Below are 70,827 nucleotides of genomic sequence, written 5' to 3'. Positions count from 1 at the left end.
AAAATACCAAAGTGACTGTTAAGAAATTAGTTTGAGAGAAAAACAACGTATCCGAGTTTAATTTATCAGGGATGTAAAATTTTGGAACTTGTGATAATTGTGAGAATAATGCCCCATCTGCCCTAATCTATATGATACTCCTACTTAGGATGTTATAAAATGCACTATTTCAGTTTTGGTATTATTCATATATAACTTTCACAAATTTCAAGAATTTAATTCCTTTATTCAAATTTTAAACTTGGATTTGATTTTGCTAGCTTAGACTCTCTAAAAAGACCTTGATCCCCCCCGCCCCCCGTTATTACAAATATTATGTACAAGTAAAATATAACTGACATAAATCTGAAAAATTAGAAGAAGAAGAGATATTGGGAATTGAATTCCTTGATTATTCCTTCTAGTTAAGGAATTAAATAGTCGTTACAGATAATGTAAATAAGGAAAGAAACTAATAAAATATTAAATAATCTTTTATTTGCCTAACTAAAGGGATTAGAGAATATTCTCATAGCTACACTATTCGATTATACCATAATTAACAAACTTCATATCAAGTGGAATAACGTCACTTTAAATGGGATATCTAGTATATGACTAGTGGTATATTGTGAAAACATTTTGGGATGGTTAAAATAGAAAGAATGTCAATAATTTGCTTATAAATATATATTTTATTATTATAGAGGATTCAAATTGCTAACCTTGACAAGCTTAGGGTTGAGATGTAGTTCCTTGTTGCTTGATAATATTTGCTGATGACGAAGCTGATTCCATGCGACCCTTACCTCTCCTCTCTCTTCCTCGTCTCCACTCAGAATTTCCAATGGGATGCTCACAAGTTTCAGGCCCCTTATCACCTGCCAATAGTGATACTTTGTCTTTACCTTGGTACAATGACAATCGGGAAGAGCAACAAGGTATCTCAAGTCCGACAGTCATCGAAACATCTCATTGGACCAAGATTGTGATGTCCAAAGCTTGCAAAGCTTTTGGGGTCAACTCAGTTGGATTTGAGCATGAAATTTTTGAGATGATCTTGCGAATGGAACAGAAAAGAAAATTACAGTTGCAGCAGACAAAGGGAAAAGATAAACAAAAGAAACCAAAGGAAAGGGGTGAAGTTGTGGCAAAGCAATTGGAGTGCACTCTAAATTATGAGAAGAGAGAGGGGTCAAACAGGGGCAGGTTCCACAAGGCTTTCTATGAATGAAAGCAAAAATTATTAGCTGGAATGTTAGGGGGCTTAGTGATATAAGCAAAAGAAGCACCATCAACCTACTTGTTCAGAAATGGAAACCCGATATTTTGTGTTTACAAGAAACTAAAACAGAGTGTTGTTCTGTGGAAATGGCAAGGCATATTTGGGGTTCTAGATGAGTCGAATGGGTTGAGTTGAAAGCGAGTGGCACCAGGGGAGGCATAATTGTTATGTGGTACAAGAGACAATGGAAATGCTTAGACTCTTATCAGGGGAAACACACCATCAATGCCATGTTAGAGGGTTTACAAGTGGACTTCAGATTCTGTTTCTCTGGGGTGTATGGTCCTCACACAAACCTGGAAAGGTTGGATTTGTGGGATGAGCTGGCTGCCATAAGAGGCTTATGGGCTGAATGTTGGGTCATATGTGGTGACTTCAATGTATGTAGATTTGAACATGAGAGACATAATTGTATAAGGAGATCAAGCGCAATGAAGAGTTTTTCTGATTTTATTCAGGGCATGGGTTTGGTTGGTCTACCCTTACATGGTGCTGCTTACACTTGGACAGGGGAGAGGACTCTTTACATGCATCTAGAATTGATAGATTTCTGATCTCCTCTGAATGGAATGAATTCTTTGGCTAGTGAAGCAGGTGGCTTTACCAAGGGTCGTCTCTGATCATAGGCCCTTAGCTTTGGAAAGTGGTGATTGGACTTCTGACCCTTTATACTTCAAATTTGAAAATATGTGGTTACAATAGGATGGATTTTATGATATGGTCAGTCAATGGTGGCAAGGATATATGGTTAACGGCTCTCCAGATTTCATTCTCTCTCAGAAACTAAAATTCTTGAAGAAAGATCTCGCTACTTGGAACAAGGAGGTCTTTGGAAAGCTTAGTACAAGAATTAACAAAGCTATGGATGATCTTCTGATAGCAGAACAGGCAACTGAGGGAAGGGTATTTTCTCAAATTGAAAAGAACAAGATCCTACAATTAAAACTAGAGATCCAAAACCTAGCAAAAGCAGAGGAAACTTCATGGAGACAAAAATCTAGATGTTTGTGGTTGAAGAAAGGAGATAGAAACACGAAGTAGTTCCAAAGGCTAGCCAAATCTCACAGGAGGTACAATCACATTGACAGGTTACAGGTTGGTGATAACTTGATTGAAAGGAAAGAGCAGGTGAAAGAAGTGATTCTTGATTTCTATCAAGATTTATACTTTGAAAATGAACATTGGAGGCCCACAGCCTCTTTTGAGGGTCTGGGTGGCCTAAGCATAGACGAAAAGAATGCTTTAGAACAAGCTTTCGAAGAAGAAGAGGTTTTGAACGCTATGAATTCTTGAGCTCCAGATAAAAGCCCAGGGACAGATGGTTTCTGAGTGGCTTTTTACCAGAAGTGTTGGAGTATTATCAAGCTGAATATTTTGGGTACCCTCAATCACTTTCACAGTAATTGTCACATGGTGAAATCCTTCAATGCTTCTTTTATTGCACTTGTCCCTAAAAAGAAAGGTGCAATAGAACTTAAAGACTTCAGGCCTATTAGCCTTATTGGTAGTGTGTACAAGATCCTGGCCAAAGTGCTTGCTGAAAGGCTTAAGAAGGTGATTGGAGGTCTAGTCTCTGGTTATCAGAATGCCTTTGTTCAAGGAAGGCAAATCTCTGATGCAATTCTTATTGCTAATGAAGTTTTGGACTGGAAGCAGAAAAGTGGCACCTCCGGTCTTCACTTTAAGCTTGATATAGAGAAAGCTTTTGATAAGCTAAACTGGTCATTCCTTATCTCAATCCTAAGGCAGATGGGGTTTGGAAAAAGATGGATTAGATGGATCAAATACAGCTTCTCCACAGTAAAGTATTATGTGCTGGTAAATAGGAGTCCTGTGGGTTTTTTCTCTCCCATGAGAGGCATTAGGCAAGGTGATTCCCTATCACCCTTCTTATTTATTCTGGCTATGGAGGGGTTAAGCAGGATGTTAGAAAAGGCCAAACAACTACATTGGCTAAAAGGATTTATGGTGGGCAATGGTTCTGGTCTAACAGTCTCTATATCACAGCTCTTATTTGCTGATGACACACTGATCTTCTGTGAAGCTGAGAAATCCCAAGTGCGGTACCTTAACCCCACTCTTATGCTTTTTGAAGCCATGTCAGGACTCCACATTAACATGTCTAAAAGTATTATCTACCCTGTTAGTGAGGTCCCTGACTTGGAGAGTTTGGTAGACATCATGTGTTGCTCAATTGGTTCTTTTCCCACAACCTATTTGGGGTTACCACTGGGTGCTAGTTACAAATCAGTTGGGGCCTGGAGTTCTATTGTGGAGAAGTGTGAAGGAAGATTGGCTTCCTGGCAGCAACAATACCTCTCACTAGGGGGCAGGGTAACACTCATCAATAGTGTCTTGGATAGTATTCCCACCTATTTTATGTCCCTCTTCCCTATGCCAGGGAAGGTGCAAAAACAACTTGACAAGATTAGGAGAGACTTCCTTTGGGAAGGCAATAGTAAGGACCACAAATTCCACCTTGTGAAATGGGCCAAAGTCACCATGTCAAAGCAGTTCGGAGGCTTAGGGATTAAAGACCTGGCATTACATAACAAGCGTATGCTTATGATGTGGCACTGGAGGTACAATCAAGAGACAACTGGTCTATGGAAGGAGGTGATCCAAGCAAAATTTGGTAGCACTTGTCACTGGTGCTCTAATGAAGTCACAATCCCTTATGGCACAGGGGTCTGGAAAGCTATAAGGAAGTTGTGGGAGGTCTTCTATAGCAATGCTACTCTCAAGGTGGGAAGTGGGGAGCACATCCAGTTTTGGAAAGACACTTGGCTGGGAAACATCCCTCTTATGAATGTATTTCCAAGGATATTTCAGATTGCCTCCAATCCAGACTCAACCATCTCTTAGTGTAGGGAAGATAATGTTTGGAATGTGACTCTGAGGAGAAATCTAAATGACTGGGAGTTGGAAGAATTTATGGCCCTCATGGCCACCATTCATACCAGCTCAGTCCACAGACAAAGCAAGGATAAACTCACTTGGGGAAGTAACAGGGATGTCTCCTATTCGGTCAAAGAAGGTTACTTGCATCTAAGCTCAAGGAAGACATTTATTGATCTATGGCCCTGGAAACTTATCCGGAGAACTAAGATGCCTCCAAAAGTCATCTGCTTCAGCTGGGTTAGTCTTAATGGTTCTTGCTTAACTCAAGATAATCTTATGAGGAGGAAATTCTATATAGCCGACAGATGCTACATGTGCTTGCGCTACCCAGAATCTATCAATCACCTGTTTCTTCATTGCACTGTTGCCACAAACCTTCGGAACATGTTCTTTTCCCTCTTTGGACTAACTTGGACCATGCCAGGCTCTTTGAGAGAGGCTTTTGTGTGTTGGAGCTCCTGGAAAGTTGGGAAGTCCATCAAAAAGATTTGATCTTTGGTTCCTGCTTGTATTTTGTGGTGCTTATGAATAGAGAGGAACAAAAGGTTTTTTGATGGCATCCCAACTCCAATTTCCCCTCTTAAGGCTAGATGTTTGATTAGTCTTTTTAGTTGGGTCAACCACTCCTCTGTAATTACTGTTGAATCTTTCCTAGAATTTATCAGCGGCATAGATTTATGTTGATAGTTGTGACAGCTGTTTTTTGCCTTTTGGGAGCTGATAATCTCTTTGTGATGCTTGCATCTTCTTGATACTATTTGTTAATGATATCCTTCTTATTTCATCAAAAAAATATTTGATTAGTGAAAACAGCAACAGGTGTGTCCTGGTTATCAAGAAGGCTATAAATGATCTAATCTTTCTTGTATCTGTACCAGAGCCAAGGGAATCCATCATAGCATCTATATCAATTTAGTTTTTTCAGATTTCCCTGAAAAGCTAATGAGTTCAAACATTTATATTTGAAACAGTGAAGTGCATCATTCTGCCTTCCAAGTGTCTAGAACATTTTTCTTACCCACAAGTTGAATGTTGGAATTGTATTTCAAATGTTTTTTTATTTGTCTTTGTAGCTTCTCTTCTTTCTAACTTGTGAGGGTTACTTTTCCAGTCTTCTAGGCAATACCTACAACACCTGTAAAATTATTTAAAATGTTCAGTTAGTTGAGCCAGTACATCAACTTTCCAGTTCCTGGCAGTTCGTCCTTCATCTAGTGACCTAAGTATTTTTTTTTTTGGCTTACATTGAGCTAGGTGGCTTTAGGTCTTTATTTATTCAGTTAATTATCTATTTTTGTAAATGTTTCAAAGCGCCTCTGTGTGGTATATAGCATGTCCTCTTGTGTGATGCCAATTCCTATCCAATGGATAGGTTCATAAAAGAGCAGCCTACTCTGGACTTAGAGGGAATAAGAAATCTAAGGGACGTTATTCGATTGCTTCTTTAACTCCTTTTCATTCTGTTATCCTGAAATCCCGTGGCAGATTGTCATCAAACTTCTTTTATGGAAGTTCAAGCAAGACATTGTGTGCTTGTCATCAAAACTCCACTCTACTTCTCTAATGGGTGCAGAGCACTATCCTCATCCTTGGTTCAGGTACGTGCATATATACACGTCTACTTTTCTCTCTTTACAAAGTTAATAAGCTCCCTAATATTTCTTTACTTAAAAGAATAATAAAAAGAGCTCCCTAATATTTGTAAGCCTTTGTATTTAAACAGTGTTTCCCCCCATGATGGAATGGACCGATAACCATTACAGAACTTTGGCCCGTCTTATCTCAAAAAAGGCGTGGTTCTACACAGAAATGCTTGCTGCCGAAACAATTGTTTACCAGACTGGCAATTTTGTAAACTTTTGTAGCATTTAGTAAGACTCTAGTGCTTCTCTACCCAACTACAACAACAACAACAACCCCAGTATAGTCCCACCATGTGGGGTCTGGGGAGGGTAGAGTGTACGCAGACCTAACCCCCACCTTAAAAGGTAGGGCGGCTGTTTTCGAAAGACCCTCGGCTTAAGAGAGAAGAACAAGGGAGGAGAAACAAGGGAAACAAGACATAGGTCAGTAGAGCCAGGCATATAGCAAACAATATAAAAATATGAATAATGAGAGCGATGAAGTCAGGGTAGGAAAGATCGGGGATAAAGGAGCATTAACTACTATAGATAAAATAGGATACCCAAAGTAGACTGGGCCAACTAATATAAGCAGTAATCCCATGCAAAAATCATATATTAATAAACAAATGAGCGCGACTACGACTACTATGGAGAAAAGATAGGCCACCTAGCCCCCTATCTTAGTCTGAGTCCTCCATAGCCTCCTATCTAAGGTCATGTCCTCGGTGAACTGCAACTGTGCCATATCATGTCTAATCACCTCTTTCCAATACTTCTTCGGCCTCCCTTTGCCCCTCTTGAAACTGTCCATAGCCAACCTCTCGCACCTCCGCACTGGAGCATCTGTGTCTCTCCTCTTCACATGCCCAAACCATCTCAGTCTCGCTTCCCGCATCTTGTCCTCTACCGATGCCACTCCCACCTTGTCTCGGATATCTTCATTCCTAATTCTATCCATCCTAGTGTGCCCACACATCCACCGCAGCATTCACATTTCCGCGACTTTCATCTTCTGAACATGAAGTTTCTTGATTGGCCAACACTCCACCCCGTACAATAGAGTCGGTCTAACCACCACTTTGTAGAACTTGCCTTTGAGTTTTGGTGGCACTTTCTTGTCACACAGCACTCCGGAGGCGAGCCTCCATTTCATCCACCCTGCACCGATACGGTGTGAAACATCGTCGTCGATATCCCCATCTTCCTGTATAATAGACCCAAGGTACTTGAAGCTTCTTTTCTTTTGAATGGCCTGGGTACCAAGCCTCACTTCCCCGTCAGCCTCACGCGGCAGGCCACTGAAACTGCACTCCAAGTATTTTGTCTTGGTCCTACTCAATTTAAATCCTTTAGACTCCAACGTCTGTCTCCAGCCCTCCAGTTTGTCGTTAACTCCGTTGTGAGTCTCGTCAATCAGGACTATGTCATCCGCGAACAACATACACCAAGGCACCTCACCTTGTATTTGTCTTGTCAATTGATCCATCACCAGGGCGAATAGAAACGGGCTAAGAGTCGATCCCTGGTGCAACCCCATCATAACAGGAAAGTGCTCCGAGTCCCCTCCTACCGTCCTTACCCTGGTCTTAGCTCCATCATACATGTCTTTAACCACTCCAATGTACGCCACAGATATACATTTCGCCTCCAAGCATCTCCATAGGACCTCTCTTGGAACTTTGTCATAGGCCTTTTCTAGGTCAATGAATATCATGTGTAAGTCCCTTTTTCGCTCCCTATACTGCTCCACCAATCTCCTTAAAATATGAATGGCTTCTGTAGTCGAGCGCCCCGGCATGAATCCAAACTGGTTCTCTGAAATAGACACACTACTCCTCACCCTCATTTCTATCACCCTTTCCCACACTTTCATAGTGTGACTTAGCAGCTTGATACCTCTATAGTTGGTGCAGCTTTGAATGTCTCCCTTGTTCTTGTACACGGGAATGATTGTACTCCACCTCCATTCTTCCGGCATCTTCGATGTCCTAAAAATGACATTAAACAGCGCAGTCAGCCACTCCAATCCTACCCTACCTGCATTCTTCCAAAATTCCCCAGGGATCTCGTCAGGTCCAGTCGCTTTTCCCCTGCTTATCCTACGAACAACTCCCTTAACCTCCTCAACCTTTATTCTCCTACAATACCCAAAGTCGCGACGCCTATCCAAGTGCTTCAAGTCTTCCAACACAAAGTCTCTGGCCCCTCCTTCATTCAAGAGTTCGTGAAAGTATGACTGCCATCTCTGTCTAATGCGGGATTCCTGTACCAGTACTTGACCATCCTCGTCCTTGATGTACTTCACTTGATCCAAGTCGCGTGCCTTCCTCTCTCTCGCCTTGGCAAGCTTAAATAGCTTCTTATCCCCGCCTTTTTCCTCTAGTTCTGCATAAAGGCGTTCAAAGGCTGCCGTTTTAGCCGCCGAAACTGCCATCTTCGCCTCCTTATTCGCCATCTTATACTTTTTCCTGTTCGTTCGCTTCTCTTCATCATCCTTGCTATCTACCAACTTTACATATGCCTGCTTCTTTGCTTCTACCTTTCCCTGGACTTCTCCATTCCACCACCAATCCCCTCAGTGCCCACCATGGCGGCCTCGAGTACCTTTTTGTTTCTTACTGATAAGTAGAGCTAAGCAAAAAGAAGAGAATCATGCGAGTTAGTCCTTTGTTCTTATTCTAGACAAAAATAAATGAGAAAGAGATGAACATTTACTGTGCTATTTAGTATGTAAAGGCTCTCAATTACAGAGGATTCAAACTCGTCTACGATAATTTAACTCGAAGTGTACCGGTTACATTTTTCACTGAATGTGCTTAAATCAAAACATCCTATGATTTTAATTTGCCCATTCATTTTAAGTCATGAGACGGTGAAATAGTCAAAATTTACATACTTTAGTCTTGATCCTCTTGCTGCCAACCCCAATTTTCATGATAAAAGGAAATAGTGGATGTATGTCTCTGTGGTTATATGCATACTTTCTACATGATGTAAACTGAACCTTCTACAAAGAGAAGCTTACAGTTAACACTTCTATAGATGGCACCTGACATTTGCATTTAATTTACTAAATCGATGAATCGTACTATTTTTATTTCAATTACTATAGAATCTTTGGGTTGTCTTTCAAGGATCGAGTTAACCAAATTGGTTGGTCATCTTCATTTCCCTAAACTAAGACCCTTTTCCCAGTCAGATTCCTAGTAAAGGAATATTTATTTCTTTGGTGTAAAATATGTGGCAAAGAAGGGGACCTAGATGATATATTATTGTAACCTGGGTAGATCTCCAAAAGGAACTTTCTTGTACTGATATGTTATTGCGCTTGTGACTTGGACCTTTAAGAAGCAGCTTGTCACTGACTAATGCTTGTGTGTTTCTATTGCAGTGAGATTTGACATTTTTGTTATTTTTCTAACATACCAGGATAGATTTTTGGCATATGGCCCTGAGCAACATCCTATAGTGCTTCAAATAGGGGGAAATAATTTGGAGAACTTGGCAAAAACGACGCAACTGGCAACTCCATATGGCTTTGATGAAGTAATATTAAGTTCATTCTGCTTTTCCTATCTATAATATAAGTTTCTAGCTTTTATTCAGACCCATAACTGATACTCTTTCTCTGTTATATAACAGTTGCGGATGTCCTAGCCCCAGAGTAGCTGGACATGGATGTTTTGGTGTGCATCTCATGCTTGATCCAAAGGTTCAGATTTGTTTGCTTGATACATCAAATATATTATTTATCTGTATAGTTTCTCTGATATATGCACAAGTTCTACAAGGAAAGTTTGTTGCTGAGGCAATGTGCATAATTGCTGCAAATACAAATGTTCCCGTGAGTGTCAAATGCAGAATTGGATTTCATGACCATGACTCATACAATGAACTATGTAAGCTATTCAAACTTTCCCTTCCTCACAGGAAATGAGAATCAAAATTCAATTCTTCAATGATCAATCTTTTGATTTTTACTTGTTCCTTTCTTTTGTCTTGCAAGTTACAACTCCATGTTTATGTCCCGGCCTTGCTTCAAGAAAATCATCAAAATTGAGCTCCTTTAGTTTCTTCATAATATATTTCCAAGCAGGACTTTGCTGACCTTGTAACTGCTTGGACTTTCAAGTAGATTTTAGAGAGCTGACAATAACTTGTAACTATGAACTAGAAGCAATTTGCATGACCACTTAACTCGGAGATGAATCCATGTCCCAAAAAACCCAAAAATTGGTGGGAACTCAATATTTAATAATCAGATTTTCTAAATCTGATCAAATTTTATGGTCAAATAAATTTTGAAAATCTACTCACAGTGACCATAGGTATTTTCTGAAAGTTTCTCCTCTTTTAAAAACTTTTTCCTTCTTTGAATTTTTGACTTTTGTCCACTACTATACAAACAATCATGGATTCTATCAACATTTTGAAAATTTCATTGGCCAAATGTGGATTTTGTCTCACCTTATAAAAAACTTGTGTATCCCCAAACACCCATACCACCACAATCGTAAGTCACGCCCCCTCCCCTTTCTCTCTCCCTCTTCTCCCAAAGGGCTTTTCCCCAATTTAAACTCTTCAAAAATTCCTCATACACAAAAATCTTTATCTCGCGTATGGCCTTTCACACAGATTGTCCACTTACCTGGTACTACATTCTTTTATTTTTGTATTATTTGTTTATAATTTTGTTTATTTTCTCTCTTTCTCTTTTTATTATCACTCTTCTATCTACTCTCTCTTATCCAGCCCAAGGATGCCAACTGGGTTTCTTTGTTTTATGTTTTAAGTTGTTTACTGGGTTTTTTTTAGAATCCATCTAGCGTTTTTGGATGTGGAGTTAGACGATTTTTTGGTGTAGCTGGAGGATCTGCTATCTTTCTCTTTCTCTCTTTTTATTGATGGATGCGAAATCGATTTCTTGGTTGTGTTTTGTTGTTATCTTTGGAATTTCTGACCCAGTTGAGTGGTTTGGCCTTTTTTGGTGCAGTCGAAAGATCTGCTTCTGCCCACTTGAGTTTCCAAAGGATGAAAATGAGTTCTTGAGAGATGTGACTGGGCTTGAGGAGTTTCACAAGGCCCCATGGCCTTTTAAGGCCAGCGAAGGTGACACAATTCAGGTTAAGGTGCCCAAGCTTGCCGTTCCTCCGCCCCCACAGGCCTTTCACACAGCTTGCCCAATTACCTGGTACGATATTCTTTTAATTTTTTATTATTTGTTTATAATTTTGTTTATTATCTCTTGTTCGCTTTTCGTTATCACTCTTCTATCTACTCTCTCTTATCTAGGCCAAGGATGCCAGATGATTTTTTATTTTTTTTTAATGGTTTTAAGTTGTTTACTGGGGTTTTTATGACCCATCCAGCGTTTTTGGATGTGAGTTTTGGCGATTTTTTGGTGTAGATGGAGGATCTGTTGTCTTTCTCTTTCTCTCTCTCTCTCTCTCTTTATCGATGGATTCCAAATCGGTTTCTTGGTTTTGTGTTTTGTTGTTTTCTTTGGAATTTCTGACCCAGTCGAGTGTCTTGGCCTTTTTTGGTGCAGTCGAAAGATCTGCTTCTGCCCACTTGGCTTTCCAAAGGGTAAAAATGAGTTCTTGGGAGATGTGACTAGGCTTGAGGAGTTTCTCAAGGACCCATGGGGTCTTAAGGCCAAACAATGTGCCACAATTCAGGTTAAGGTGCCCAAGCTTGTCGTTCCTCCGCCCCCACAGGCGCCCGTAAGTGATGGGGGTGGTGGTGGCAGAGGGGATGGTGAGGAGGTGGCTGCTATTGCTTCATCTCAGACTAAGCGTGTTGCTTTGCAGAAGAAAGCTGCTGCTGCATCTACGGTGGCTGATGATTTCGCTAGACGATTTGAGTCTGGAGATGTGGAGGTTAGGAACCGCAGTTTTAAAAAAAGTAGATTTTCATAAATTTGAATGGGGAATGTGAAAATTAGGATTGTTAAATCAATCGAATTCTCTTTTGTTTTGTTTATCATAGTCAGGATAATGTAATACATGGTTGCTGAGATGATCTGTTTTCACATCACTGTCTGTTTATATTTCGTGTGGATTTTATGCCATCACTGTTGTGTTTCTTTTATTTTAATGCTGAGCTTCTTCTGTTGAGGGAGAAAAGAATTTATGTGGTCCACAAGAATTCTTTCAGGGTACTTGATAATTTAACTCCATTCACATTTTAGACTTAAAGTGTTTATATAGTATTCCACTATAGGAGGAGAAAAGATACACAGATGATTTAGGCTGTCCTGATATATTCTCTCAAAAGAGAATGAATTTTCATGGTGCTTCCTATAGGATTGAGAAATTCATAGGTTATTCAGTTGGACAACTCTTCATGAAGCTTGCCTCACTCAAGACAACCTTAAGAAACGAAAATTTCAGATTGAGTTAGGCAAGCTTCATGAATAGATGTCAAACTGAAGCATATGATCTTTGTTGGGAGCTTAGTCTTCCATATCAACTTCCATGGCCAGTTATCGAGCACTTCATTAGGAGCATATGAGTTTGCATAGCCTGCTTTCACCGAGTATTTACCATCCTTGTCACTGTCCCACCTTAACTTGTCTGCTTCCTTGACATTTATCACCTGGCCTTCTTGCCTAAAAAACAATTTGACCACTTCTTCGATTTCCTAGTCTTGTAGGTTCCTTTTGAATAGTACATTCCAGGTGTTGTTTTCCCTATTCTGAGAAATGGAAGAATTTGGTTCACATGCTATTTGAAATAGACTTGGGAATTCCTCCATCAGAATGATATTGTCCAGCCACCTATCCTTCCAAAACCTGATATGTGTACCATTACGTATTCTGCATCTTCTTGATGCCAACATTGAAATTTCTTATCACTTCATCAAAAAATAAATAAATAAAAAATGCCTAGAATGTACGCACCCTTAATTCAGGTAATAGATCATTTTTAAATTCCTTTTCCTTGAGAGAGACGAAAACATTTAGTGGAGGCTGTTAGTTAAATGCGTTTTAGTCACAGGCTTCAATCTCTATTTTTTGGGCTACATGTAAGTTATTTGGCTATATGACTTGAGAGCGTGAGAATGCTCTACGAAGTGGATAACTTTAGATATAATGCTCCAAATTTTTTTTTTGGTTGATGTATTGCAATAATTAATATTAATATCAACACAAAAACCCCCCGCATAAGATAATACCGTAATTTATTGGCCACATGGAAAAAGTTGATCATAGTATAACTAATACAAAGTTTGGTTGGCGGTATTTAATAATTCCTTCATTAAGTTGTGTATGAAACGTTTATTATTTTTTATGGAATTAAATGTGGAATACATATATTCGCAATGTGGGGATTAAACTATCTCAAGACAAAAATGCCCTTTTAAAGTAAGTAATTCATGTATAACAATCTTCTCGTTATTAATCACCGCATTAACAATCCCATCATTATTAATCACCATATAAACAATTCCTCCTTGCATCATTAGCATGCCAACCAAGTGACCCGTAAAAGTAAAGGTCAGCTAGCGCTCCAAAAAAGCTGTGGTCTAGAAGTCAATTGGATTTAATTTCTAAATAATGGTTACGATGTTTCTTTTTTCGTTCCTCAAATTCAACCAAATAGATGTCACTCAACAGCAGAACATGTAATGACCCCTTTTCATTGCCCATTCTACTGATATTTGTTCTTTTTCTCTTGGGGGTGTGGAGGTTGGGAGCTGGAATCATATACTGTTAAATGATAGTATTCTATCTTTTTATTTACAAATAAATATCTGCCTTCAGCGCTCCATGAAAGATGTTGGTGGAGAAGACCAGGCTCTATTGAATGTCAAAGTGATGTGTAGGCTATGTTTTTCCGGTGAAAATGAAGAAGGTGAAAGAGCTAGGAAAATGATGTCATGCAAAAGTTGCGGGAAGAAGTATCACCAAAGCTGCCTGAAAGCTTGGGGTCAACATAGAGGTACTCTTATAGGCCACAAGATTTGTCAGCTTTTAGTGTTATGCTTTTGCTAATGTGCCCTTTCCTACAGATCTCTTCCATTGGAGTTCTTGGACATGTCCCTCATGCCGACTTTGTGAGGTAAAACTTTTGATTCTTTTCAATAAAATAATGAAACATAGTTGGTTTTGCTTTTTAATAGCTTCCCATAACGTGGCAATTGTACCATGAGTTGCTTTTTTTTTGTGAAGAATAAGGTCAAAGCTAATTTGACTAGACATTGCCTTTATTACCTAACAAAATGGAAAAAATAAATTTATTGGAGATATCGACTGATGTTCTAATTTTCTTTGCCAGCCATATGTAACGACTCAAGGTTTTCATAGTTTGGCGTTTTAGGTTCTAGCCTGCTGCGTAGCCCTATGAGAGGTCGTCCATGTCAGTTTTGACACACAAATCTTGGGTAAGGTACATTGATTCGAAAAAATAGATCCCGACTAAGGTGGGTGTCATAAATATAGAAAGAGGTTTTTTCAACATCTCTGTCTTCATGGACAGTCAATTGAGAACAAATATATTGCTATTAAGTGAATGCTCTCAAATGGATCCCTCAGTATGTGTATGGTGTATGACAGTAGATGAAGATGGAAAAATAGGTAAAATTTGACCCATGGCCCCACTTATTCGCAAATCCATTAGTCACTTATCATACACTTCCCATATCAACTACCATTTATCTTGTAAAAAATAGGGACCACTACTTTCCGCTAGATCAAGTGGACCCAACTCAAATATGCACCATGTCAAAGCCAAAAAGGTTGCAAGAAATAATAGCTTATAATGATAAACCCACGTTTATACCCCAATCCTTGGTTGTAAGAAGTTATTTAATGACACTAGATGTTTTCATGGCTTGGTAGACATAGTTACCTGGTAATTGTGCTGGTGAAAGGTACCTTGTGGAATTAGTCGAAGTGCGCGAAAGCTAGTCAGGGCGCCACAATTATTTAAAAAGAAGTCATTTAATGTGAAATGAGTCACTATAGTTCCATCACTTCCATGTTTCACTTATTATGGTGTAAATTTTATCATGTTCAGTTTGCAAGGTGTTGCTGAATCAGATTAGATTTTCTTTTTGGTTTTTGTTTCCCCCTCTGTTTCTCCCGCTTCCTTTTTCGGTCTTTTGTCCTTGTGTTCTTTGGTGACTTCAATCTTTCTTTTTTTTGGTCTGAGGAAGACTTCAATTTTAGTTTTTGTTTCACAGTTAACATTCAGATTGTTTCGAATGAGGTAGTTTAATCCGTCTAACCAATGGATAACCAAACCAAATCAAACAAAATGTTAGAACCAACCAGCCTTTAGCCTTTTATCTTTCCTTTGTTACTCCCTCGGTGGCACCACAAGACTTGCATCTAGGTTTTACTATTGACATTTCTTTGGGGGATAGAAAAATAGCCTTGTAAGTTGGGATACTGGTAGGATTTGAGCAGTACTTTAAAATATGAAAATTGCAAAAAAAGCGATAAGGTCTTCAAAGCTTTAATCAAAAGCAACAAGCAGCACGTGATTCATCAAACATATGAAATTACCTAAATATATGTGTTTATTACTTATAAGATCAAATAGCGATTAACATTATTATTTTCAGTACCTGTTAAACAATAATGACAATATGTAGACTCAATACCTAAACTGAAATGGAATGAAAATAAATTTCAACAAGGTCACACAATAATGATGGTTAATAGCAACATTGATTTTAGATTCTCAATAAATTGACTATAAAAAGAATTAATCAACTATAGGAAGAATTCATTTGCAGCATTCAATTTCATATTAAATTGCTTTAGTAACTATACATAGAGTTGAAAGAGAAACAAAAAGATGCTCAAAATCAGCAACAATTGAAGATGGGGACTTGCATACAGAGAGCGTTGTCTTTGAAGAAAGAAAAAGAAAAAGAAATTTTAAGGAAATACATAACTCGAGCCTTACTACATAGAAAAGTCAATCCGATTGATAATTTCAATGTTTGCAAGTGGGGTTTGGAATAATGGACTGTTCTCTGTGAAGTCTTTTCATGTAAAACTATTTATTAGAGAGGAGATGACTTTTTCATGTAATGCATTGTAGATCTCAAGGGTGCCGAGGAAGGTGTCTGTTATCTGCGTCAGTTGGTGTTACATGTGTAAGGATGTAGGTGAGGATGTGGATAATCTTCTCTTACATTGCGGGCTAACCATGAGGCTATGGTGGGATATGTTTGGGTAGTTTGGCACTTTGTAGGCAATGCCAAAAACTGTGAAAGATTTGATGTTCAGTTGGAAGAGAAGGAGAAGGAAAAGAAGATGAAGGGCTTGGAACGTGGTTCCACTTGCTTTAATGTGGGTAGTTTTATGATAGAGAAATGAGAGATCTTTTGAAGCTCTAGAGTCGAGTATCTCTCAATTAAGGATTAGTCTCAGTTCCCTTATTTTCTTTTGGTGTGAACAAAAAGTCCCTTGTTTTTTAGATGAGTGGGTGGAGTTTGTAGAGAATCATATCTTTTTGTAGATTCTTTATCTTTTGATATATCCCATGTATACGGCAAACTTGGCCATGTTTAGGAATAAAAATATGTTTACTTGATAATTTTTTTTTTTACAGAAAAACAATAGTAAAAGAAGAAGTGTTATATACTTGAAATAAAAAGACAAACATGTCAAACAACACTTAATTGTAGAGAGGAATCCTAGTACCCATATATCAAAAAAAAAGAAGAAGAAAAAAACCCTACTCTTTTTACTCCCTTTTCCATATATTGAAGTTTTCAAATAAATTTCCTGTGCTTCGTCAAAAACAATTTCTGTCTCATCTTGTCTGTATCAAGTCTTCCCAAAGCGTGTATATCATAGGTGAAGCAATAACCCCTAACTCGGCATCACTAGCTTGCATCAAAACTGGATTTGGGGATGTGAAAGGTTTTTGAAATATTGACGGAAGTGGTAGAAGGTGTCAAAGGATGGTGCTCGTTGAATCATTAATTTTGTTGTCTGAGTGACTGCAAAAACTGAATTGTCTTATATCATACAAATTGAAGGTGTTGCTGCATATGTTGCATGGTCAGTCTTTCTTTTCTTTTTGAGTGGTTGATGGTCAAGAATGTTACTGATAATGGCTTCTATATGCTCCTGTTAAATTGCAAGGTAGGTTGCTGATCTATTTGAGGTAGCATCACATGAAGCGCAGTTTCTGCTCAAATATTGATAATCAAACATATTAATTTGGAAAGATCTTTAAAAAAACTACTGGAAGTATCCCTATCGAGTAGGATTATAATTGAAACTATTGGCTGCTATTTGTTTGTTTTAAATGAAACTATTGGCTGCTGTTTGGTTGTTTTAATCTTTTGCATAAAGCAACTCTTCTGCTTGATAATTGGACGTGCATTGTGCATCATTCTCTAGTGATTCTTGCATTTTTGGCTATTTGATGTCTATGTTATTGTTCAACTCATGTTCTTATGCTTACTATATTGCTCATATATACTGACTGTATGCTCCTTGTTTGGTCTAGCGCTGTCAAAGAACTGGAGATCCAAAAAAGTTCATGTATTGCAAAAGGTGTGATGCAGCTTATCACTGTTACTGTATTCAGCCTCCACACAAGGTGGATTCTCGTCTCTTACTCTTCTAGTTCTGTGTAATGATAATAGTAGATTGTACTTAGTCATTTTTGGGATGTGCAGAATGTTAGCAGTGAACCTTATTTATGCCCCAAACACACGAAGTGTCACAGCTGTTGTTCTAATGTTCCAGGAAACGGACTGAGTGTGAGGTACGTAGTATGGGGCCATGAGCAGGTAGTGGACATTCTCTTGGATTCAAGTTTTGCTATAAATGTTAACTGAACACTCTAATTAACTCCAATTTAGTTAAACTGCTTATTCATGTACTTTTCTGTGTTTTTCTGTACCTTCACAAAGGAGCATCATGTAGGAGTTCCTTTTGGTTTATGTTATATATTATTGTAAGGGCTTTGAAAGCATTTAACTCAACTCTCTAGTTTGGGCTTGCCCGTAGCACAGTTAATTTTCCGCACTAACGTCTTTTCGAAATTCGAAATACAAATTATTTCAATAGTTGCATCAATTAGTGTTGTGTGCTGCCTGTGATATGTGAAAATCATTTAAGGCATTGCATATCCTATAGCTTCTGAACTATTGATAGCTTGATCTATGGCAGGTGGTTTTTAGGATACACTTGTTGTGATGCTTGTGGAAGATTATTTGTGAAGGGAAACTACTGTCATGTTTGTTTGAAGGTAGATATTATGGTGGTTTTTATAATCTGAGCTTCTCTTTGATTAATCTTACAATGAGGTTCTTTGTGCTATGGTGGTTTACTCATGTGAGGTTGCTAATTTGTTTGCTATTATTATGGGATGCCTTTTGCTTTCATTGCCGTTCCAAAGCAACTGAGTATTGTTCTTCGCATATGTCTATGGGGAATGCAATTAATTGTTTTTTATACTGTAGGTTTATAGAGATTCTGAAACTACACCTATGGTTTGCTGTGACATTTGTCAGCGCTGGGTGCACTGCCAATGTGATGACATCAGGTTTACCTTCTATATTGCTGTTAATATTATTAATTTATTGGTTTTGCTTTGGCGCCTTTCTTATGAAGTGCGATTTCATTTCTTAACACGGGGGCAAATGTGGATGTGCATTAGGCTAGACTTTTCTGTTCTGGAATTAAATATCAGAAATTTATTATTGACAGCATCCTATACCTTTTGTGGTGTTGTTGCAGCAGATTTTGCTATGTTAAAATGTGGAAAGTGTTTCCAAGAATAGTCTCATCATTCCCCGTTTACTTTTATTGTTTAGATGAATAATTGAATGACATTTTGGGGACTACTGTTTATGCTGTATTCAGCCTTGTTAAGAGTTTTAATGTAAATTTTCTAGAGATTAGAAACCTCTGCAATCTCGGGCTTCTACTGGTTGTAACTCAGGGTAGATGACATAACTTATACGAGAATGACAAATCTTTTGTGTATTGATTTATTGGCATTGGTATATTGATGTGATTGTATGAATGATTGCTTCATAGACTAAGCTATAGCAGCATGAATGAATGAAAAAGGAAAAAGAAAATTACTGTTGGGTTTTTGTAATTTCGGTTACCATAGTGGAAAAATATGGCCAACTTTGGGGAATTCATTTGACTGTCAGATTATTGGTGACCATCATCAATGGGTAAAAGTCAATCTCTTTGAAGGTGATGAGGAAACAACTCATGATGTATAAAAAGTTATTTGGCATGATTTTTTCTTTTTTTGTGGATCACAAAACAACTCCAAGGAAAGTAAAGGGAACTTCCAGCTATTTATATATTAAACAGAAAAAGTTCCCTTTAGGATGTGTACCTATTTGAACTCATGTCAAGGGGGAAGTTTGATCTATTAAGAGGTGCCTAGCGCTTTCATCAATATGAAAGAGGAAGCTTCTGGGCTGTACCTATACAATTAAGGTCTTCCGGCTGTAGCTTCCCCTGCAGGACATGAGTTGAATTAAGTGCTTCAGGCGGATAAGCTTCAGTGGGCAAGGTAATCGGCTAATCTGGAATTCATTTTCAGAGTCAAGTCCCAAGGAGGCACGTTGAACCTTGTACGAGAGGAACCATTCATTTACACAATTGGTCATTGTCCTTGGTTGAAAAGCAAGTGGCGCAAAGCTACCGTGTTATGACTAAAGGCCTCTACCCTTCAACTATTTAGGATGTGTCCTCTTTTGGTAGGAAAAAGATTAAAACTAGTTCACAGATATGGAAACGGAGTTCATTAAAAGGGTTAATGGTTAGCAAGGAAGATTGTTATCCCTTAGAGGGTAAGGGCCTTTCAAAATCTTGATTAACTAATGAAAGATCATTTCAGACAACAAGATACAATCGGCATTTATGATTATTTGCCTAGTATAATTTGTTGATAATTGTGGAGGAAGTTAAGATTCGTGTACTTGCAAATCTTAAGTTATATAGTACTTCCTCTGTCCCAATTTATATGACACACTTTCCTTTTTAGTCTGTCCCTAAAAGCATGTCACATTTTTATAATTGGAAATGAGTTATAGCCACACAATTGGTTGGCCACAAATTTCAAAAGTCTTCCTTTCTTAACTGTGTCAAGTCAAATGGTGCCACATAAATTGGGACGGAGGGAGTAATTATGTGTAGGAAAGAGGGAGTAATTGTTTGTAAGGAAAGTTCATAAGTTATATCCGGTTGTTGTCCAAAAAGTTATTTACATACTACAACTTTAAGGGCGACCTAATACTCCTTACTCTTGTTTGAAGTTGAACTAATACCCCAAAAGGTGATGTGGCAAGGAAAGAGTTACCAACTTTTGAATGTGCGAGAGGAGGAAAAAACCCTATAAATGATTCTAAAAATACATGTATCTTTTTCTAATTATTGATATATACTTGATTGATATATTTTTTAACAAACAACAGACCCAGTGTAATCTTACAAGTAAGGTATGAAGAGGGTAGAGGGTATACAACCTTACCCTTACCTTATAAAGGTAGAGAGATTGTTTCTGATAGATCCTCAACTCAAGTAAAGCATATTAAATCAGGTATGAAAATAATGGAAAAAGAAATAGTTATATATTCCTTAACTTATATAATCGTTTGTAGGGAAAGTCATAAGTTACATCCCGTGGTTGTTCAAAAAAGTTATTCACAGACCTTAACTTTACGAGCGACCTAATTCTCCCTTCTCTTGTTTGAAGTGGAACTAAGATCCCCCTAAAAGGTGACATGGCAAAGAAAGTGTGTGAGAAGAGGAGAAAACGCTATAAATGATTCTAACAATACATGTGTCATCTCTTAATTTGTTGCTATATAATTAATAATACTTAATCAATATATCCCGTAACAAATAACAACATACACATTGTAATCTCACAAGTGAGGTGTGAAGAGGGTATAGTGTATGCAACCTTAGCCCTACTTTATGATTTATGAAGGTAGAGTGATGGATTCCAATAGACCCTCGGTTCAAGAAAAACATATCAAATCAAATATGAAAATAATGGTGAAAGGAGTAGTTATATATTCCTTAATTATATTATTGTTTGTAGGGAAAAGTCATAAGTTACATCCCATGGTTGCTCAAAAAAGTCATTTACATATCTTAACTTTACGGACGACCGAATACTCCCCACTCTTGGTTGAAGTTGAACTAATGTTTCGTTAAAGGTGAGTTAGGCCCTAGACCTAACTTTACGTGGTATCAGAGTAGAACCCATCTCACTCGATTTTGGCCTCCAAATTAAATTTCCCCACTCACCAGATGTTCAACGCTGGGCGTGAAGCATAAAAGAAGTCCAACATCGGTGCTTATTGTGATGGATGGTCTCTTTATAAGGCTTGAACAATCCTCTTGAGCTAGCTATTGGGGTGTGAATTAGGCCTTAGACCTAATTTTTACAGATCTATAATTTAGTATACTTAATTAATATATATCTTAATTTATATAATTGTTTGTTGGGAAAAGTCACAAGTTACATCCTATGGTTGTCCAAAAAGTTATTTACGCACTTAGCTTTACGTGTGACCTAATACTCCCTACTCTTGTTTGAAGTGGAACTAATATCCTCCTAAAAGGTGATGTGGCAAAGAAAGTGTAACCAACTTCTTGAAAGCGCATGAGAAGAGGAGAAAACACTATGAATCAATTGGTTGAAATATAATCAATTATATTTAATTAATATATTCCTTAATTAGTTGTGTTTTCTTAATATTTTTGTTATTCTTTTTCTATTTTCTTCCTTTTTCCTCCCCCTGTTTCTTGGTCAATTTCACTAGACCTGCGCCATCCCCACTGGTCACTTCCCCACACCACTTTCTTTTCCTATTTTGTTATCGGTAAATAATTTTCTTTCTAGGGTTTGATATTTTGAATAAAATGCTTAAAAGTTCAAAAGTTTTCTTCGACGGAAAATTTGTTTGCCGGCCACCATGTGTTCCGTCGATATGGGTATTCTCTCTTTCTAAAATATGGTTCAAAACAACTTTTTCAAATCTTAAATGGTTCAAACAATACACGTGTCATCTTCTAATTGGTTTAAATATAATCAATTACACTTAATTAATATATTCCTTAATTAATTGTGTTTTCTTAATATCTTTGTTATTCTTTTTGTATTTTCTTCCTTTTCTATTTTCTTTTTCCTTCACCTTCAGTTTCTTGGTCAACTTCACTAGACCTGTGTCATCCCCGCTAGTCACATCCCGCCCCCATTTTCTTTTCCTCTTTTGTTATCTATAAATAATTTTCTTTCTAGGATTTGATATTGAATAAAATGCTTAAAAGTTCAGAAGTTTTCTTCTACTGAAAATTTGTTTGTCGGCCACCATGTTTTCCATCGAGATGGGTATTCTCTCTTTCTAAAATATGGTTCAAAAGTCAAAACAACTTTTTCAGATCTTTACCTTGAAAAATCGAAAGCAAGATTCAGAAGGAAAGATAAAACAAATTGCATCTTCTTTTCATCTTTTTTGGAGTTATCTATCTTATCTTAGAACTACCTTGTTAAGAAGCCCTTTCAATTATGAGTCATGTTGTTTGTGTGCGGTGCATCTCATATTTGAACTTCGATGGGAGTTTCTCTTGAAGCAATACTGCGTTGATCTAGTCGCCACCGGAGCCACAAACAACAACAACAACAACAACATACCCAGTGAAATCCCACAAGTGGGGTCTGGGGAGGGTAGGATGTACGCAGACCTTACCACTACCTCATGGAGATAGAGAGGCTATTTTTGAAAGGCCCGACTCAAAAGTCACAGTCCCAAGTAAAAGAGAAAAACAATATATATAGCATAATGGCAAAAAATGAAAAGTGATACAAATTTTACAAGACAAAAACAATAACGATAGCAAAGTAATGTGATAATCAAAGGCAATAACAACACAACTATAAAGGCACGCCTAGACCTACGACCAACCTAAATCGACACACGGCAAGATACCATTCTATCCCTAGTAGCCTTCTACCCTAATCCGCGACCTCCACTCCTTTCTATCTAAGGTCACATCCTCGTTGATATGGAATAGCGTCATATCTTGTCTAATCACCTCTCTCCAATACTTTTTCGATCTACCCCTACCCCTCCGCATAACCCCCAAATCTAGCCGCTCGCACCTCCTAACTGGGGTGTCGACACCCCTCCTCTGCACATGCCCAAACTATCTCAGTCTCGCTTCTCTCATCTTGTCTGTCACAGAGGCCACTCTCACCTTCTCTCGAATAACCTCATTCCTAATCTCATCACTCCTAGTGTGTCCACACATCCATCTCAACATCCTCATCTCCGCAACATGCATCTTCTGAACATGAGAGTTCTTTATTGGCCAGCACTCCACTCCCTATAACAACGTTGGTCTAATCACCATTCTGTAGAACTTACTTTTAAGTTTAGGTGGTACTTTCTTATCACATAGGACTCCAGAGGCAAGCCTCCATTTCATCCACACTGCCCCAATGCGATGCGTGACATTTCATCACTGGAGCCACAAAGGACTAGCTAATTTGTTTATGCCGATTTTGCCTAATTGTGCAACCCAAAGCTGTGATGGAAATTGCAAATAAGATGAAGTAGAAAAAGAAGGAAGAAGGGGAAAAAGTGAAATAAAATAAAATAATGGCTAATAAATTGAAAACATTTAAAATATATATTATACATGTGTCAGGTGCGTGTATAACAACACTTTTACATAAATTTGGTATTGTCTTGAGAAGGGGGTAATAGTTCCACTTAAAATAAGAATAAGGAGTAGGAGGTCACCCGTAAAGTATCAGTGTGTAAATGACTTATATGAACAACTATAGGGTGTTTGTATGACTTTTCCCTTGTTTGTAATCAAATATTTTCCAAATGTTGATTTCAACCTACCACAGTTAAAGACCAATATCATAATGTGTCAGCTTGTTAGTCTTGCATTGACTAGATGAATTATTTGTTGGAAATTGGAAAGAGATGGCAAATGGACGAATCAATTATATTTGATTCTTATGTAGAGAAGTCTTTTATTATGTTTGAGTTATTTTTTTGGAGCAATTCAGAAGATTTACGTTTCTTTCTTAAATGAAGAATTTGAAAAAGAATAATCCTGGAATAGTTATCGGAATGAAATTTTTTCCTGGAATAATTATTGAAATGAATTAATGAGGAAATATAAAATTTAATTGAACAAGAGAAACAAAGAACTTAAGACTTTTTTCTCTTTCTTAAACTCGAATCAAGGAAAGTGTTTTCAAGAATAGTCTCATCATTCCCCATTGACTTTTATTGTTTCATTGAATGATTGAATAGCATTTTGGGGACTGCTGTTTATGCTACATTCTGCCTTGTTAAGAGTCGAGTCAGTTGACAAGGCGCTAGTTCTAATTTCCAGAAAGCTCCTCTTCTTCCCCTCACTATATAAATATCCTGACATATTTGTGGTTTGCCAATTTGTTCTCCTGTCATTCGTGCGATACAAAGCTGTTAACTTATGCAGCCTTGATCGTACTCCCACTAAAGCTTTGAGAGAGGGACGCCATTGGAAGTTTTTTAATTTGAAAATGGGTATTTGCTTTGCAGCGATGAAGAATATTTGCAGCTTCAAGTGGATGCAAATCTGCCGTATGCATGTCCAGCATGCCGCGGAGATAATTATCATGTGTGTTTCCAGAAGTGATTAATTTCACTAGAAAAGTTAAACGAGAACTCTATCCTGATAGTTTTCTATTGATTTTCTCAGGAGATAAATCTTGAGGATGCTGTTCAGGAGCTTTGGAGGAGGAGAGATGTAGCTGATAGGGATTTAATCGCAAGTTTGAGGGCAGAAGCTGGGTTGCCAGTTGAAGATGAAATGTTTTCTATTTCACCCTTTTCAGATGATGAAGATGGTACTCCTGTAGTAAAAAATGAACATAGTCGATCTTTGAAGTTTTCTCTTAAAGGTTTAGTTGACAAATCTCCCAAAAAGAGCAAGGAATATGGAAAGAAATCTTCTTACAAGAAATCTGGTAAAAAGAAGGGGTTAACTGGACCAAATGAAGGACATCCAGATGCTCCATCTGGTGGATATAGTGCTGATGATGTCAAGAATGAAGAATTGCAGGCTTATGGGGAACTGGATAGCTTTTCTTCTCCTGTTGGTAGCTTGACAGAAGGTATATGTTCACTTAATCAGGCAGGGGTCACAAAGCACAAATTTATAGATGAGGTTACTGGAAACACGAGTAAGAAGACAGTCCGAATGAAAGGTAGCAAGCCTCTGCGTTTGGATGGGGATGATGTTGGAATTCAAACAAGCGTGCCAAAGACCTCTAAGGGGCTAAAGCTTTTTATACATTTGGGCTCACAGAATAAAAACATAGCAGGCTCCCCGAAGTCCAATGCTTCAAGCTGTCAGAAAGAGCAAGATTTGACTACTTCAATTGGTAAATATTTTTTCTATATGTTGTCTTCGGGTTCCTCTTTCTTTCCGTTTTCTTACTTGGATGAATCTTGTTGATAAGCTATGGCTTCTCCATAGAGTTTGATGACTGTAAATATACTTTTCTACTAGCTTGCATCACTTATGACACAAAAGCTACGGTTTTCTAAATTGCTATCTCATCTAGTCAAAAGGTTCCGCCAGTGAGAAAGATGATTATAGTTTTCCTCTGTGCATTATTATTTCTTCGAGATTTTCTTCTATGATTGGTAAGGAATTCATATATAAGTTGCCCTAGGGCTTTAAGTGGTAAGAGCGCATCGCATGATATGTGGATTATGCACACGTCGCGGGTTCAAACCCTGCTGCCAACAAAAGCTTGATATTTAAGTGAAGAAGGGTAGATGGGCATGCTCATTATCCCCACAGTCTTGAACCTTATGTCACTGGACCTCGAGGATTTCTTGGTTATAAAGAAAGGACATATAAGTTGGCTAAGGAATATCATAAAATACCATGATTCTTGGGTTGCTTTTTGATAGTAGAAGTCAAAGGTATCTCTAATATACTTGGTTATAAAGAAAGGACATATAAGTTGGCTAAGGAATATCATAAAGTGCAGTGATTCTTGGGTTGCTTTTTGTTCGTAGAAGTCAAAAGTATCTGTAATGTATGTTCTTGCAATGTATTTTCTTGTAGATAAAAAACTAGCGTGGATGTAAACTTATACTGCATATTTCTTCTCCTTTCCTTGGTTAATTGGTTGCTTATTTGGCATATGAGGAGTGTGTGCTTTGGTGATCATGTGATCTGATGTTTGGTTCTTTTTTTTTTTTTGCTTCTTCATGACTTAAGTGGAAAATTCTCTAGAAAGTAAAGCAAAGGGGGATTTCAAGTCACGTCCTCAAAGTTCAACATAACAATGTTAATCAATGATTAAACAATGGTAAAAATGTAAGCCAGTAGTTTAAAACGTTTTTCTTTTAATGATCTTGACAAATATTAAAGTAGCAGTACTTATGTACATCTTACTCAGAGACTTCTTCCCTTTTCTCAAGACGCTGAAACTGCTTTTGATGTCTTAATAGATACACTCTTTGGCATAAAACAGAGGAGTTTTTTTATATAACTCTCTCTATCTAAATATATATGTATATATATATGTAGTACAATAAAGATGACATGACATGTATATTTGGTTTTCTTTGGTCTAGGAATGGTAGGTTTGTTCTGTCCCTGATTTAACTCTCCAATTCTTGTTCTGCTATGGTGTTCCTTCTCTATTTTCTATGCTACAATAATTCAGATTCTGTCCTCTGTGTGAATACTTGCAGCTGAAGAGTTCGGAAAGCTGCTAATGACACACAAAAAATTAAAAATAAAATAACCTAAAGTGATTAAAGTTCATGCTGCATGTTATTATTGTTTTCTGATTTATTTTTTTTTGAAACTAGTAATGTTGTATTCTTCAGCATTAAGGATATGCTGGCAACCTTCAAAAGATAAACCGAGGGAAAGAGGAGGGAAACTACTTACAATGACCCTAGCAGATCTACTAGTACTATTGTTTTCTGATGTTACACTCCCCCACCCACACACATGCTTAGAAATTTTAGAAAATTTGGTTTAATTTGTAAACCAATGAGCTCACAGTCGAAATGGGTAGGTGGCAATACTTCTGTTGTTTCCTAATTATTTTTTTTCGAATTCGATTTCTGGATTCGCTCTTCCATCTTTTGTTCCCTAAAATTCTTTCAGTTCAATGTCTAAATTGCTTGATCAAGGCAGCAAAATCTCTTTAGATCAAGTAATTAGCTCCAATACTCTATACTCCTGTTCTTATATGATGTAGATTCTCCACTTTTTGGTGTACCTCTTGTATATGGGAGATTTTCCCAACATTAATAAAATTATTTACCTTATCAAAGTATGTTCTTATATGTACTTTGTTTATCAGGTAGTGAGGATCTGGTTCAGCTGAGAGAGAATGAAAACTTGGAAAGGAATGACACTGCAGCTAAACTTGGTGGTGGAATAGGTAAGACGTGTTGTAACTTGTTTATTTTCTATGCTGGGGGTGGGGAAAGAAGATAATCTTGTGTTTGTTGCTTTTAGGAGCATACTTTTAGTTTTCATTACTAATTTTTCTTTTGGCTCCCGTTTCTGTGTCTGAAGGACATAAGGTGGATGATATGGACCAAATAAAAGGTCAAAATCGTAGGGGTAAAGAAAGTAACTTAATAAAGATCAAGAAAGTTAGTTCAGAAGCTACTCATTTCCCTGCCAAAGTTGGTGGAAAATTTGCCGATGGATCTGGACCTTATCCTCCAGTCAAGACCTTTGGTATCTTAGGAAAAAGAAGCAATGACGCTAGTGTTGTTATAAGGGCTGGAGCTGAAGTTCCTGCTACAAGGGACAACAAATTGGCTTCTGTTAAACATGCCGAAGCTGGGCCCACTTCTTGTGATGACCTGAATGACGAGAAAAATAGCACACCTTCAGTATCTAATTCAACAAGAAATGATCCAAAACCTCTCCCAAGGCTCAAATTCAAGAATCCTTACCATGAAAGTCAAAATGCCTGGGCTTCTCCAGGAGAGGAGGAGAAAAGCATGGTTAAGGGCCAGATGCCTAAAAGAAAGAGAGCACCAGTGTTTGGAGAAAAAGCATCAACCAGGTCTGATGATAATTCATCACAGCAGTATGAAGGCAATATAATGGATCACTTCTTGGATGCTAACTGGGTACTGCAGAAGTTGGGAAAAGATGCGAAAGGAAAGAGAGTGGAATTTCATCATCCATTTGATAATATCTGGTAAGTTTATTGTTACGTCAAGCTGACTACTATGCATACTTAAAATTTATGCAACTGTAATGGAATGAGTGCTGTGATATTCTGGATTAGTAATCATGATAGCAATGAGAAAAGGGCAATCAATAGAGCAAGTGAAGTGCATTGGGACTTCAGGATATAGTAGGATAAACCAAAGGAACACATTGTCTATGGTTAGAAGTTTCATTTGGGCGTTTAACTAGTGTGGCTTCCTTGCTGGTTCTTAAATATCAAATTTTGTAGAAGAGCACTCATATAAATCTGTACCACACTTTCCTTGAAGTGTGCTAGTTTGACCTTCCAATATGCTTTCTTTTTCAGGCATAGAGGGACAGTCGTAGAAGTCTTTGAAGGCTCATCTGTTGTGTCTGTTGCTCTTGATGATGGGAAGAAGAAGAACTTGGAACTTGGAAAGCAAGGAATACGTTTTTTATCTCCGAAGCAAAAATGTTGACTGCTATTAAAATTGGTTATAAGATGCAGCGTATGTTGCGACTTTGGATGCCAAGAGCATGAGTGATTGCCAGAGTTGTTCCTCTTTGGTGGACTCAAAGGAAGTAACTGATCATTGCAGGTCAAAATTTCAAGGTTACTGCACCCTGCATCGTGTGTTTGCTGCAAGTTTGCTAACCTTTGGTTACCAGATTTACATGTCAGGCGTTGGTTTGGTTCTGTTTTATTGTCGCCTTTTGTTTCCCAGTGTACAGATTGTCTTTTCTGGTCAGAGGTAGAACACAGTTTTTGAGCCTTTTGGTGGCACTTTAGATTAATGTTGCTGGGTTTGCAGTTTTAATGTAAAATTTATAGAGATTAGATAGTTCTTCTCCTACTGGTATCAACTCAGGGTAGATGACATTGTTATACTAATATAGAATAGCCAGTTTAGCTCTGTTTAATAGGAATTGACTGAAATCACCATGATACTACAATTAATTCCATCAAAAATATAATCAGCTTTAGGACTTTGGCAACAGACAATATGAGGCTTTACGGAGAATTTATCTATGGTATGGGTCTATAAGGGTACTTATAAGAGGAATTTTCACAAATAGAGGCACTTTGACACCTAGTTATCAAACAATAGCGATAGTTTGGCTAATTATTGAATGTAGTAATAGTTTTGAAATTTGCATTGTGTCACTGATACAACTTTTTAAAATTCATATTGTATCACTATATAGCCCTTCTCCGGACCCTGCGCATAGCGGGAGTTTAAATGCACCGGATTGCCCTTTTTATCACTATATAACTCTGAACTTTTTATTGAATCAGTGATACAATAATTCACTTTGTACCTTTATTAGTTTGTTAGTGTCATTCGATCCTAAATTCAAACTAGAAAAACTTCCAGATACAATCCAGAAACATGGTGAAAGGAGGAACCAGTACTGTTTTTATGTGTATGTTAGTATTAGCAATGTTGCTAAGGCTTGTTTTTCTTCTGCATATTCACCCCTTATATACAAGCTCTTCAAATCTTCTTTTCAATTCATCCAAACGAGTTCCCCGATCTTCTTTTATGCTCAATGGTCGAAATAATTTGTTACCATAATCCGACAAAGCTCATTCTTTGATGTAATGGCGTTCCCTTTCTAACCTGTTTAGTCACTTTTCTACTTAACAATGAACTCTCACTTCCATTTCTCTTTTTTCAGAATCGTTTGGGGGCCTAAAGCCAAACTTTTTCAAGAGGGCTTACTTTATTTTTTTTCTAGGTGATATATAAAAATTGAATGGCAATAACAACAACAACATAGCTAGTGTAATCTTACACATGAAGTCTGTGGAGGGTAGAATCTACACACACCTTGTGAAATAAGAATGTAAACAATTCAAAAACTTTCAATGAAAAAATATAATATAAAGTTAGAATAATAAAATCTGACTCAAGAATCTGATAAATTGATATAGCGATATCGAAATAGTATTGTGCTAAATTTGATAAATTTGTACCCTTCAATTACTCCAATCAAAACGTGTTTGTGCAAGAATGACCTTCTTCAGATGGTCATGTCTATCTTTTAGATTATTCCAAATATAAGGGAATTTTCAGCAATAAAACATTTTATTTTCAAGCTCTTATCAAGGTGGTGACAAAGAAATATCTTTGCTTTAACACAACCTTAATTTGATGCCTGATTATTGTCTTTGATTGTGTCTATTTCATTACATCAAAATGAATTTTAGCATCAAACACCCCAAGAAAAATAATTATGCCCCATATATCCAGAGCAACAAATTCACATTTAGAAAAAAATTGGCCATTATTAAAAAAATAAATACCTTCAAAGTTTTGTAAGTATTTATTTGCTCGAGACGGTACTGATAATATTTTATGTAATAAAGATCATTAAATAAATACAATAGAAAAAAGTATATATATTATAAATAGAGAGAAAGAGACTAATATATTATTCAACTTTAAATTGATGTATAAATAAACTAAATTGACTTCTTATTTACAGGAAAAAGAAAGATGCTTAATTACAAACTTATCTAATGACAAGCTTATCTAATAAATCCTAAAATTTAAGTGGATATTCATAATACAACAGTGTATTTATAACACAAATTACTTTTTAATATTACTATTATTATTTTATAACCCAGAGTAAAAAATAAAAAATTAGAGGCTATTTCCCTTTACATTTGGAGCTATCGTTTTAATATTCGTTGTCTTCTCCAGCAGCCACCGGATTCGCCTCAGAAGTAGCTTCTCTCTGCTTCCATGTAAAACCCTAAATCCTATTTTCTACCTTGTACAGAATTTTTTATATTCTTCATTTTATTAGTGTTGTTTTTGTGCTTATCCCTTTTTTTAAAAAAAAATATTTTGTTTTTGTTCTTGAGTTCCCTAATTTCTTTTTATTCTGGTCATATTTTGTAAACCTCGGAAACCCCATAATTAATATATTTTCCTGTTCGTACTTTTTTTTCTTTTGGGGTCAATTCCTGTTAGAAGGAAAAGAGATAAATGATTAAGATATTAAGCAATGAAAACAATAGGAGAAGATGTTTAAGAGCTATTTTATTTGGGTTGGGAGATGGAAAGGGTAGGTTATATGGAGAAAACATAGAAAGATTGAATTTTGATATAGAACGTTTAACTTTGACATTATGTGAATAAGCATGAAGTGAAGAACGTTTAACTTTGACTCGTCTAATACATGAGTGGCAGATAAACGTACTAAGGTGATTGTTAAGAAGTTAGTTTGAGAGGAAAACAATGTAGCCAAGTTTAATTTATTAGGGATATAAAATTTTGAAACTTGTGATAATTGTATAGAATAAAACTCATACTTTGGGATGTTCTAAAATGTTATACTATTCCAGTATTGGTATTATTCCCTTATAACTTTCACAAATTTCAAGAATCTGATTCCTTTGAATATTCAAATTTTAAACTTGGATTTGATTTTTCTATCTGACTCTCCAAAAAAAACTTGATTCCCCCCCCCCCCATTATTACAAATATTATGTTCAAGTCAAATTTAACTTATTGTGAAAACATTCTGGGACTAGAAAGAATGTCAACAATATGCTTATAAATAATATTTTATTATTATAGAGGATTCATATTGCTAACCTTGACGAGCTTAGGGTTGAGATGTAGTTCCTTGTTGGTTGATGATAATATTTGATTAGCGAAAACAGCACCAGGTGCATCCTGGTTATCAAAAAGGCTATAAATGATCTAATCTTTCTCATATCTGTACCCGAGCCAAGGAAATCCATCATAGCTACTATATCAATTTAGTTTTTGACTTTTTTCAGATTTCCCCGAAAAGCTAATGAGCTTAAACATTTGTATTTTAAATGGTGAAGTGCATCATTCTGCCTTGTAAGCATCTAGAACTTTTTTCTAACCCACAAGATGAATGCTGGAATTGTACTTCAAATGTTTTTCATATGTCTTTGTAGCTTCTCTTCTTTCTAACTTATGAGGGTGGCTTTTCCAGTATTCTAGGCAATGCCTACAGCACCTGTAAAATTATTAAAAATGTTCAGTTAGTTGAGCCAGTATATCAACTTTCCAGTTTGTGGCAGTTTGTCCTTAATCTAATGACCCAAGGATTTTCTTTGGGCTTATATTGAGCTAGGTAGCTTTAGGTCCTTATTTATTCAGTTAATTAGCTATTTGTGAAAATGTTTCAAAGCGCCTCTGTGTTATATAGCATGTCCTCTTGTGTGATGCCAATTTTTATCCAATGGATAGGTTCATAAAAGAGAAATCTATGCTGGACTTAGAGGGAAGAAGACATCTACAGGACATTGTTTGATTGCTTCTTCAACTTCTTTTCATTGTGTTATCCTGAAAACCGGTAGAAGATTGTCATCAAACTTCTTTTATGGAAGTTCAAGCAAGACATTGTGTGCTTATCATCAAAACTCCAAAATCCACTCTACTTCTCTAATGGGTGCAGAGCACTATCCTCCTCCTTGGTTCAGGTGCATGCATATATAGAAGTCTAATTTTCTCTTTTTTCAAAGTTAAGAAGCTCCCTAATATTTCTGTACTTGAAGAAAAATAAAATAAGCTCCCTAATTTTGTAAGCCTTTGTATTTAAACAGTGTTGCCCCCATGATGGAATGGACTGATAACCATTACAGAACTTTGGCCCGTCTTATCTCAAAAAAGGCGTGGCTATACACAGAAATGCTTGCTGCAGAAACAATTGTCTACCAGACTGGCAATTTGGTAAAGTTCTGCTGCATGGAATGAGACTCTTGTGCTTTTCTACCCAACTATAAAGTACTTCTCTGTTTCTTACTGATAACTAGAGCTAAGCAAAAAAAAGAGAATCATGTGAGCTAATCTTTTGTTCTTATTCTAGACAAAAAGAAGTGAGGAAGAGAAGATCATTTACTGTGCTATATAGTATGTAAAGGCTCACAAATACAGAGGATTCAAACTCGTCTACGATAATTTAACTCAAGTGTACAGGTTAAATTTTTCATTGAATGTGGATAAATAAAAATATGCTATGATTTTATTTTACCCATTTGTTTCAAGTCATGAGACGGTGAAAAGTCAAAATTACTTTCTGTAATCTTGATCCTCTTGCTGCCAGCCCCAATTTCATGATAAAAGGAAATAGTGGATGTATGTCTCGATGGGTATATGCCTACTTTCTACATGATGTAAACCGACCTTCTACGAAAAGAAGCTTATAGTTAACACTTCTATAGATGTCGCCTGACACTTGTATTTGATTTACTAAATCGATGAATCGTACTGTTTTTATTTCAATTACTATAGAATCCTTGGGTGGTCTTTCAAGGGTCGAGTTAACCAAATTGGTTGGTCATTTTCATTTCCCTTAACTAAGACCCTTGTCCCAGTTGGATGGTCCCCTAGAAAAGGAATATATATTTCTTTGATGGTAAATACGTGGGAAAGAAGGGGACCTAGATGATATATTATTGTAACCTGGGTAGATCTCCAAAAGGAACTTTCTTGTACTGATAGGTTATTGCACTTGCGGCTGGGACCTTTAAGAGCAGCTTGTCACTGACTATTGCTTGTGTGTTTCTATCGTGCAGTGAGAACTGACATTTATGTGATTTTTCTAATATACCAGGATAGATTCTTGGCGTATGGCCCTGAGCAACATCCTATAGTGCTTCAAATTGGGGGAAATAATTTGGAGAACTTGGCCAAAGCGACACAACTGGCTACTCCATATGGCTATGATGAAATTAATTTTAAGTGTGTTCTGCTTTTCATATCTAAAATATAGGTTTCTAGCTTTTATTCAGACCCATAACTGATACTTTCGTTTCTCTATTATGTAACAGTTGTGGATGTCCTAGCCCCAGAGTAGCTGGACATGGGTGTTTTGGTGTGCGCCTCATGCTTGATCCAAAGGTTCAGAGTTGTTTGCTTGATATATCAAATATATTATTTATCTGTATAGTTGCTCTGATATATGCTCAACTTTTACAAGGAAAGTTTGTTGCTGAGGCCATGTGTGTAATTGCTGCAAATACAAATGTTCCTGTGAGTGTCAAATGCAGAATTGGACTTGATGGCCATGATTCATACAATGAACTATGTAAGCTCAAACTTTCCCTCACTCACAGGAAATGAGAATCAAATTCAATTCTTCAATTCTCAATCTTTTGATTTTACTTGTTCCTTTCTCTTGTAGTGTGGGTTACAATTCCATTTTTTTTTGGTTCCGACCTTGCTTCAAGAAAATCATCAAAATTGATCTCCTTTAGTTTTATAATATATTTCCAAGCAGATCTTTGCTGACCTTGTAACTGCTTGGACTTTCGAGTAGATCTTAGAAAGCTGACAATAACTTGTAATTATGAACTAGAAGCAGTGCATGACCAATTAACTTGGAGAAGAAGCCATGTTACACTTCAGGTGGCTATATTTCACATGGTCTTTTTGTTCCCTTTGAACATACTGTATTAGTAGGTTTGGGGACACTGGAGGGGATCACCTCTGTACTTGCACACAGGTTGACACAAGTTTCTCAACAATTCCCTCCCCATGTTGGATCTGAAATTAAATGTGTCATCATGAGAAGTGGAAATCATAATTAAGAGAAAAAGTGTGGTTCTTAGTCTCTGCAAGGGCTTGTGCTTTAAAAAAATACTACACAGGGTAATATGTATAGTTGACTTATCCAAAAAAGTTTCTATATATAACTTTCTCAACTAGATTAGCTGATAGCTTGGTACATTGTTTATCTTGAACATAATTCCAAATTTTCCCTTTTGAGTGTATATATAACCCATTAGGCTTTTATAAATCATCATTGAATGTTTTAAATAAGAGTTCTAATCATTATCAGCTTGATGATACAGATACAAAGTTCATGTTATATAACTAGATGCCACAAAATTAGGCATCTTAGCTTCTTGCATGTTCATCTATATTTTTGGGCACATGCCCCTTTAGTTGACATTCTTACATAATTTGCTAAGTTTTAGCAAGTTGCTTGCTTAATTTGGCTGAGTATGTGAATCTCATGCATATTTTTGCTATATTTGTCTACTGCTGCTGTTTAGGATATTCCTAATGTTTGTATGCACTATAGCTAACTATGATGAGTGCTTGGTTCTGCCTCTTTTTTATCAGAACAGAGCTATTAAAAGTAAAAAAGAGAATGTGAAAAGTGTTGTCTTAGAACTCATTTACCTTCCCAATGAGTCTTACCCTATCTATGATGGGTTGGTTGCACCAATTGGGGTGGTAAATAGTACTGCTATCTTTGTTATAGATAAGAAAAAAAATTGACCTTTTCCTTTCATGTGTACAGGTGATTTTATTTACAAGGTTTCTTCTCAGTCACCAACTCGTCATTTTATCATACACTCCCGGAAGGCATTACTTAATGGAATCAGCCCAGCAGATAATCGAAAAATTCCCCCACTCAAGTATGCAGTTTGTCATAGCTTAATAATCCAGCAAGGATTTACAATAATGAAACAAGTGAAATAATATATCTCTGTTTAATCATTTGCTGGTGTATTTGTAGCTGAGACATTGAGCTACTACATGCCAATCCTTAGATCTTAATAATTGTTCCTAATCACTGATAAAAAAAAGATGTTAATAATTGTTCATAATTACTACTTAAATTGGCCATTGACAGGTACGAGTACTACTATGCCCTTTTGCGTGATTTCCCTGATCTACAGTTTACAATAAATGGAGGCATAAATTCTATTGATGAGGTAAGTATCTCAAACCTAATATGGAATTAACATGTGCTAATTTGTGAAAATGTTGTTACAAATGATAAAATCGAATGTGCTGAAAAAATAAGATCTCCACTATGACCTTACATTCAGGCAGGACTATTTCCTTTATTTTGAGCAAAAGTTGGGATGGTTTGGCCTTGACAGAATGCAGGATATCTGATCCACTTAACATACCCTATTAGTTCCATTGCATCTATGGAGAAAGCTATGACATTCTAATGATAAACTTCTTTGTTTTTGATGACCACATTCTCTTGATAAACTTCTTCTTTTTGATGACCACATTCTCTTGATAAACTTCTTCTGGTGAAATATAATTTGTCAAAAAAAAACAGAGATGCATTCATATGCTTTTTCTTAGTTGGCAAAATTCTAGATATTATGGCCACTAGCAATTCAGGGTCCCAATCTTGCGCAAATTAGGCTCGGGAATATTGCTGAGAAGTTCAAAAGTAAATGGTTTTTAATCTTTCTTGCACATTCATTGTGTAAGCTTTGTCAAACTTCATATTTGCACATAGGATTTCTTCTCCATCTGCCAATGTTTTGGTGGTTATTCATATTCTATGTTTATGCTGCACTCTTGTAGTACCTGACCCCTTTTCTGGTTATTCATTTGTAGGTTAATGCAGCACGTATGGAAGGAGCTCATGGGGTTATGCTGGGACGTGCAGCTTACAGCAAGTATGGAAGTGTCAATACTAGTAACCGTTTCAATAATTCGTCCACATATTATTGTGACTTTGTTAGAGTGATAGATGTCTACATATTTGTAGCATCCTTGTTCCTAGATGTCTACATAATTGTTTACACTATTACCACTAGTCTCTTTTATTTACTACTTGCCACCTGAGTATGGCCTCCCGAATATAGATGTTTTATGGATTCTGTAGGTTTGTCCTCTTCTCCCATAATGTCCTTGTAGATCTTGCAAGTGGAGAATTGTAAGTTTGAGATAACCGCTAAATTGAAAAATAAAGATAAAATTGTCTCTAGAGAACTTGAGAGACAATGCCCATTAGCTTTCCTTTTAGCAAATATTGCCAATAAAGCAGATAGTTATCCGAAGAAAGGAGACTTTTATAACACGTGAATCTATAAAATTGTAAATATGCTGTGAACTTCGTATTAATGGTTTTGAGCTATTCTGTCTGGATAAACTTGTCATTGCTGATCCATGTGAAAGATGGATTCTTGGTAAGTAGAAGCTTTTGATATTTGTAGGGTTGTTTGAGAAAAAGAAGAGCAGCTTTTTGGCATCTGTAGGGGAATATGTGAAAAATATCTTGTGCATGTAATTGCATTGGTGATTTGTTGGTTCAGTGGGTCAGTATTGTGACTATAATTCTAGTTTTTGGTTCAACAATGCGGAATGACAAACCCCATCACATGTTCTGAAGCTCTAACTGCTTACCTTGACATCTAGTTTTTTTAGTTATTTCTCTCATTTTCTTGAAATGTTAAGACAACTCATGCTTTTGACAGTCCATGGCAGATTCTAGGACTTGTTGACAGTGCTGTATATGGTGCACCTCTTCGTAGTATAACCCGGCGCCAGGTTCTCATTGCCGTCTGCATTTGTTTTTTTGAATGAAATCTTCCTACTGAAATATCATATAGTCTCATTATTACTTACGTCTTCATGGTGGCAGGTTCTTGAACAATATCAGGTCTATGGTGATTCAGTCGTTAGAATGTATGGACTTAAGCCACATATTCGAGATGTTGTCAAGGTAGGGTCACTCTTCATTTTACCCTTTCAAGCTGTTGACCTTGGCTTCTTTTAAAAGCTTAGTAGACGAGTTTTAAGTCCACATATTCGAGATGTTGTCAAGGTAGGTCACTCTTCATTTTACCCTTTCAAGCTGTTGACCTGGGCTTCTTTTAAAAGCTTAGTAGACGAGTTTTCTTTTGTCCTGGACATTGTCACCCTACTGATGCATGGTTTGCCTTTTTTTCCCCGGACCCTGCGCATAGCGGGAGCTTTAGTGCACCGGGCTGCCCTTTTTAATTGTTGTCATAACATTTTATGAGGGCTTTGGTCTAAAAACATTTTCCTGCTATCTTCATTTTAACTTTTCACTGTACAGCCTCTGCTCAGTCTATTTCATGCAGCTCCTAGAAATGTTGTGTGGAAGCGTAAGGTTGATTCTGCTCTCCTGCACTGCACGGTATGTCACCATTGAATTATGACAATTGGAAGTGCTCTTTTTTATAACCATAACAATTGGAAGTGCTCTTTCCATTGCCATATTCTTGCTGTGGTGCAATTACCTCTAAACCTAGTATGAAATTTGTTCCCTGCTAATCACAATCTCTGAAGTGACTCTCTAGTTTCATTTTCCCTACTCTAATTGGATTTACCTAGTTTAGAGAAAATTGTTTGGATGAGTTATAATGTTTCTTTATGGTGGATACATAATAAAATAACCATGGAAAGAGGTGAAAATGGTAGCATTGCTATAAACTGCATATGTTTTATATTATTTGGCCCTTATTGACCTGACACACCCTTTAAGAAAGTTTTAGTTAGAGGTGTATTTTACTAACCTTATTAATAATGCCTTGGAACTCTAAAATTGACTACTACTACTTTATGTAGTTACCTTTCTAATACTAAGGGTAGCGTGGGAAAAAAGTATTAATTCTCTTGATTTGCTAAAATGGACAAGTAAAAGGAAACATCTATTTTTTGTATAGGGGCCAAGTAAAATGAAACGGAGGGAGTAGTAATTTGACTTTATGATATTTGTGGACCTTGCTATTTTAGGAAAGATCTCACATTCACCTGCATTTTAATCATCACATTCATCTCTGAATGGAAGGATGGTATCAGAAAAAATAGTATGATGTGCGTATCTTGCCATCCAGCCTCCAGGAGAAAGCCCTGTGACATTTTATTAGTCGCTGGCAGGGTTACTGTAAATGTTCACATTTATCGATTTATGTGTTTAATATATGTGCCTACATCATCAATATATGCGTTTAAAATCGTATGTCTATGCTGTCTAAATTCTCCTTTCCATTTGGGTCCTGCAGCAAGCTGTTGACTATGTTCTTAAAACTGATTTTAAACCTTGTAGACAATTACATCCCTTCTCGAGGAGACGTTAGGGGAAATTCCAGACAAAGTTCTTGATGCCCCCATTACAGAAATGCCCTCTGGTAGTACTGATACATTCATTAAGGCGAAGAGTTTGTTACCTCCCCCATACACAGTTAATGAAGAAGAGTTGCTGTATGCTTAAACATACTTGTTTTCCCCCCTTTGTGTTTGTATCCAATGAAATATATTCATTCTTTCAGTATTATGTGTTCTAGTCGCCTCATTTTTCGGGAGGCCATCTCTCTCCAATGTAACCAGCTACATGGCTTGTAAAAGTGAAACCCTACAAACTCACTGCTGCTATGAACAGGAAGCAGGTGCTACTGACATATTTTTCTGTCTTTTTTTTTCTCAATATTTTACATAGGAAGGATTTGAAAGGATTAGTGAGAACTTGAAGCCTTATCTATTGTGTAAAGAACTTCAAAATTTTGAAGTTTTACCGACTTATAACATAGGCGAAATGGTTTGATGGACCCTTATACTTGTACGAGTTTGTATTCTGGACCTTTCTACTTAATCATTTGTCAATCGAACTCCTGAACTCATTGAAATTTAGTATTTTAAATCCTTTTTTTGATATGTCATCCTATGTAGCATTTTTGTCTAAAGTGTGATACACACATTTTATGCGCGTGGGGCCTTAAAAAAAGACAACAAATGTCAATTTTTGACCTAATTAACAATCATTTTCATTCCCATTTATAAGAAATTTTTTTGTGGACTTTTCTACTCTTCAAATTTAATTTCGAAACACTGAGAAAACAAAATGAAGAGGAAAATGAAATATACATCCTCCGGAGCCTTCTCTTTTAGTATGAAAAATTAAGAACATAGAAGTCTAATTAGATTAGGAATTGGACTTAGAAGTCACTGCTCATAATATTGCATTTTCGATTATCTTGTAGAAATTTAATTTAACGTTGGCTTTTTAAAAAACAAATTGGTTAATAATTAAAAAATATTTGTGAAGATATTATGACATGGCATTAATATACGTGATGTGGATATGACATGTCATTTATGTAAGGGAGAGTGAGCTACACACATTGTTGAAAGGGTTTAAAATTTTAAGAGTTCAATTGGCAAAAAGTTAAGTAGAAGAGTCCAGAATACAAACTCAAATAAGTATAAGGGTCCATCAGACCATTCCACCTATAACATATCTAATGTAATTTTTCGAATGGGATCTAAAGTAATGGAGACTTACGGTGGTGAAATTTAAATCATGATGTAATACCAAACCATGTCATCCATGAAAAATTTGTCCCTATTTCAACTGAAGATAAATCTCATCGTTACACTCTTCCAAAGTTCTTAGTAATCGTCAAACTCTGGAAAAAACAATAAATAGGACATCAACTGTTAAATTTGAAGCTCTGAGTTCTATGGAAAACATGGATTTACCACTAAACAGAATGCAAAATACGTTAAACCAAGCTTCAGCTAACTAACTCTCGATTAGAGTCACTAATGACACGATTAGGGAATCATCTCTTAATAATGAAGAACTAGACAAATGCACAAATACAGACTACAGTAGCAAAAACCGTTGTTATAATCAGTGTTTTTAAAGGCCGGCGTGAGGCAAAGAGTTTTACCTAGCATGAGGCATGGAACGTAAGCTCCATAAATTTTTTAAACTATAATTCATAATGAAGTAAAATAACAAAATAACATAAAATTATAAAAATATATTAATAATCTAAAACAATTAAAACATAATTAAAGAAACTCATACAAATAACACTTCTAACATGATTTAAAAGTATAAATAATGTAATGATATAAGGTGTGTTTGGCATGAAGGAAAATGTTTTCCATAGAAAATGTTTTCTTGGAAAATAAGTTGGTTTCTAACTTATTTTCTCATGTTTGGTTGGTGAGTGGAAAATATTTTTCGAAAAATATTTTCTAGTGTATCATTCGTGAATGAAAAACATTTTTTAGAAAATATCTTTTATAAAATCTGACCCCGACATTTGACTTGAGACTCGATCCCGAACCGAAAACCGATCCCGATCCCGACCCGAGACTGGACCTCAATCTCGATCTGAGACCCGACCTTGACACTCGACCAAAGAATTACTACGATCCCGATTCGAGACTCGACCCCGACTCGAAACCCGACCTCGACACTCGACCTCGACCCCGACACCCAAGACATGACCTCAATCCCGACCCCTATCCGAGACCCGACCCCAAACCCAAGACCTTACCCCGACCCCAACCCCAACCCCGACATGAGATCTGATCTCGACTGGAGACACCGACCCTGACTCCAACTTGAGACTCGACCTAGGTTCAAGATCCGACCCTAACCCAGACAACCGTCCCCGACCCCGACTCGATACCCAAATCCAATATCGACACCCGACCCTGACCCCGATAACGACACCCGATCTCGACCCAAATATAACACCCCAATTTTTTTTAGCTAAGACCAAGCTATTATTCGTATGTGTGTATGGTTGTACCAAATGATTCATAATTGTGTGCATATGTGGAGGTTGGATCTTTTATATGAGGATAGATTTGGAGATGAATTAAGGTCATAAGAATCCTCTAGCGCAAAGTTGAGTTGAAAGATTCCTTACCGATTGAGTTTCGGTAAAAAAAATTACTTGAGTCAACTTCAAACGATCATATCTCCTAGAATATAAAGAATTAGATAGCCCATGACCTATCAAATTAAATTTCTTTGAGTTCTCTTTCCAACGCCACTAAATTTTCCTCATTCCAAATTTGGAGTAAAAATTTATGCCCATTTTAGTGAAGTCCTGTCGAGCAAAGTGTTTGTACGAAACCCCTTTACGAGTCTTAAATACTTTCACGATCCATAGAGTCTTTTGTGAAGGTTTCCTACACCTTTTTTTCAGCAACTTCCTGAAAATGTTCTAGGGTCAATTTGGTCCTTCCAAAGCTTTTTAACCATATTCTAAGTCGTTTTTGGGTGTTCTAAAGGAATATATCATTCCACTAACTTGTTTTCCTCTCATAATCATCAATCCAAATAACCCAGTCGCAAGAAACTCTCTCAGAACTAACCTAGGGTTCCTCTCCTTTATCAAGAACCCTAAGGCTTTCAAATCAAAAAACTCAAGGATCAAAGAGAAGCCCTTCACCCAAGGTTTTCCCATGTTCTTTCACTCAAAGAACTCCATAAAAAGAGTTTCTTTTCTCGAGATCAAGCACCAAGATTTCAAGACCAAAGGTTTCCTCCAAGAAAGCTAGTATTTTTTGAGTTTTGATTGTAATGTCAATCTTCCAGGTATGGAAGGCTAATCATAGCGTTGGATTGAGTTCGCCCACGCACCATACATCTAAAATCGTTAAATAGTTGGGTTGAGTTCTAGCCCTAGTTTTTTGAGTTCTTGAATCAATTATAATCCCTATTGAATTTTGCATATAAATTCCAACCTTGCCTGAACATTTCCGCTCTTACTGAGATGACCATCGCATCTGACTTTTATATCCCATTATCCATAGATATCCTTCCTTATCGCTGTCGGCCTAAGCAGAAGGTTGCTAAGTCTCACTTTAGCTTCTAGCTCGCTTATCTTAGTGTAGGTTGCTTGAGAGACTTTCGATAGTTGGTTCGACCAAATGGAATCACCGATCTAGATAGAAGGGTCGTTCACTCCCTATTCTTTGAGAGGTTGCTTGCAATGGTAGCATTAGCTAGGCAATCAAGGCAGGTCGAACAAGCCTCTATTGGTCTTATTCTTATTGTACGCCTTATGAGCGCGTTTGGATCTGCGAAGGCAACCGCTCAGATGTTTCCCTAACTCAATTCGGAAACGGATCGCAGGGAACCGCAGTATGGAGAATATCCGTGAGGAAGAATGCACGAAAAATCTTATCATAATAGGGCTAGAAAAGAGTCCCAACAAGTCTCCTTGCGAGGTGTTTTTGTATATATTACAATATTTCTTGATGAGTTTCTTGAGTTGAGTCTTGTTGAGAGTATGGATTCGTGTTTGCATTCACATGAACCCTAATTGAGATTTCATTTATATTTTATGTATTGATGGAGTTTTTTTAGAATGATTTGTGAACGTTTTGCATTAATTATTTTATGCACTATTTTGAGTTTAAATAATGACTATTTTCATCTTTGATTAAGAAAGAGTTTGAGCACGAGTTGAGTTTGAGCACGAGTTGAGTTTGAGAAGTCTCTTAATTATTATTTGTAGCATGAGTTTGAGAAATTTCTTAATTATTATCTTGGGCATGAGTATTTTTAAGTATAAACGAGTTGAGCCTTATTACACTAAAACTTCTATTTTGAGATTGAGTTGAGAAGTTAAATTATATTTTTATTTTAAATGCATTCACTGAGTTGAGATTATGCCTATTTTAAAGAGAAGAGATGAGTTGAGTTTTGAGCTAAGTCCAAAAAAAAAGACTAAATGATGTATTTTGAGTATTTTCTCACTTGACGCATATGAGCATACTATAATATTTTGGGAGTAGTATTGAGCACTGATATGGGATGAGCCCATAAACTACGTAGCCAGCGTAGGATGAAGGTTATGCCTTCTAAGTTCCAAAATGATGGACTTTGAGTAAATTTTGGATCCATTGAGTTTGCATCCCTTACCCTAACAAAGTAATGGGCGGTTGTGGCAACAACATCAGTTCGTTATATCATCACTAGCTCATAAGTGATGCTTGTCAGTTAGAGAAACTCCCCAAAAAGTAAAACATTATTTTTTTATATACTGAGTTGCATTCACTTGCTTATGTTTTATAAAGCACTCTTTTACACATATTGCAAGTTTTATTGAGTTGAGCTATTTTCAGAGTTGAGTCATATGAGTTGAGTTGAGTATCTTTGAGTAAGTTTTCTTTCAGCTATTTTACATACCGTACATTTCATGTACTAACGCCATTTGGACTACATCATTTTATGATGCATACACAAGTATTAGAGATCCTCGACAGAAGTACCGTTGAAAATTCATTTTCTTCCTGATAGTGATGAGACCTCTTTGCTTTCGGAGGAATTATAATTATTTCATTCATTGCTCGTGAGTTATTTCTTTTAAGATAGTCGTGGACTTGTCTCGACACTTTCTTGATAGTTGATAGAGGTTTCATAGATATAAACTGAGTAGATTGAAGTTGATGTCCCTTTTGAGTCTGTTTTTGAAAATACTATTATTTATAAGATTGAGTTGACTTTTAAAATTGTTTACTTAAAAACTATTCTCTTATTGAGTTGTCGAGCTATAGCCCACTTGAGTGTCTTATTTTGTATATCTAAGTCTTCCGTTGAATGATTGAATGAGTGATCAGACCAAATGGTTCGCTTAGGGCCAGCAATGGTCTCCGAGTGCCGGTCACGCCTAGGATATCCTTTCGGGGTATGACACTAAATACCCGACCCCAACACCCCATCCCGACTCCTGATCCGAGCTTCGACCCCGACCCCGACCTCGACCCGAGATCCTACCCCAGCCCCGACCTCAACTTGAGATTCGATTCTGAACTGAGACCCAACCTTGACTCCCAAACTGAGATCTGACCCCGATACTCAATCCAAAATTCGACCTCTAATCCTAACTCGAGACTTAACTCCGACTCAATTAAGAACTGAGGAGTTAGGTTTCTAATCGAGATCGAGAGTCGGGTCTCGGATTGAGAATTAGGAGTCGAATCTAGGATTAGTGTTGTGAATAGATACCCGAGACTTAAGTTAAGATGGAAAGTTGAGGTGTAAGGTTTAAAATGAGTTTGGAAAATGTTTTTCTTAATTTTTTAAGGGAAGTCATTTTCCTTGAATTTGAGAAAAATAAGTTGATTTGTAAAACATTTTCAAAAAATATTTAAGCCAATCAAACATGAGAAAATTGAAAATTGTTTTCTGGAAAACATTTTTCTTCATACCAAACACACTCATAAAAGTGATATTATGAGATGCAAATCAACTCTAACATCTTAACTTTCAAATAATAAAATAATCACAGTATCTTAAAATATATTACTATCATACTATGCATTTACTTCCTTAAAAGAAAATAATTAATAAATTTTATTAGCATCATAAGTAAAAATAAAATTACTTTCAAATAGCGAACTAATAAAATATGATAATTTTGAGACATATAACAAAACACATGACACAAATAATCGAAGATGTAAAATTTGTCTATCTATATTTAAAAGAAATATTTAGTAATATTCACTATCACAATATTCTCAAATAGTAAATATACATCACTTCAACTTGTTATTTGAGTTACTCTCAATCTTCTTTATTTTTATTGATGAAAAAATTATCAAGTATCATTGATGTATTAAAGAATCATGAGGGTTAATAATGTTAACTAAAAACTTTGACACATAATTTCTATAGGATCTGTTAAGTGAGCACCCGAGTATGAGGTGTTAAGCATTTTTAGAAAGAAAAATTACTCCATATATGTATTTAAGATCTTATATTACATCACATAAAGCTATTAATTAAGAATTACTAATACAATAACTTAATTACGAGTGATAGCAGATCTGAAATAATTTATTTTTTATTTTCAAATTTAATGAGTTGCTATCTTTAATATGTCATTTATTAACTACTATATTTTTCTCTCTCTGCAATTTATAATCCTTACCGTATTAGTGTGATTTCTTTTATCATATTAGGCTTAATTCAAGGAAGGAAGATAAGGATAGTTATTAAAGATATCTATTAAATGGGCTAAAATTTAGGAGCCATTGATGAACACATTTTATTCTTCTCTTTTTAATTATATTCAATTTTTAAAAATAAAAACAAAATTACATCATTCTATCTCCAAATATTTCTTCTTCCTACACAATCTCTCCAAATAAATTTGCTATTTAATTTGTTACTCTATATCAATGATTAAAAAACTTATACAGTGTTAAATTAAAGTATTTTTTAATTCATCGATATATATAATCAATATATACTTATATATATTTCAGTTTTTAACTGATTTTTTTAACTATTAATTTAAGATTTTCAATATTCAAATTCATAATATTGCACAATTGTATGATATTAATACGAATTGTGGCTTATTTTGAAATGACCTTGCAAACTGGTTCATACTAATACGTTTTACAAATATTCTTATCTATAAAAATGGTTCATAATGTGATCTTGTGTATGATATTTTTGTATGAATTGTGATTGCAAAAGAATGATTATATACTATTTTGATATATTTGTATGAACCGTGATTTCAAATGGGTATATTCAAAAAACCTTATTTAATATCAACAATGAATTGTGGTATGAATAATGATTTAAAGTATGTGGTTTGTACTTAATTGTATGATATTGATATGAAATATGATTTCAAAATTAAATTGACCTAGCATATGATATTGATATGGATTGTGTTTTAGAGATTATCTTTATAAAGTGGTTTGGAGTAAAATTCATAATGATGATTTTTAAGTTCAAAATTAAACTTAAACAGTTTCTAAACATTTGTTTGAAACCACAAATTATACCATAATCATACAACAAAGCCAAATTTATATATTTCTTGAAATCTGAATATATATCAATATAATAAAGTTGAAAATTTTATTTTTTAAAATCACATAGCATACCAAACTAATACAATAGACTAGTTTAAAAAATTTGAACAATAAAAACTAGTTTATCGACCAATTATATACACAAGTAATTATGAGAAAATATTGATTTTAAAAAATTTATGAACATTTATTTGAAATCACAATTCATACCAATATCATACTTGATTAATTAATTTGTGAAATCACAAAATAAATAAAAATCATATAGCATATTCATTTAAATTTACCTAAATTAATATAATACAACATTATTCTACATTTGAACAATATAGATCAAAATTTATAATTTCTTCTTATACAAAAAATTTACTGTATGAACTACTACACAAAATCAATTTTATATACATCTACGTGAGACAAAAAATATAGATAACCTTTTAATTTAAACTGATTACACGAATCAAGCATAAATAGTGATGTCTATATCAAGTTGAGCCGAGAGAACATTAATTAAATCATTATAATGTGTGTAATCAATAATTACCTGTTTTGAACAAAAAAATAATGTCAACATGGCAAGAAATAGTGCGAAAAAATCAATATCCATTACAAAAGAAAAATAATTAACAAAAAAAGGCACCAAAAATTATAAAATCAGACAAACAAACCTATAGTATCAAAAAAAAAGAGGATACCAAAAATAGGGAAAAAAATGACACAAAAAATATTTAAAAACATCAAAGCAAACCTATTGAATTACATCAACCTTTGTGTTGAATTAATATTGAGCACAAACTATTTTTCATGTTGAAATTAACAACAAAAATGGTGCAGAGTAAAAACAGAAAAGAAATAAATAAAAATTCTGATTAGGGAAATAAGAATCACAAAGCAAACAAATTGAGAGATAATTAAGGAATTTCAATATTCTGTTATGGAATGAATATCTTCTCTATTAATTGCATTATTATTTATTATTTTTAAGTTCTGTTTTTTTTCTTTTTTATAAAAAAATATGGCTTTAATAATTGTTATGTATTGTTACATTTGTACTACTAGGTATTGAAATTTAAAAAGTCCTGATAGAATTAGTAGTCATTTAGTCAATTTTTTTTTTAGAACATAGATTTGGACGCTTAAGACGTAATGAGTGGTTGCTAACCCAAGCCCAATCTCCGATAAGCTAAGCCAGGCCAACACTAGCCGACCCGACCCGACCCGACCCAAGAAAAACCTCAAATCGCCTGTCCTCTTGTAAATGGCAATTTGTATTCATATGGATAAATACATAGAGGAGCAGCTTACGCGAAGATGAAATCTGCGGGACATTGTTTGATTGCTTCTTTAACTCCTTTTCATTCTGTTATCCATGGAAGATTCTCATCAAACTTGTTCTATGGAAGTTCAAGTAAATCAAGGACATTGTGTGCTTATCATCAAAACTCCAAGCTCCACTCTACTTCACGCTATCCTCCTCCTTGGTTCAGGTGACTGCATATATTTAACTCTACTTTTATCTCTTTACAAAGTTAATAAGCTCCCTAATAGTTACTTGTATTTATTTAGGGTGTGTTCGGTACGAAGGAAAATGTTCTATTAGGAAAATATTTTCAAAAAAATAAAGGACTTTCTTAGTTATATTCTTGTGTTCAGTACAGTAACCAAAAGTATATTATTTGTGTACAATCGAGTGGAGGTGGGGTGGGGGATACAGGGGTAAGGGTGAAGATGAGGGAGGACATAATCAAACTGTAATACCACTTGGAACTTGTTTTTCTTATTTCCAGAGGGAAAGTCATTTTCCTTGTTTTAAGGAATTGTTTTCGTAGAAATAATGTTTTCCAAAAATTTTGACCAAACGAACCTGAGAAAATTAGAAAACAATTTCTGAGAAATAAAGTCCGAACACACCCTTAATAGCGAAAAAAAGCTCCCTAATATTTGTAAGCCTTTGTATTTTAACAGTGTTGCTATTTTAACAGTGTTGCCCCCATGATGGAATGGACGGATAACCATTACAGAACTTTGGCCCGTCTTATCTCAAAAAAGGCATGGCTCTACACAGAAATGCTTGCTGCAGAAACAATAGTCTACCAGACTGGCAATTTGGTAAAGTTATGCTGCATGGAATGAGACTCTAGTGCTTCCCTTCTCAACTATAAAGTACTTTTTTTTATTCTTACTGATTACTAGAGCTAAGCAAAAAGAAGAGAATTATGTGAGCTAATCTTTTGTTCTTATTTTAGACAAATAGAAATGAGAAAGTGAAGAACATTTACCATTCTTCCAAATATCCTTCCAAAGGTGTGCTGTGTGCATTGTTGCAGCCCCAGGGGATTCGGTTCTAGTGGTTAGAGTGAGGTGCGTGATGTGTGGGGTTAGACTCATGTCATGGGCTTGAAACCTGCTGCAGACAAAAATGTGGTATTTAAATGGAGAAGGGTTTTCTTGGCTGGGTTATGAAAATTGGGTTGATTTAAAATCAAGTAACATCCAACTGAGTTGCAAAACATGCGCTCTTAGCCCTCGGGGATTTCTCGGTTATTTGTTTTTTTTTCAAAAGGAGAAAAGGTGTGGATTGTTGCACTCCCTCTGCCTAAATTTTTGTTTTCAGTTAGCATTTGGCAAGCTACATGAATTGGACCGTGCTCTAGTAAATAAAGACTCACAATTACACAGGATACAAACTAGTCTACTAGTATAATTTAACTCAAGTGTACAAATTAAATTTTTCACTACATGTGCATATATCAAAATATCCAATAATTTTATTCTATCCATTTGTTGTAAGACTAGAGACAGTGAAGTAGTCAAAAGTTGCCTTATGTAATCTTGATCCTCTGACTGCCAGCCCCAATTTTTTCATGATAAAAGGAAATAGTGAATATATGTCTCTGTGGGTATACACCTGCTTTCTACATGATGTAAACTTACCATCTACAAAGAGTACAGGTGGTGCCTGAAAACAGTGTTTTGATTGACTAAATAGATGAATTAGACCGTTATTTTTTCAATTATTACAGAATTATTTTTGGGTTGTCTTTTGAGGTTCAAGTTAGCCAAGTTGGTTGGTCATTTGCGTTCCCCTAAACTAGGACCTTGTCACAGTTAGTTATTCCCATAGAAAACGAATATTTATTTCGTTGGTATAACATATGTGGCAAAGAAGGGGACGAAGATGATATATTATTGTAACCTAGGTAGATCTCCTAAAGGAATTTCTCGTACTGATAGGTTACTATGCTTGCCGCTTGAACCTTTAAGAGCAGCTTGTCACTGACTAATGCTTGTGTATCTGTCAGCCAGTGAGATCTGACATTTATGTGATTCTTCTAATGTACCAGGATAGATTCTTGGCATATGGCCCTGAGCAACATCCCATAGTGCTTCAAATCGGGGGAAATAAATTGGAGAACTTGGCCAAAGCGACACAACTGGCAACTCCTTATGGCTATGATGAAATTAATTTTAAGTTAGTTCTGTTTTTCCCATCTACAATTTAAGTTTCTAGCTTTTTCTTTAGACCCATAACTGATACTTTTTCTCTATTATCTTACAGTTGTGGATGTCCTAGCCCAAAAGTAGCTGGACATGGGTGTTTTGGTGTGCGCCTCATGCTTGATCCAAAGGTTCAGATTTGTTTGCTTGATACATCAAATACATTATTAATCTATAGAGTTCCTCTGATATATGCATAACTTATACAAGGAAAGCTTGTTGCTGAGGCCATGTCCGTAATTGCTGCAAATACAAATGTTCCTGTTAGCGTCAAATGCAGAATTGGAGTTGACGACCATGACTCATACAATGAACTGTGTAAGCTCTTCAAACTTCCACTCATTCACAGGAAACAAGAACAAAAAAATTCTTCAATTCTTAATTTTTTGATTTTTCACTTGTTGCTCCTTTCTCTTGTGTGGATTATGGTCCAGCATGTTTGTTTTATGCTCTAACCTTGCTTCAAGAAAATCACCAAAATTGAGCTCCTTTAGTACGTCCAAAATAATCTTCCAACTTTCAAGCAGGCTTTTTCTGTCCTTGTAGCTACTTGGACATTCGAGTAGATCTTAAAAAGCTGACAATAACTTGGTGTGGTAAATAGTACTGCTATCTTCTCCATAAATTAGAAAATATTGACCTTTCCCTTTCATGTGTACAGGTGATTTTATTTATGAGGTTTCTTCTCAGTCACCAACTCGGCATTTTATTATACATTCTCGGAAGGCATTACTGAATGGAATCAGCCCCGCTGATAATCGAAAAATCCCCCCACTCAAGTACGCAGTTTGTAATAATCCAGCAAGGATTTATGATAATGAAACAAGTGAAATTATATATCTCTGTTTAGTCATTTACTGGTGTATTTGTAACCAAGACATTCCTGTCTTTATATCTCAATAATTGTTCCTGAACACTGATAAACAAAAAGATCTTAATAATTGCTCATAATGACTAGCTAAGTTGGCCATTGACAGGTATGAGTACTACTATGCCCTTTTGCGTGATTTCCCTGATCTGCAGTTCACGATAAATGGAGGCATAATATCTATTGAGGAGGTAAGTATCTCAAACCTATATGGAGTTGACATGTACTAATTTGTGAGAATGTTCTTAAAATGATAAAATCAAATATGAAAAAGTTCTCCACTATTACTTTACTGTCGGTCAGGAATCAGGATTATTTCCTATGTTTTGAGCATAATAAGTTGCATAAGGATGGACTGGTGTTGACAGAATACAGGATGTCTGGTCCATTTTAAATACCTAATAGTCCCACAGCATCTTGAGAAGGCTATGATGTCCCCTTGATAAACTTCTTCCTGCGAAAATTAACTTGTCAAAAAATAAAATAAAAAAGAGATGCATTTATATGCTCTTTCTTAGTCGACAAAAATCTAGATATTACGCCCCTAACAATTCAGAGTCCAATCTTGTGCCAATTTAGGCTTGGGAAGTTTTGCCAAAAACTTTAAAAGTATATGGTTTCTAGTCTTTCTTGTGCATTGACTTGTGTAAGCTTTGTCAAACTTCATACTTGCACATAGGATTTTTTCTCCATTTGCCAATCGCTTTGTGGTTATTCATATTCTATTTCAATGCTGCACTCTCATAATACCTACCCCTTTTCTGGTTGTTGCATTTGTAGGTTAATGCGGCACGTACAGAAGGAGCTCATGGAGTTATGCTGGGACGTGCAGCTTACGGCAAGTACGAAAAGTGTCAATACTCGTAGCCGTTTCTATATTTTGACCTTGTTAGTTTGATAGATATCTACATATTTGTATCGTCCCTTCTCCTAGTTGTCTACATATTTATTTACACTTAACTATTGGTTTCTATTTATAAAGATACAGCACCTGAGCCCAACTCAACCCCAAAAGCTAGCTCGTTTGGGGAAGATTATCCAAGTCCATATAAGCAGACCACTAGTTCATTCCCCAACCAATGTGGGGATTTTACTCACTCTAACACCCCCCTTCACGCCCAGGATCAATTGGAGCGTAGGCCGGGAGCCCAAACGGGGATGGACCTGACTCTGATACCATGTAAAGATATGACACCTGGACCTAACTCAAACCCAAAAGCTAGCTCATGAGGAGAGGATTGCCCAAGTCCATATAAACGGACCACCAATCCATTCCCCAACCAATGTGGGACTTTTACCCACTCTAACACTTCTATCTACTAGACACCTTGTTAGCTTGTCGCACTGGCTATTGCACAAAGCGGGGTTTACCCTATGCGCACCCAAAGGGTAATGGCTGCAGGTTCCCTTGTCAACAACCAAAAAAAAAAAGAAGAAAAAGAAGTGGATTTTACAACACGTGAATCCTTAGAGTTGTAAATATGCAGGGAACTTCAAATTTATTGTTTTAAGCTATTCTGTCTGGATAAACTTGTCAGTGTGGATCCATAGAAAGATGGATTCGTGTTAAGTAGAAGCTTTTGATATTTTTAGGGTTATTTGAGAAAAAGAAGCCCGAACGGACAAAATGTTGAATTGAATTGTACCAATCTCTACCGGGGACCGGCTTCGGAATTAGCAGGGGAACTGCTTCAAAATAACTCCGAAAATTACTAATCCTTAACTTTTCGAGGAATCCTTCATCAGTGGTTCAATCTTTTCGACTTTGATTTCCCACGCCCGCACCAGGATAGGGCTGTCAATTTTAGAATAAGGACCCGGCAAGATACATTGCAGCAACCTTTTGACCTCTGCAGGGAAATATGCAAACAATATCAAGTATCAGTAACTGAGTAGTGGACATCATGTGATTAAGTGGGGATCTTGTGCATGTAATTGCATTGGAGATTTGTTGGTTCAGTGGGTCTGTATTGTGACTCTGATTCTAGTTTTTTGTTCGATGATACAGAATGAAAAACCCCATCATATGTTTTGAAGCTCTAACTGCTCACCTTGACATCTAATTTTTTATTATTTCTCTCATTTTCTTGAGATGTTAAGACAACTCATGCTTTTGACAGTCCATGGCAGATTTTAGGACTTGTTGATAGCGCTGTATATGGTGCACCTCTTCGTAGTATAACCCGGCGCCAGGTTCTCATTGCCATCTGCATTCTTCTCTTTGTTTCCTTTTTTTCCTTTTGAGTGAAATCTTCTTACTTATATAACATATGGTCTCATTATTACTCGCGTCTTTGTGGTGACAGGTTCTTGAACAATATCAGGTCTATGGTGATTCAGTCCTTAGAATGTATGGGCCTAGGCCAACTGTTCGGGAAGTTGTCAAGGTAGGGTCTCTCGTCATTTTATTATTTTGAGCTGTTAGCCTTAGCTGTGTATGGAGTTTCACAAGCCAAACACATTCTTAAAAGCAGTGGCGGAATCAGGATTGTCAATAAGGGGGTGCAAAATCTGAAAAAGTAGGCACACGAACTAGCCGAAGGGGGTTCGACATCTACTATTTATGCAGAAAAAATATTTTAAACATGTATAAATAGTATAATTTTTCATCGAAGGGGGTTCGGCCTTAGCCACCATGTGGCTCTGGCAGTGCTTAAAAGCTAAGTAAGCAAGTTCTCTGTTGTCCTGGACATTTTCATTCTACTGATGTATGGCATGGCTTATCTTCCTCATAATTGCTCTTTAAATTCTTTTGTTTTCTTAGTTTAACATTTTATTAGGGCTTTGACTCCCAAATATTTTAGAGGTGTTGTCTCATTTTAACTTTTCCCTGTACAGCCTTTGCTTGGCCTATTTCATGCAGAGCCTAGAAATGTTGTGTGGAAGCGTAAGGTTGATGCTGCTTTCCGGCACTGCACGGTATGTCACTACTGAATTATGACAATAACAAGGGGTCTATTTATTAACCATGACGTTGGATTTGCTCTTTCCATTATTGGTATATTCTTGCTGTGGTGGAATTATCTCTTTCAAATAGTATGAAAGAAGTTTCTGACGTTCTACGTTTCATTATCCGAAGTGGAATCTGTTTTTTGTAGTCTAAAGAAAATTGTTTGAAGAGTTATAATATTTCTTTATGGTGGAGGCATAGTAAAAGAACCATGAGAAGATGTGAAAATGTTAGCGTTGCTACATATTAATTTGATTTTATGAAATTCGTGGACCTTGCTATTTTAGGAAAGATGTCACATTCACGTGCATTTTAAGCACATTCATCTCTGAACGAAAGAGTCTTATTGGAAAAAATAATTTGATGTGCCTATACGGCCCAATCAGGAGCAATCTCTATTAAATTTTTTAGTCGCTGGCAGGGTAAATTTAGATGTTCACATATATCAATATATGAGTTTTAAATCGTATGTCTATGCTGTCTAAATTTTCCTTTCCATTTGGGTCCTGCAGCAAACTGTTGATTAAGTTTTTTAAACTGATTTTAAACCTTGTAGACAATTAAATCCCTTTTCGAGGAGACGTTGGAGGAAATTCCAGACGAAGTCCTTGATGCCCCCATTACAGAAGTTCCCTCTGGTAGTACAGATACTTTCATCAAGGTGAAGAGTTTGTTACCTCCTCCATACACAGTTAATGAAGAAGAATTACTGTATGCTTAAATGTACATGTTCTTTTACCTTTGTGTTTGTATCCACTGAAATATATCCATTCTTTCAGTATTATGTATTCTAAGTGCCTCATTTTTTGGGAGACCAACTCTCCAATGTAACCAACTACATGACTGGTAGAAGTGAAATATTACAAACTCATTTCTGCTATGAACAGAAAGCAGGTGCTACTGACATATTTTTGTAAATTGTTTTTTTATATACATTCTATTGTGTAAGATATTCAACCAATACAAGACTAAACTTGAAAGCCTTGATATTAGTAGATTCTTGGAATTTTAATTTATACTCTATAACTAGTCTTTAGCATCTCATTTTGTTTTAAACATTTGCAATATATTTTGTCTATGTTCTTGTTTCATTATTCCTTTTATTAACTCCCTTCTTAATATTACTTGGGGATCCTTTTTTATGGAGTTTCTCCAGAAATTATATATATGACTTTTAAATAATAGTATTTTACGTGAAATAAATATAAATTTCTGTATTGAAAGATTGTCCATGTTGACTCTTCAAAACGCAAAGAAAAATTTTAGTAGCTCAATTGATTGGTTGACTAGTTGAATTAAAGTTTGATTTCTCAATAGACCTGGGGCAAATGAAAGAACGGGCGGTGTTTTCATATCAAAAAAGTTCTGTTGCCGGGACTTGAACCCGGGTCTCCCGGGTGAGAGCCGAGTATGCTAACCAACTAGACTACAACGGGTTCATGGAAAATGAAAAAGCCCTTTATCAGATTGGAAGTGATGACTTAAGCCTCTTTCTTCTTCTTATAGGGTGATAAAAGATCGTGACTCTTTAGTTTAAATAAGTTCCAATTTGGAAAATGAAAAGGCGAGAGCGGTACCAAATCGAGGCAGACTCTGAATACTGGGGGATTGCTCCGAGAAATCCTTTCTTTCTCGTCCACTCAGGGATGTGCGGACACACCTGGATTAGTTATATTTTTTGGACGAAAGAGTGAGAATAAATCAAATCCGTAAAATACTTGCACAAATAGTTATATCAAATAGGAATACTCTCTCTCTCAGATGCGGAAGCGAACTAATCGGGGATAAATCTGAAATACAGAAAAACAGCAATTGGCCCTTTTTGTTAGGCATTGAACCCCATCCCACGGAGCGGTGCTGAGTGGTGTCCTCCGTCAAAAAATATTTTGTTGCTGGGACTTGAACCCAAGTCTCTCAGGTGAGAGCCAAGTATCCTAACCAACTAGACTACAACGGATCGTGAAGAACAGTGTCAGTCAAGTTTAAATATATTCTCATCTCAAAATATAAGAAATAGACATTACAAATTACTCAATTAATACATTTTATAGGAGGGGACAAAAAAAAGTTTCACAACACCAACTAGCAACTTACACTAAAAAAAAAAAAAACATAATACAGTAGCACTTGTAATTCCTAGCCAACATAATTCTAAAATTGCACTTCCTTTAATTTCCTACTATACTCCCCTTAAAATTGCCAATGACTATCTCAAGAAGCAAAGGAGTTGTAGAAATGAAATAAAGGGACATGTACAAAAGAGAAAGGAAAAAAAATCAAATAAAAATGTTATTAATTCCACAAAAATGCTCACTGGCGCTGCTCAGAAGGGCATTTTGGGAATAACACCCCCAATGTTGTGTATTTAACGTTTGCACATAAAGCTTGGACAGTTGAACCACCTTCGTGACGTATATTCACATTTTCCATTTGTATCCCTTCGCATGGAACAGTTTTGCTGCATTTTAATTTAATTGCAGTTTGCGTAGAACTTGTTCCCTTAATATTTTTGTACATTATATTACTCACATGCACTGCTTCTTTCTGAAAAAAAAAATTAAAAAATATTAGCACTAATCGTAATTAAATGAATTTTTTTTATCCAAAGAAATTTGACATTATAATTTTTAACGTAACTTCAAATTGATATAACCTATAGATGTGTTTTTTTCATTTCAATAAAACAAAAATTTTTTTGTCCAAAATTCCTTATTAGTATTCTCTCTATGTCAATTTATGTGATATACCATTCTGATTTTGAGAGTCAAACTTTTAAAATTTTGATCATGAATTTGGATATCGAATCTTTAAATTTTAGATATAAAGTTTATATATTTGTAACTATGTAGAAGGTTAACAATTCAAAAAATTTTAAAAAAGTAAGAAAAAATTACGGTAAAAGAATAACTTCTTTAATTGTCTAAATTGGATTGATGTCACATAAATTAGCATGGTTGGGATGTGGTATTTTATCAAAATTCTTTCCAAAATAATAATAATTTCTTCTTCATCAAGTAATTATAACTCTAAATTATTATTGTTGTTGATAGTGTTTAAAGAATATAATTATAATTACCTGCTCTTTGCATGGTTTATCTTGATCACAGTAAAATTGATCAATGATTATGGGGTTGGTCACATTCACCATCTGTATGTCTTGAAAAAGAATGTCTTTTGCATATCCACGTCCTCCCTATTTTTTTGAATTATAAACAATTAAAAAAAATATTCATGTTATATTATCAGTATAAAAAACATATACTATATTGAATAATTGAAATTAAAGAAACTCCTTAACATGAATATGTTTTGAAACTTAACATGCGGTACATATATCCAAAATTCTCTAGACAGTGAGTTTGGTATGGAGAAAAATATTTTTTAAATTTTCTCATATTTAGACAATAACTCTCGAGGAAAATTATTTTCCGAAACTCTCCTTTTCATTTTCAACTACTCCCAATTGTTAGTTAATTTGTCACATTTACTTATCAAATTAAAAATGTTACTTATTTTTTCGAAAAACATTTTCGGAGAATACCTTTCATACCAAACCCGCCCTATTATATATAATTTTACCAATATTTTTTTTAAACAATAGGCTTTTCTCAATACCATAGCAAAAAATGTTGAACATTCAATAAATAAAAGAATGCAAACTATAATTAAACTGACAAATCTATTTTATGTCTTGAAAATAAAAGGAACAAAATAATAACTAAGATAAAGTGAGGTGCAAATAACGTTATTTACCAGTGTTTCAACAAAAACTAGACAGATTTACAGTTTTATAGTTTCTACGAAATTTGCTAAATGAGTGGTGAAAATTTGTTAAAAAACTGAAAATACATGATCCTCCATCGATTTACTTTTACTTTCATTATATTAAAAATATATTTTTATTTTTACTTGTCACTTTTAGTATATATATATTAACATGTTTTACCCTCTGCATTTAATTATTTCTTCCCCAAATTATTTTTCAATAACTAAAATTTAACATTAATTAATATAAATATTGTAATAAAATACTCATATTAAAACGTACCATGTTTAAAATGAATAAGTAAAAGTAAAAAAGGAGAAGTAACTGTATGAGTATTAATTAGCAGGAAACCAAATCATATACACCTGCCAAGACTTTATTCTTAATCCATTAGTTGTTCCCCTCAAGGTGGCATCATGCACATAAACATTTGAAACAACATCCTCCTGTTTATTTTTCCCCAAGCTTCCAATACTAAAAAAATAAAAATTAAAAAAAATTAGTATTTCATATAGATATGAATCTTTTTAAATTTTGTACCATATACTGATATATATTATAACAAAAATAGTTTTTAGCGATAATAAATATGCACATTAATAAATAGTGTTAAAATTTTTAGCAGTATTAGTTAATTGTCATTAAATCCAATATCGCTATAAATTTTAAGAATATTTATAAAAAGTGTTAATTGCCACTAAAAAAGATATATTTAGCGACAATTAAGATGATTTTTGGTGTAATGATATATTGCATAGTTACCTGATTCCATGGCCAGGTCCACAATGTATATATCTTGCTCTAACATTAGTGGAACCATTTACTATTGATATACAATCATCACCTAATTAATTAACCATAGAACAATATATTTTCAGTCAGTATAATAGTTACAAATTACTATAATATATAAAATAAAATAAAAATTCCCTGAGAAATTATTTAATACCTGTTTCAATATAACAATGGTGAATATCAATATCTTTTGTTCCAGAAATATGAATTCCATCAGTGTTGGGGCTATCTGCAGGTGCTGTAATTCTCAATCTTGAAACTTCAACAAGTTTACTTTTGGTAATTGTTAAGTGCATTTTCTGTGGATTCTTCAACTCTAAATTTCTCACTATCAAATTTGTACAATTATAAAAGGACATAGCCTGTCAAAAAATTAAGATATATATATATTATTAGTATTAATATTTTATAGCTTAATCAATATAAATTTTGTATAAATATGTATAAAATTGGGTTGAAAATACTTACAGTTGGAATTGTTAGTGTTTTTGTATTGCATGGCTGCAGAAAAAAAGAGAAAATTAATGATAAATGTATTTATATTTATATATATATATATATATATATATAGTATTAAAGTGCTTTTTAAAAAAGTACTTTTTGGTGGATGTAATTTAATTATGTTTTAATTAATCAATTCAAAAAGCACTTTTGAACAGCAATAATATTTGACTAAGCTTTTAAAAAGTGTTTCTAATAAATAACATGTCCAAGTTTTTGAGAGGTTAAACATACTTATTTTTAAAAAAAATGAGGTGTTTGGTCTTTTTCGGGAAAAATTAAGTATTTTTGGATAGTAGCACAAGTTATTTTTTAGAAACTAAAAAAATATAATTTTTTTCTTAAAACACTTTTGAAAAAATACACTTATTACTGCTCAAAAATATCTTTTAAGTTTGCTGAATAAAATTATTTTTTAAAAAAATAGCATTTTTTTCTTCTCTTAAAAGCTTGGTCAAACAGCTTTTAAACTCATAGAATAAACACATTTTTCTTTTATACATGATGTAACATAGAAAAATAAAAAAATTTAACTCACAATTGTTTTATCAACTTTGCAAGAGCGTTTCCACCATACTTGTCCATTGCCATCAATGCTTCCAACACCTTCAACTATAAAATTTTCCATATTTTGGAATAAAAGCCAATGTCTTCTATCTTCCTTATAATCTGATACATCTTTTGAAGCTCTCAATTCTCCATTTATCTAAATGATTAGAAAGAAAAAAAATGGATGCACAATTATATTATAATAACATACTCAATATAGTTTTATAAGTGGAGATCGAACGAAAAGGATAGTGTGTATACAGTTTAACTTCTATATTATACAAATTGTTTCTGATAAATTTTTTGATTTGAGTAAAGTTACAAACTACTATATGTGTTAATTGTAATAGTAGAAACATTTTTATCCATTAAAACTCACCATCATTCTAAGTCCTTTCTTACAAGGACCATGAAACTTAATTGGTCCAATGTAATATATCTTGTGCCTTGGAATCAAAAGCACACCATTTTCTGTTTTGCATGCCTTCTTCCAAGCTTTTATAAATGCCTGAAATTTGAATACATTATTTCAGTATTAAGGCCTAAAAGATATTTATACATATATATTAAGCTACACTAATACGATAATATTTTTGCAATATCCATGTATCTTCGTTTCATATTAGTTTTCACATTTCTCTTTTGCACATTTTATAGAAATCATAACTAAAAGGAAAATTTTAGTACTTTACCTTTATCCCTTTCCAATAAATTGCACTTTATTTAAGAACAAGACTAGTTAATCTTTTTTCAAGAAAATTTAATACTAAGGGTACGTAAAATGGAACAAAAATAATTAATTTCATCTTGATTTTGTAAAATAATATCTTCGTTCACTGAGTACTAGTCTACTTTGAGCGTTGCACACCCTTTAATAAAATTATCTTTTCTTAATATGTTTAAACTAACGAGTAAAAATAAAAATTTATTTTAAAAATGAAATCCTAGATAAGTAAAAGTGAACATAGAGTCCATTTGAAAAAAAAAGGAGAATAGAAAAAAGAATTTACCTCTGTATCATCTGAGAGTCCATCACCTTTGGCTCCAAAAGATTGTATATCAATAATTGCCTGTGTCTTCTTTTTCACATTACCATTTTTTGGTGCATTATGACCATGTTTTATTGGTTTTTCAATCTTCTTTTTTCCATTACAAGAAGTTGAAAACAATGAAGTGGCTAATAATACTACAAGGAGGATTCTAAAAAGCATTTTTTGTCTCTTTTTTTTGTTTTCTCCTATTGGAACTTATAAAGGAAATAAGTAATCAAAATGAATAAAAAAACTTGTACTACCTCAATTTGAAGTACATATCATCAATATATATAGAGGAATTAAGAATGAAAGGGAAAAATTTAATGGTTCTTAGAGAAAATGTTCTTTTTGAGAATAAAAAAATGAGAGTAAAAATAGTCAACAATTTCAAGATTCAGGTATATCTCAACTAGGAGGATATTTGAAAAGTGGACTAGAATTTTCTCACAATAATGGTTTCTTACTTTCCTTGTGCTTGTTATTAGTCATCATACAAGCATGAGTTAAGTGTATGTAAAACGGCTATCTTCCTAATAATTCATCTAGCTAAACCTACTTTTTCCCGGGGGTCCGAAAATTCACAGATTCGACTAATTTAGATCTGCAGTATTGTAAATATTAATTCCACAAGAGAGGTTATAGAAATACTATTCCCAAGTCTGAAATATGATCTCTCGACTTTGATTAAGAGTAAGAAATCTTTATCATTCACCAAATAGGGACGGAATTAGGGGGGGCAATTCTGGCATTAGTTGAAAAATTATGTTATATACGTATGGTCATGTCAATTTATTTATTTTTGTATATAGTAGATGTTGAATTTTCTTAATTTTTTTAATTTACTTTTTTATATTTTAAATTTGTTTAGTAAAAAAATTGAAACCCTTCTAGGGTAGGTTAGCTAAATCTACTACAAAATAAAAAGGTTTGGAAAGAGTAGCTAAGCTTCTCCAACCAAATATATATAACCATAATTAGAGAATTGTAGAAAATATAATATGGTTAAAAAAAATGTCTGAAGAATAATTTACTTAACTTTGGAGACATATTTTTCTATCAATACGTTATACGTATGGCAAAGAAATTAAAGGGAACTTTTTATAATATATTGGTTAATTTTTGGATTGAAAATTCATCTGACGGACATTAAACGGTTCTTAGATTTAAAGGCCAATTTACTGAAGTAAATATGTGAACGTGAAATGTAATAAATCCACGGAATTGGAAGTAGAAAAATCATCATACCTTAGATCGATTAATTTAATTAATTGCGGTTCTTGAGAGTTAATTTAACTAATTTCCTAAACTAAATTAGATTAAATTAATCCTAGATATTCAAAAAGGAAAAGGGTTTGATATACCCATCAACTTTGTCATTTAGAGCTGATATACCCCTTGTTATGAGAGTGACTCATATATACTCCTACTGTTACACAAATGGCTCACATATACCATTTTCTTCTAATGGAAGTGAAAAAATAATTCTAAATTTATTTTTTAAAGTTTTTAATTACAAAATAATACATATAGGGTATATTTGATCCTTCTCACACATAATTTATTTTTTATTCAATGGCTAATTTGAATTTATTATTTTGATGGTCAAACTTATTTTTCTCACTACTTTTATTGTAATTTATTATACATGTCCCAATATTTTTTTATAGCTACAAAATTAAATTACAATATAGAAGAAAAAAATAGTTTTAAATTACAATATAGCAGCAAACAAATTAGTTTTAAATTACAATATAACAGCAAAAAATTAGTTTTAAATCTTTTCTTATTTTTTCTCTTTTTTTCATTCACACTTTTTTTATTTCTCTTATATCTACACCAAAAAATGAAAAAATAAGAATTAGAAACTCAAATAATGATAATTAAAGAAGTAAAAAATAATTCATGCGTGAAAAAGATTATATATACCGCTAAACTTTGCTAAAAAAATCACATATATGGGTATATATATTTTTTATTATTATTTTACTTTCTCAAAAAAATATATGTATACCCCATACATTAATATTTTTTAAATTAAAAATTTAAAAATTATTTTTTTCACTTCCTTAAGATGAAAAGGGTATGTGTGAGCTATTTTTGTAATGGTAGGGATATATGTGAGCAACTTTTGTAACGTTTAGGGAACATATATATGAGCCATTTGTGTAACGGTAGTGGTATTTATTTCATGACCCAAAATGGACCATGAGTGGCACTCACGCTTAACCTTCTAGTGGGAGAACCAAAAATACAAACACCAACTAATATTAGCAACTTAACTTATAAAATACGACAATAATGTGGAAGCTTAACTTATGAAAGTAGGAAATAACACAATTCACTAAAGTCTATTACATATCGTTTCCAAAACCTGAAATTCATCACATCAAGGACATCTAATCTCAGAATATCAAGTCTAAGAGTATCAAACACCAGAATAGATAAATAAACTAGTTAGTGTCTGAAAACTAAGGATATCATGTCATGATTAAGAGAATCCAACATGAACTAGGAGGATAGCTCACCCTAAAATCTGATATACCAGAGACTGGCTAGAGTTGAGGGCGAGTAGAAGTCGATGGTACACTCGCTGCACTCCACAAAATAAAGCAAAGAAAAATACAAGTAGAGATCAGTATGGGGCAACATGTACTGAGTAGGTATCATCGGCCGACTTCAAATAGAAATCAATATGCATAAAGTAATAGTAGAAAATCAACTATAACACCTAAGAGGTGGCAAACAATAAAATCAAGATCAAGTGACAACACAATAAAACAGCTACATAATCAGTCAACAATATCCAAAGTATACATGAGGTCTCAGGCCTCCACACCACGCTCTTTTGGGAAATGAGTTATTTAATATTGGGTAGTATTAAGTCATTTTAATATGTTTTTCTTTAATATTACTGTGCCAGAACGTGACACTCGATCTAATAATATCGTGTCGGCTCGTGACACCCGATTCAAATATACCGTATCGGAACGTGACACCCGATTCAAATATACTGTGTTGAAATATGACGCCCTATTTGAATATACCGTGTCGGAATGTGACATCCGATCCAAATATACCGTGTCGGCTCGTGACATCCGATCCAAATATAATTAATTTATCATTCTTTATTGTCACATTTCACTTTATTAACAATATTTCATCAAACCTTCTTTATTCAAGGCATCACTTTTGATAGGACAAATTCAAGATTATAGATTTCACGGTATTGGGATTGCAAACCAATCACAACAACATATCAACCATTCAAACCACAATAATTAAATGCATAGTAAAATTCACACATTACTCAATGACTATCAATCGCTATTAAGAGTTTATCTATGATATAGAATAAACCATAATCTACCTCAATCGAAGAACCGAAGTCAAGCAAGCTAATCCATCGATGTATTTCCTTTCTTCGATGAATCAGACCATTTTCAATCTATCAAATATATAATATTTATAAGTAAACGAGTCTGTAGATGCCAATATTACATATATGTTTAACCTAGACCCAACAACTCACTCAACTCTATAATCAATTCCTAAAACTCAAGCCTAAGGTTAAGCCTCAATTCCTCTAATTTCATAATTCTAATGTTATTCATATAATATAATATACCTAGCATTTAATTACTTATCTCAATATATCAAAACTTGAATTATAATATGATAACTAAATAAAAATAAAAAAAATAATTAAAGTTAATATCAAACCCACAGGTTTGCACGTTACAACAACAAGGGACCAATTGTGAAATCCTTTTCTTTTCTCTTTATTTTTTTCCAAACCTAAATCCTAATACTACTAATCATTGGCCAATGATGGTTAAATCATTAACCCATCATTGGCAACTAATACTTTTGCCAATTTCCAGGCGACTTTGCAACTGCCCATATATCATCTCTAATTTCTAATTATCTAACATATACATAAACTACAATATTTAAGCTTTGCTATTTCCTTCTTACCTGAAAAGAATCTGCGGTCTTTGTTTCTTCAAACTTCGTTCGCCGCCGCATTTTCCTTCGCAACGAGTCTTCTCGATTTTCTTCTTTTTTTTTCTAATTTTTTTGTATTAAAAGTGAGAAATTTTTCCATTTTATTTTAATAAATATAGAATAAGTGGTCTAGGATATTAAATAAGTTACCACTTTCATTAATTAAATTAGTTATTTAAAGTTATCCTTCAAATAAATAACTGTAGTTATCGAATAGTCCAAAATACCCATTAAAAATTTACGAAATGAGTCTTTTAAGAAATAAAAAGTTCTCGTACTCCAAACGACCTAATGGGTCGTTACAATATATGAGCCACTTTCGTAACGGAAGGTATATCTGCTCTAAATGACAAAGTTAAGGGGTATATAAAAATATTTTTCCTATTCAAAAATTATACGAAAAAAACTATATGTTGGAGTTCTTCTTGAATCAATATGATGAAAAATATATTTTAAAATATACTAATCAAAATTTATATAATTTAATTCTACGAGCATTTAGGACGGACGAAATGGTAATTTTAACACAGTATCTAGTGGAGCATTTCTGTAGGAAATGATTATGTAAGACCTATGAAATGTTAAATCGTGTTTATATGTAGTTCTAAGTTTGACAAACATCAACATTTTGCCAGAGTTATAATATAAACTAAAAAAAAGAAGAGAATATCTAAAAACAACTTTTCAATTTTTTATTATCCTTATTTTACTGGAATAAAACAAACTTACTTTCGATTATAAATGCAACAACTCCTTTATAGAAAATATAATATAGTTAAAAAAAAAAACATACTCACTTTAAGTTAGCGTTTTGTTATAAATTCCAAAATATTTTTGAAAAAAAAAAGATTTGAGTTGAAGTTTTAAAATGTAAATTGGCCATATTTTTGGAAATATATATTTTATTTTATTTTATTTTTTGGGGGGGGAGGGAGGGGGAGGGGGAGGGGGGAGGGGAACATGACTTATGAACAAACCCAAACGGATTGAAAATATTGTATTTGACCGATCAAAAAGTTCATTAGTATTCAAACTAGGAAATATACCAACCCAAACGAATTAATTAAGTCGTTTACCACTTTGGGTCATTAGAAAGGAATTAATTAGTCTTTTATTGTCCATTTTATTTTGTGCTGATGCACATCATTAATTAATAAGAAGATGGAGTAATTTGGTAAGGGGTGTTGTGGAAGTTAGCCTTATTTTAGGTCTAAAATTGACTACTATCTTTTTTTTTTTTTTTGTGTGTGTGTGTGATGGAAAAAAGTAATTAAGTTGGAAGAAGATAGAAAATGGGAGACTTGTGTTTAAGTGTGATCTGGGTAGAATTAAGTCTATTGTTCTAACTTGACTTGCTATCGTGTGTTAGGAAAAAATGCATTTTACTGGGGCTCTTTCTATCCTTTTCGTTTTCAGTACACGTTTTATAACTGGTTATTTTATTCTATTGGGAAATATACATATTTCTTTGGAAACCAAGAAACAACAAACTCATGTCTCATGCTCCTCACTTGAAGTGAAATATCATTTTATGGTGACAATGGTGTGTGAGTTGAAACCGATCAAGGCTTTGTTACGATCCTTTTTAACTGTTGGGATATATACTATTAATCATGTATTTAAGTGATAATATTTTATTTAATTTTTTTGTAAAGAATTTAATTTAATTTTATATATTATAATAAAATCTTTATTTAAACGGATCGTTATAAATATATATGTATACATTGCTTGTATAGTAGACGATTTTGTGTATGGATTATTTTAACTAATATACAGAAGATTAAAATTGTCGATTTATATAAGTTATAAATTAAAGGTTCACAGTCAAAGATGAAGTAGGATAAACATTTTGATGGTTTTAGCATAAGATTAAATATAATTTGATCTTAATAATGGGAATGGTTAAATTCCAACTTCTTGTACTAGTACATTTTGTATGTATTGAACGGACCAAATAGAGATATTTATTTATGTTCTGAATATTTATAAATAAATTCTCTAGTCCATTACATGTACTTATACTCTTAGTCTTGATATAATTATTATGATCTATGTAATTTGTTTTATTATTTTAATCTATTAAAAGGTGAGACTTTTTAATGGGTCAATATATTCCTAATGGATTGAATAATTACAATGACATTAGTGAAATAATAATTAGTTAATAGAACCGTGTCTCGGCCTCGAGATAGAAAACACCCTTTTATGGTTACTTATATGTTTTCACGTGAAAACCTATAGGTGGATTTTTAATCCGACATGTGAAATAAATTAAGTATAAAGATAAAGGATTGTTTTTAGTCAATAAATTAAATTTTTCAGAATTTAATTAAATTGATTGGTGTCGGTAATTCTAACATGGGGGTTAAATAAGATGTAATGGTAGATTTCAAAAATTAAATCGAAGAGTGCAATTACAGATTTTAGTGGAATATTTTGTAATTTATTACAATATGGTTAATTCTTTCTTTCGTGAAATAATATTGTAATTGGAAGCCTCAGTTAATAAATCTGCGGTACCTATTGTGCCTGATTAATTGATCTCGATTTTGAAAAAGAAAAGAATTACTGAATAAGTAATTTTTCTGATCTTTTGTAAGGAAAATCAATTTGTTTTAATGGTTGAATTACAACATTAAAAACAGATTTGAATTTTCTCTTAAAAAGGATATAAAAACGTTTTTGTTACTTCATGGATTTTAATGGGTTTTATTACCTTTTAATTGACCATTAATAAAAAACTGTTTTTGGTCTCTCTTCTCCTTCCCCTCATATGATGAGTTTAGGTATACGTAGGGGTTATGGATGAAGAGAAGAATCATCCAAAAACAGAACAATACTCTCTTGTCCACACAAGAGTTTAATTGAAAAAAATCAACCAGGAATCGTAGAAGTCTGCAACCCTGGATCTTTGCTTTCTTTGACGAATTTTTTGAAAGCTTCAAAAGGTTAGTCTTCCAAATTTACTATTTTGATTTACGCGATCATGTCATAATGTAAGTTTAAGATCCAATGATGTGTTTCCGTTGTGTGTATGATTTTACACTCTATAAATTGGTATCAGTAGTCTTCTTACATATACATGATAATGTAATAAGAATTCATATTTTTGATATATATACATATATATGACGAATTCTGATTTCATTCTTGTTTGATATAGATTACTCATCGAATCTGGATATAATTGATCTATATATTTTCGTGTTTATTATCAAATATGGACATTTATATTCTATAAAGTGCAATTTGGTTCCTGAATTCGTTCAACATGGATGTTTTATTACATCAAAAAGTAGACTGCGAACTCAGATTTAAGATTTCTTGTTTGTTGTTGGGTTGAATAGTCTAATTATGTCATTCAGAATATAGGAAAGATTTGTCATGAATTTCGTTTTTGCCCTACCTTTGTTGCTACAATGATATTATATCAAGATTTGTAGTAATAAGACAATTTTATTTGAGCTTATATTTTTCCCCTAAAACTACAGTTTATTGATACATATGTAAATTGATCTTATCGATTGAGGGTAAATTTGATTGGTTTTTGTTATTTTTCCAATCACGACTGTTTTTTATATGCTAAAACCAGTAGCGTAGTGATAAGGCGATGATGAGTGCACTGTCTATATGACCCTCGCCAGAAACCTTATTAGTGATTGTCAAGGTTTCTGAAATTTTTAAAAAATCCAAAAAATTATTTTTTGAAGTTATGTAACATAAGGGTTCATTTCTTATGGTTTTAAATTATTTTTACAATAAATATATGAGTTTATGTGTTGACATTGTTCCTCTTCCCCATCGGCTAAACTTGTGTATTACAAACTGTTATTGTTTCTTTTGATTTGATGACTTGTTTCAACTTACCAACTAAATGACTTGTTGAATCAATGATCAAAGAATAGTGTATATGTTTGCCTAAACTAAATATATTACTCTCTAACTAAGTTGGACACTTTCTATTTTCTGTGATCGTACACTTGAACATGCTCATATATTTGCTGGAATGACTAAGCTTCACTAACGACTCTAACTGTTCATATGCATGATTATATGTGTCTTGTTGTTTTAATTCATATGTATAGCATATATCTAATGATTTGTTTAAATATTTTTTGTCTCTCAGATTAACTATGTCTCATTTCAGTCCCTTATTCTTTATACTGAATCAAAATAAACTAGAAGGTCCAATCTATGTTGACTGAAAATAAAATTTAGATATAGTCCTAACTTCTGAGGGTTTCAAATTAATGTTGCTTGAGGAATGTCCAATTAAACCAGCAGATCCTACTGAGGAGGAGATCCAATCTTATGACAATTGGGTCAAGGCTGATAAGATGGCAAGATGTTACATTTTTGTCTCAATGGTGAATGTCTTGCAACATCAGCATCAGTCAATAACATCTGCTTACGACATACTTGCATCTCTCAAGGAGATGTTTGGTGAGCAGATTTGTGTTGCAAAGTAGACTGCCATGAAAGCTCTTTTAACCACAAAAATGGTTGAAGGATCTTCTGTCAGAGAACATGTGCTGAAGTTGATGAATTACCTGAATGAGCTGAAGATACTTGGTGCTGAGATTGATAAGAAATCTCAAGTTGAGATGATCCTTCCGACTTTGTTAGACAATTTTCAACAGTTTCACTTAAACTATAACATGAATAAGATGGACTTGTCAAAATTGTTGAATGAGTTGCAGGCCGCAAAGACTATAATCAAGCACCAAGCTCCTGCAGTATTTTTGATTGACAAGGTTGGACCCTTCTCTTCTAAGCCATCACAATTCCAAAAGAAGAAGAAAAATCCCCGCAAGGCTGTGACTTCTGGAGATGCTAAGGGTGGTGTGGTAAAGCTGAAAGGCAAGTGTTTTCATTGTAAGCAGCCTGGACACCACAAAAAGCAATGCCTAAATTTTTAAGCTAAAATGAAAAACAAAGGTACTTCATTTTTTAATATCGTTGAAACCTGTTTAGCGGCTGTTTCTACCCAATTATGGGCAGTAGATTCGGGAGCCACTGAACATGTCTGCACATCTTTGCAGGGATTTCAAGAAACGCCACGATCAAGTCAGGATGAAGTTTGTGTTTTTCAAGCGAACGGAGAACCGACACCATTTCTACCTGTATGAATAATTTCCATTTCGTTTAGTAGTTCCAGACTTCTATTTTTGAATAATGTTCTTTATGTTCCTTCTATAAGGAGGAATTTGTTATCTGTTTCCAAACTTATGGATGATGGTTATGATGTTCATTTTGTGAATAATAATGTTGTTATTAAATATAATAATTGTTTTATCCATAGTGCTCCTAAAATACAAAATTTATTTATGTTTGAAGTTTCCCATAACATGATACAACAAGCTGAACTAAATAGCATTGTTGTTTCTAATAAAAGAAAATGTATTGCTCAATTGAGTCCAACTTATTTATGGCACTTACGTCTATGTCTTATTAATATAAATAAGATTTTACGATTTATTTTTGATGGACCTTTGAATTCATTGAAAGTGGAGACACTACCAACCTATGAATCCTATTTAGAAGGTAAAATGACAAAGAGATATTTCCCTTCTAAAGGAAATAGATCCGTAAAATTAATTCATTCTGATTTGTGTGGCCCGATGAATATACAAGCAAGAGGTGATTTTGAGTATTTTGTGACTTTCACAGTTGATTACTCAAAACACGGGTATATTCATTTGTTGCGCCGTAAATCTGAATGCTTTGACAAATTCAAAGAATTTAAGATTGAAACGGAGAAACGACATGGTAAACATATCCAAACATTATGATCTGAACGTGGTGGTGAATATCTTTTTGCAGAATTCATTAAGTACTTATTAGAATCGGAAATTACATCTCAATATTCTGCTCCAGGAACACCACAACAAAATGGTGTAGCAAAACGAAGAAATAGAATCTTTTAGAAATGGTTAGATCAATGTTAAGTTATTTTGATTTTCCTTTTAGCTTTTGAGGATATGCCTTAGAAACTGCAAATTATATTCTGAACTTAATTCCTTCGAAATTTGTACACCCCATCTAAATTGTGGAATAGGTGCAAGCCTAGTCTACAGTATATTCGAGTTTGGGGTTGTCCAGCTCATGTATTAAAAGAAAAAACAGATAAGTTGGAATCTAAAATAGTGGTGTGCATTTTTATTGGATATCCGAAAGGCACTAAAGGAGGTTTATTTTATTGTCCTAAAAAACAAAAGGTAATTGTCTCAACAAATGCCAAGTTTCTAGAACAGGACTATTTGATGAACCATGTTCCTAAAAGTAAACTTATGTTACAAGAACTGACCAAAAGAATAATAAGTATTGAATCAACAGAACACGTTCCCCAAACTGCTGTTGAAATTTCCTTACGTCCACCTAGTGGGAGAAATGTCAATAGGCAAGAAATTGCACTTGAGATTACAGAAGAGGTTGCTCTAGAGCAAACTCAAGACATTTCACTACCCCAAAGTAGTGGGAGTAACGTCCA

General features: G+C 34.6%; 3 protein-coding genes and 1 pseudogene across 3 annotated transcripts; 3 read left to right on the top strand and 1 right to left on the bottom strand.

Annotated features, from left to right (window-relative positions):
- The first annotated feature begins 10,122 nt into the window (after positions 1-10,122).
- On the top strand, positions 10,123-28,839 carry LOC129886975 (uncharacterized; annotated as a pseudogene).
- A 1,800-nt stretch (positions 28,840-30,639) lies between these two features.
- Positions 30,640-39,394, top strand: LOC129886973 (uncharacterized). The gene is made up of 13 exons (XM_055961894.1): positions 30,640-30,752; positions 32,239-32,471; positions 32,595-32,721; positions 33,605-33,732; positions 33,822-33,891; positions 33,976-34,078; positions 35,300-35,417; positions 35,636-35,717; positions 36,367-36,428; positions 37,230-37,302; positions 37,397-37,477; positions 37,835-37,915; positions 38,828-39,394. The coding sequence occupies exons 2-13, from the start codon at positions 32,437-32,439 to the stop codon at positions 38,990-38,992; spliced, it is 1,125 nt and encodes a 374-aa protein (XP_055817869.1). The 5' UTR covers positions 30,640-30,752; positions 32,239-32,436; the 3' UTR covers positions 38,993-39,394.
- An 8,195-nt stretch (positions 39,395-47,589) lies between these two features.
- Positions 47,590-54,564, top strand: LOC129886972 (uncharacterized). Its single transcript, XM_055961893.1, has 12 exons — positions 47,590-47,855; positions 48,351-48,477; positions 49,713-49,840; positions 49,928-49,997; positions 50,082-50,184; positions 50,528-50,645; positions 50,844-50,925; positions 51,515-51,576; positions 52,855-52,927; positions 53,041-53,121; positions 53,573-53,653; positions 54,241-54,564. Exons 1-12 carry the CDS (start codon positions 47,680-47,682, stop codon positions 54,403-54,405), a joined length of 1,266 nt encoding a protein of 421 aa, XP_055817868.1. The 5' UTR covers positions 47,590-47,679; the 3' UTR covers positions 54,406-54,564.
- A 1,227-nt stretch (positions 54,565-55,791) lies between these two features.
- Positions 55,792-60,683, bottom strand: LOC129884857 (polygalacturonase-like). The gene is made up of 9 exons (XM_055959134.1): positions 60,306-60,683; positions 59,675-59,803; positions 59,285-59,452; positions 58,714-58,746; positions 58,400-58,607; positions 58,213-58,294; positions 57,816-57,924; positions 56,761-56,877; positions 55,792-56,228 (listed from the first exon to the last, which is right to left on the bottom strand). Exons 1-9 carry the CDS (start codon positions 60,504-60,506, stop codon positions 55,995-55,997), a joined length of 1,281 nt encoding a protein of 426 aa, XP_055815109.1. The 5' UTR covers positions 60,507-60,683; the 3' UTR covers positions 55,792-55,994.
- Positions 60,684-70,827: the final 10,144 nt, after the last annotated feature.

Source organism: Solanum dulcamara, chromosome 4 (genome assembly GCF_947179165.1).
Source record: "Solanum dulcamara chromosome 4, daSolDulc1.2, whole genome shotgun sequence".
Lineage (NCBI taxonomy): Eukaryota > Viridiplantae > Streptophyta > Magnoliopsida > Solanales > Solanaceae > Solanum > Solanum dulcamara.
Note: the sequence above shows the minus strand (reverse complement) of the source record. Positions and strands in the feature narration are given on the sequence as shown.

Coding starts and splice junctions, on each gene's coding strand:
- LOC129886972 (XM_055961893.1), top strand. CDS start 47,680: ATGAAATCTGCGGGACATTGTTTGATTGCTTCTTTAACTCCTTTTCAT. Junction 50,646..50,843: donor CGAAAAATCCCCCCACTCAA/GTACGCAGTTTG, acceptor GGCCATTGACAG/GTATGAGTACTACTATGCCC. Junction 50,926..51,514: donor GCATAATATCTATTGAGGAG/GTAAGTATCTCA, acceptor TTGCATTTGTAG/GTTAATGCGGCACGTACAGA.
- LOC129884857 (XM_055959134.1), bottom strand. CDS start 60,506: ATGCTTTTTAGAATCCTCCTTGTAGTATTATTAGCCACTTCATTGTTT. Junction 58,295..58,399: donor CCATTGTTATATTGAAACAG/GTATTAAATAAT, acceptor TTAATTAATTAG/GTGATGATTGTATATCAATA. Junction 56,878..57,815: donor TAAGAATAAAGTCTTGGCAG/GTGTATATGATT, acceptor TCAAAAAAATAG/GGAGGACGTGGATATGCAAA.
- LOC129886973 (XM_055961894.1), top strand. CDS start 32,437: ATGGGTGCAGAGCACTATCCTCCTCCTTGGTTCAG. Junction 32,722..33,604: donor TCTACCAGACTGGCAATTTG/GTAAAGTTCTGC, acceptor CTAATATACCAG/GATAGATTCTTGGCGTATGG. Junction 33,892..33,975: donor GCCTCATGCTTGATCCAAAG/GTTCAGAGTTGT, acceptor TTACAAGGAAAG/TTTGTTGCTGAGGCCATGTG.